The sequence below is a fragment of the Lagopus muta genome, chromosome 19 (assembly GCF_023343835.1).
Source record: "Lagopus muta isolate bLagMut1 chromosome 19, bLagMut1 primary, whole genome shotgun sequence".
NCBI classification, from domain to species: domain Eukaryota; kingdom Metazoa; phylum Chordata; class Aves; order Galliformes; family Phasianidae; genus Lagopus; species Lagopus muta.
In genome coordinates this window covers 2,958,078-3,030,166 of record NC_064451.1, presented here as the reverse complement: position 1 = coordinate 3,030,166, position 72,089 = coordinate 2,958,078, and the positions used below count along the sequence as shown (strand labels likewise).

The 72,089-nt window shown below is 44.4% G+C and overlaps 1 protein-coding gene across 1 annotated transcript; it reads right to left on the bottom strand.

Moving 5' to 3' along the window:
• Positions 1 to 29,866: 29,866 nt before the first annotated feature.
• Positions 29,867 to 71,439, bottom strand: LOC125702761 (uncharacterized). Its single transcript, XM_048966470.1, has 5 exons — positions 71,426 to 71,439; positions 69,310 to 69,396; positions 61,155 to 61,450; positions 57,990 to 58,096; positions 29,867 to 31,122 (listed from the first exon to the last, which is right to left on the bottom strand). The coding sequence occupies exons 1-5, from the start codon at positions 71,437 to 71,439 to the stop codon at positions 30,733 to 30,735; spliced, it is 894 nt and encodes a 297-aa protein (XP_048822427.1). The 3' UTR covers positions 29,867 to 30,732.
• Positions 71,440 to 72,089: the final 650 nt, after the last annotated feature.

Genomic DNA, 72,089 nt, shown 5'->3' with positions numbered 1-72,089 from the left:
CACAACCTTTTACTGAGATGGTCTCCAGGAACTCGCCTCTACATTCAGCTCCGCCATTCCTCCAAGCAGCCCCACACACTATCAGCTCCCAGCTGGATAATGCACAATAGAAGGTATAAGCATTATTTTTACAGGATGTATTACTATGTCTGAACCTCTCTGTTCCCACAGGGATGGAAAAATAGCTGACTTGGTACAACAACCCCTTCGTATTTCTCTGCTTACACAGAGCCAGCAGATTTATGCCTATGTAAATCAAGCCCTGAACTCAGGGTGAGAAGAGACATGAATGAGAAGACCTGAGGGCTTGGGTGCTCTGCTCTGCCATATCCCCCACCTGAATCTCAACACTACAGCAAACTGGAGTAAATTGGAGCAACCCACAGAACAGGGTATGTTCTGCAAGAAACAAACCATGCTTCAGATGGCTGTGACCTGAGGCATCTAGCAATCTTCTTTACAAGACAGACACAGTGAAATGGAAGCAAAATGCTCATAGCCATGTTCAGGGCTGTGCATGGGGCAGACACCTTCCCAAGGACCTGGTGGAAAACTCTGTGTCTTCAGTGAACAAACATCTCCCAACTATTCTCATTTCTCAGACTTTCAGCTGCTGCTATGAATGCTTCTCTTCAACATGAAGGTGGTGGAATGGTGCAAGAAGAGATCGCACTAATTATTTAATCGCAAAAAAAATAAGATCCATTGGAAAATACTGATGAGTAGTCATATTTAACAGTCTGGCCATTATGTTTGATTAAAATACAGTGCAAAAAATATTAATTGGGCTAGTCACATGGACAGCTTTATGTCCTGCAGCAATTCATGTAATAACAAATTGATTTTATGCGAGACATTGAACTGAAAAAAAAAAAGGAGAAACTGGAAATAGCGCCTGAATGCATTATGCATCTTTAGTCTGAAGTTATAATGTATGTATGGCATAAAACGCTGGAGAGAAACAGAGTGGTTCCTTCAATAGCAGAATGGAACCTAATTCATTTAGTGTCCTTTGAATATTTAAACTCCTCCATTTCACATTCATGTAATTTCGCTCAAACACTAAATGCTAGGCAGACTTCAATATTAAATCCCCCATACTAAATTTACAATACGGTGACAAGTTAAAGCAGCTTTTATATAGAAATGCCTCCAGCTAAAGTAAGAGACAGTTGTATTTCAGCTCCTAACAGACAATTCTGCACCACCAAAGTCACTTCCAGAAATAACAGCACCTTCTACTCCTCTTCACAGGCAAAGCCAGAAAAAAGTTATATGGACAGAAGTCTGATTCAAGCCCCTAAATCAAGTCCAGTAGGAGTTTTGTGCTGTGATTTCAGTGGGATCTTGCCAGTTACTGAAAGGCCCAGAACTGTGTGTACCCATCCCTGGAGGTGCCCAAGGCCATGGATGGGCCCTGGGCAGCCTGAGCTGGGGGGCAGCCAGCCCATGGCAAGGCTTGGAGCTCTATGACCTTTAAGGTTTCTTCCAACCCAACCATTCTATGATTCTGTGAAAGGCTGAGAACAGAGCAAGGGGCTCAGATGACAGGAAGCACTCATGTGAAAGTGTTTTACATAGAAACAGAAAATATTTTCCATCCTTGTCTGAATTATTTCCAGATTTTATTTTTTTTCCCCCCAGATGTCTCTGAGAAGGATACACAGCTACCAACTTGGGCCTGAGGAAATAAGAGGACTCAGCTCAGTATGGCTCTGGTCTGATTAGGAGATGTTGGGGAAGCTGGGTATAAGAATTTGACAAGAAAATCTGAACGCTGTGTTTGGATATGTGCAAATACCCAGAGCACTTCTGCAAGTTTTGGACCACTTCACCGCAATGCTTGCACGGAGCAATGAGAACAACCAGCTGTCTGAGTGCCTTCATACTCAATTCCTCTCACTATTTCCACTTGTAGCTTCTGCATAAAGCAAGAGATGGTCTGAAAATAATCTCAATAGAGCTCAAATTCATTTCAGCAAAATTGGAAGTACAGAAGAGAGCCTTAAGGCACTTAGATTAACAAAAGATGGGACTCGGGCGCTAACATCCAGAGGAAAATCCAAGGCCAGCAGAGATGTAACAAAGCATGCTCACAGCACAGGGCACAAAGAGCACTGGGAAGCACTTAGTTTGCTCCATCTGGGTGAAAGGGGAGCTAAAGAAAAGGCTGATGAAGTCTCAAAGTCTTCCACCACCTGATGGGGATCCTGAGAAGATGGAACTCAGTGCTTCTCAGAAGTGCACAAAGAAGCAAGACAAAACGCACAGGTTGCAGTAAGGGAAACTGCAAAGGGGATAAACTAAGAGTAACAGAACAGACTGGCCAGAGAGACTGCAATCTCCATTCTCAAAGACACCCAAACCACAGCTTTGCTAAGCTCTGAGCAACCCCATTTAACAGGATCAGCCCTACTGTGGGCAGGGGCCAGACCAGGAACATCCCAACAATCCCACCTGCCATCAAGCTCAGTCATTCTATGATACTACATTCCATCTTCTATTCAGAGAGTATTTTTTCCTGGGATAAGAGAGAGTCAGTCTTTCAGTGAATAAAAAGATTGCTACGGATTAAGTATGAACAAAATTAAATCCAAAATCCAACTCCATGTCTCTGCCCCTCAGCATAAAGCATCTGACAGTGAGCACATCTAGCAAGCAGGTGTGAAATAAGAACACTCTCTATAGCGGAATTTTGATGCCTCTAGTTTGGCAATATGGGCAGTATGCGCAAAAATGATTGAGAAGAAGTTGGAAGAGATACTCAGCTTTAACATACTCATCACAATGGGCCAGTCGCTGGTTCAGATCCAGTCTGAATGGCGACAGCACAGAATCCAAATGGGGTGAGCAGGCACTGATAAAAAGCAGTCAGACGCAAAGGGAGATCTGCCAAGTGAATGAATGCTTCTGGTAGCTCAGCATGTGAGGAGCTCGGTCAGAAAGCAAATGGTGAAGCCTGTAGGCTCCACACTGACCTGCAGTGAGGTTTCATGGCGCTATACACAACGTACGGTGCAGAAAAGGAATGCAGTGTTCAGTGTGCATTGCACAACCGCTGTTTCCTACACCCTCCTCCTCAAGCAATGCATTCATTCCCCAAAGGAATTTTCCAGTCTGAGGAGCAAAACAAGCCAAGAATGTGTTAAAACAGGTGTTTCAATCAGCCCTGGGTACAATCTTAGTCCAACTGAGATTAAAAATATTTGCGAATGATGTAATAAAAGATAATAAGTTTTCGCTGTATATTCCCCTCCACCCACGTAGTAAGTCAGCCTGTGTGGAGGCCGTCTGCTCTCTCTTCCCATAAAGCACGTGCTTGGGTTCAAGGGCCAGAGTCAGCTCTGACTGGTGCCAAATTAAGCTACAGCAGCCCAGGATGCTGAGGAACCAGCAATGGCAAGTCTGGACTTCGAAGGAAGGAGGAAGTTTGTGATAACAGCATTGTTTGCATCCACTCCCATGGTGGGTGTTAACTCCATAGGCAGTAAGCAATAAGCAAAAAAGCATTTGCAGTTGGAAAGTTGTTTCATTAGCAGAGAATGAGGCAACCAGTCAAACATGCCATGCTATTTGTTTCCAGCCTCTGCATGCTTTAGCCTCACCAGTGATACACAATGCCTTGAACGAGAACTGATCCCCTCTCCCCACTTCCATTTGTCATGCTGCAGAAGAGTGGTGCTGCTAACTTACCTGGTTAACACACGAATGCGTTGCGATGCACATCGCTACAGCTGCTATAGAAACCCTAATAAGGCCTGACTGATGATCTCTGCAGATGCAACTTAGAAAGAATAAGAGCTCTTCATATTCTCTCTACCTGTCATTACAAAATAAACACTCCAGAGCTTGCAGTCAATTTTCCTGGGGTGTGAAATTTGCCAGCAAGTCAAAGTGTACCCCAAGATCAATACTGAGGTATTACATGCATTATTACTGCTCTATTTGTTGCCTCCATCAACTGTACTATTATGTGGTTTGTCACAGCAAACTGCTTACAGAGACTCTCAGCACAAGAAGCGCAACACAAAAGCCTCTTCCAGATGAAATGAAGGCTGTTAATAGACAACTCAGATCATTGCCGTCCTGTATCCTGATCTTAAGGAAGACCAGACTGCTTCACTTGGAAAATATCACATCACTTTACATTCCACTCTCTCCAGCTATAAATCATTGTTTAAGACCTACCTGATTTAAATTTGGAGAGCATTCATCTGTCAGGCTCCACATCTCCAGCACCTTTAGTGCCAAACAGCCCCAGGTGTTCTTATCAAGTACTCACATTAACAGCTCAATTAATTATGAGTTAGCCAGATCAAACAGGCCAGTCTCTAGCTTGGCAGGTATCTGATGTTCAGATATCCTACCTATGCAAACTTTACAAAGTCAAGTAATTTCAGATTCCAGAGAGCTCAGATCAATACCCCATTAGGGTGCTGAGCTAATCTCTTCACTTGGAAAACTCATGAAAAAGAGTGCAGAATCTGCTGTTTATCAATTCATCGGTGGAATTAAAACAGAAAAACAACTCACTAGGTATTAATGGGTATGTTAGCAAAGAATGGAAACTGGGAGGCAGGGAATTGCAAACCTCTATGAAACAAACACAAATCAGCAAGCAGTGCCTGCTTAGTGCATGTCAGAATCACCACATGGATGCAGCCCTTTGCAGGTGCTCAGAGGACAAGATATTCCTGGCAGGGAGGCAGGGGATCAGCAAAGAAGCCACCCAGCTCTACTCACCTCTTTGTAAATCTCAGCCTAGCTGCAGAGAACCCCACAAATAGACTGATGGTACAGCAGCTTCAGCAGCCTTGGTACCTGGCAAACATTGCTGGGGACACTTCTGTGTTCACCCAAGCTTTGCTAACCAAATAAAATCATTTGTCTTCTGAGTTCACCCCATTCACTCTTCCAGGCTAACGATGCTGGGAAGGGACACAAGACATTGGTCCTCCAGATGCAAGCTCTGTACATGGGATGTTGGGCAAGGTCCTGCAGCCCCTGCTCATTGCTTTGGAATCCTTAGAAACCATTCATGCTCACATGGTTTGTGATACCCCTACGTTTAGAGAGAAGGACAGATAAAAGCCAGAATTAATCCTGGCTACAAAGAAAGGGAAGGAATCATAGAATTAATTATAGAATGTCTTGGATTGGAAGGGACCCCAAGGATCATCAAGCTCCAATCCCCCTGCCATAGGCAGGGCTACCAACTTCCATGTCTAATGCTAGACCAGGCTGCCCAGGGCCCCATCCAACCTGGCCTTGAACACCTCTAGGGATGGACAGGGCATCCACAGCCTCTCTGGGCAGCTGTTCCAGCACCTCACCTCTCTCATATTAAAGAACTTCCCCCTGATGTTCAACCTAAATCTTCCCTCCTTCAACTTAAAACCATTTCCCTTTACCCTGCTGTTATCTATCCTTCCAAAGAGGTGACTCCCCAACTTCCTTTTTTCCCCCCCATGGAAAAACATGCATTCTGAGACAACGCTACAAGTCCTCAGCATTGCAGAGTTCCAAATCTCAGATCTCTTCTCACATAAATTTTAGGACCTTTTCCAATCGCTGCTTTTAGTTACCTGAGCTTTGGCAAATCAAATGTGTCATCTACAAGCTTGGGGATGACAAAGCCCTTGTGATTTTTTATTTTGTTGTTGTCACTGACGCAGGTTTTCATTTTAAACTATTTAAAGAACTGAGTCACAGGTGCCTCCGGAAGAGCAATACTTAGCATTTATGGCAAATAACACTACCCAGAGCATTACAAGCAAAGGCTAATCTATCTTCCTAGGAAACGTATGAGATAAGAAAGCACTATCTGAGTAATGTATTATTGGTCAGAACCCACGTACCTACAGGTACAGAGGAATATGCCTTCATAAGGGTCATTCTTGCAGGAGCTTAAGGGACAGAGAAATGCCCTAGCTGTGATGGGCAGACAGCTGCTGCCCCTTCAGTCCCCCATGGGCAGCCCAGACTGCTCACCTGGGAACTGAAATCAGCCTGGCTTCTCCATCAATGGGGACAGAGATCCTCCTCTGGGTGGCGGTCCACTGCTCTGGGTTCACAATCTCTTTGTAAAAGTACATTTCTGATGGCAATAGATACAGCGTGTACAGTTTGCATTAGATACAAACACACTAATTCCTCCAGAAGCATCGATTTCAACTGCCACGGGAAAATAAGTGAAATATAAATAAAAGGAGATACATTTTCTCTTCAGTTTTGCTTTTCCTCGTTCTTGGTTGTTTGTTTTATGATGCATCGTCTGTTACCATCTTTCACTAAGAAACTTCACCTCATCCACCAGAGCTTTCGTCATGGCTGAAAGTACCATGGTAATTGTTTTCCTCTTCCATTATCATTTATCTTTTATAAAGAGGTGTTAACTCTGACACTTGCATTTGAAAGGCAGTTTTTCTTATTGAAAGCTTAGCTTCGGAGTAATGGGGAAGATTAGAACGTCTTCAAATTTTCTCATTTCTTTACAAAAACATGACAGATAAAGGATTTCAAACATCCAATTCGCTCATTCGAAGTACCATCTTTAATTAAATGAAGTAGAACACCTATCCTTCCTAATGGATACTTTCGAGTTTCCCAACTATGGATTCCTCTCAGGAGTCTCCACCCTCAGTTTGCTGATCTCCAACTTATCTCTGGAAGACATTTGGAGGTTTTTACAGAGCTCTGGAGTGACAAACTAAATGACGAATACTTCCATAAAAAATATAAAGGCCAAGAAAACCTCTTTAGCTACAGAACATTGTGCTGACCATAAGCGAGTCTTCTCTCCCTCCTCCTTTATTTTTGAGAGAAGAAATATTTCTAACGTGTTTGTTTGTTTCTACTTGGGATTGTTTGCTTCTGTGTAGAGGAGGTAACAACCAAGGCTGTAGCACTTCAGCAGCAGCTCTGTGCACTCTGTAACATGAGATATATGAGATCTGTAGAGGAAGAGATGGATGGCAGTGTGATTCACCCATGTAGCTTTCCCAAGGCAAATGAGCAGCACAATGCAAATTTGAAATCCCCATGCCTACTCAACAACAAAAAAAAACAATGCAAAACTATTAGTCACAGTGACTTGTAAACATAAAGGAAACAAACTGAACGATAGCCAGGAAAAATGGGATAAATTGGAAGTGGTGAATTACTCTCATGAAAATGAGAAGATGAGCACATTTTACATCCTTACAGACACAGCATGCATGAAAGGGAATCACTGTTTATACAGCATTGGACTTAAACAGATGCTTCATGCATCAAAGTTCACTGCCAATAATTCTCTTCAGTGAATACCACGAAGGTGAGAAGCAGAGCTCAAATGTAAAACCGCCTGCAAAATGATTTCGGATGCAGAAAGCAAGCAAACAAGAAATGCAATCTTTTTTCCCCACCCTACAAATCCATATCCATGACAGTACCCTTCAAGGTCATTTGCACAAAGTAGGTCAAGAGCTTCAGACAGATGCATGGTTTTCAAGTGGGCACTGTGGCTCAGTGCATCATGGTTTCTGCTTCATGAACATTTTGTTACCCAGTTCTTAGGCACAATGCATTGTAATTCATAACAATAGGATTACAAAGCACTGGGATTGTAAAGGCTTTGGAGCAGGGGCCATTTCTTGAGCTGGTACAGCACCAAGCACAATGGGGTTTTGTACATTATGGAGGTTCCTCAGTGCTATGACGTTAATAAATTCTGATGTTCTGATTTCCAGAAATGTCAAACACCTGCAGCTGCCATTTGATAATGGGGCAGTTTGTTATTAATTATTCTCGTGCTTAAACTGCTTCAGTTGCCCAGTCAGGGAGCAGGAATGATTCTACCTCAGTGTAAAACAACCAATGCAACGAAAGCAAAAGGGGGGCTGATTTGTGACTACCTAACCACTATGAAGGCATTAAGTTGTTAATGCAGTTGGCAATGAGCACGTTGGTCAATTTTAGTGCTAAGCATTCGGGGTTCTTGAAAACAGCAAGCTGATTTCTGCCAAGCTGCAGCTTGGCTGATTCCTTCCATACATCCCTACCTCACAGTCTTGTTATTTGTAGGAAGCTGAGTGCTGAGCTGGAATAAGTCAGAGCAGATATATTAGTCTATGGAAATACACTAATTTTTACCAGCTGAACATTTGTACCAGAAGCCCTAGCTCTCTGCAATAAACATTAACTGCATGAAATATTACTTAAATTAACAGAACTGGTACTGCTGAATTTTTTTGTTTTTAATGTAAAATACTTATCACTTCTTCCATTTTGCACTTCCAGAAATTCAGAAGTGTTTTCATTGAGCTCATGTTCCCTTTTTTCCCCAACTATCCCAACTGCCAACCCAGCAGCACAGGCACATGCTGGGCTCACGTGGAGGCAACCCAGGTCTGGGCTGGTTGGCAATGAGCTTGACAGAACAGTGCTTACTCTTCTGTAACACTGATCAGTCCTCATGCTGCTTCAGCTAAAGCCTGGAAAATAGCAAACCTAACAGACTGCAGCTCTGAGATGTTAAGCAAGCCAGAGTTCTAGGTAAAGAACATCATTAAAAGGAAGCAGAATAGGGAAAAGGAAAAACAGACCTGGTCAGGAGGTAAGGCAGGAAAGGAATGGCATGTTGGACTCTAGAATTTTCATGGTAATAATGAGATTGGGGTTCAATAACACAACAGTAATCATTAAGCTTACAGAAGTAAAACAAGAATATCCATCCCAACCTTATGCCATTTCTGTGTGCAGACTTGGACTGGAAGACTTACAGCCCTTCAGCTGCCTTTAGTGCCTGCCCTTCCTCTCGTACCAGCAATGCCACAAGAATGAAAGCAGCTGGCAAAATTGAAAAGCAACCCAGAAAAAGAAAACAGAGAAATAATTAACCACAGTTCTGTGAAATTCAAACAATTAGAACAGGGGGGAAAAAAAGAAAATTATATAAGTTTCTTATTAGTCTGTATTTGCAATAACCACACTGGTTCTTCAACCCCATATGCCCAACCTGATGCTACCCTCCAACACCAAGCCTTGTCATACTGCAATTCAATGGCTGAACAAAGCCTGCCAAATTCTGGAAGCTTCAGATATGGCAAAATTGAGGAAGCTGCCTAGCATAGTTTAATCTCTGGATGAGAGAACAGAATGATTCCCAAGCCTCAGAGGAAAAATGTGAACCTTCACCCATGAGAAGGAATTCCCCTTAATGTACAGCCGTGGGGAAAGTCCTCCACCCTGGTTCCTGGATACTGGCAATAGGCTGAGGGCCAGCATCATTCTTTGCCATAGCCTTTATATGGTCAACATGGGAAATGACTAATGGAAACCACCATTTCTGGCTTCTATCAAAAGTAGCTAAGAATAACAAATAGCTATGTCAATCCCCAATTCTAACTGGAGTGAGAAATTTCCCCCAGAGAATAAGAAAACACGAGAACTATAGGGACAGATCAAGCGGATTCCCCTAATGATATCCCTGTTCTCCTTGGAAAGCCTTCTTTTTCTTTTTTTTTTTCTTTTTTTTTTTCCAGAGAAAAGAGTCACAGGGTAAATATGACACTTGTTTCAGTGGTGCCTTTCCCCATTGAAAATAGATACATTCCTGCAAGTCCCTAAAGGAGACAGCAAAAACAAACACGCGCAAGACATCAGCACTCAGGGCCAAAGGGAATACAACCAGGATGGGATATTTGTAAAGAAAATTATATAGGGAAAAGGACTTTGCCTCTGTCCTACAGTCTTGTTGAGAAGGATGGTAGCTAGAAGAGCACAGATGTCACAGAACCATAGAATGCTTTGGGCTAGAAGGGCCCCCGAAGATGATCTGGTTCCAACTCCCTGCTTCAGTGTTGCCAACTGCTAGAACACCTTTCTGTAAAAGAGTCAGAAACCACAATAAACACTACTGAAATAATTCCCCTGCATTCAGCTGTTAGCCTGGCGTTGCATACGTGCAGGCCCTGTACACCCAGAGGCGCAGCAAACCTAAACCACATTGGGGACAAGGAGAAGGAAAGCCAAGCTCCTGCCCACCCAAAGCCAAGCAGCGCCCTGCATGATGCAGCTGCACGCCAGCATGGCCCAGCATCTTCTCCTTCCCTGAGCAGCACCTTCTCAATGCAGTTACATTTATTCTACAAGGTTACCCTTCTCATTTGCTCACCAACTGAAATCACTGCTCACCATGAGATCACAGCTCCAAAGTAACCCCAGAAAAGCTCTGCATATGCCACCAAGAGCACGAAAGCAAGAAAATGCACATCCATCGTGTCACTATAAATATTTCAGACAAATAAATCAGAGCAGCACATACAAAACAATGCAGGACAGTCCCATGCAGCACCTTTCGCCAGAGGCACTGCTGAGCAGCTTCCTCATTTTGCTGATTGCTTTACACTGTGAATATTACCACGTTATTTCCGCTAGGCTAAAGCTTCTAAATTAGAGATTCCAAATACACAAATCTTTTCCAACAGAACGTTTTCCCCGCTAATTGTGGAGGATGACACTTCTACAAGTGCTGTCCAATCACGTTGCTTTTTCATGATGGAAAGCAATCTTTTTTCTCTCCCCGCTGCGCACACCACCAAGCTCATCTGCTCTGCAAGGACCAAGAGCTGAGTCAAACCTGCTGGGCTCCAGCCCCTAGGCTTAAACACCGTGTGCGCTTCTGTCTCTCTCATTATCTAAAGCAATTAGTAGGGAGAAGGAAAAGACAGCATTAGAGCTGGCAGTTTCCTAACCTCATCCCCTGGCATGACATCTCCCAGAAATGCCTGTATTTCCATGAGCTGGTCTTAAGCCACAAATACTGGATCCAGACACTGGTGCGTATCGCCATCAATTCCTCAGCTTGAAGCTCACCAGAATAAGCTGTTCAGCTCAGACATATCAATAAGTTGACCTGAAATGAAGTTCATTGTTCCAAATCTCCCCAGTGAGGTCTCTGAAAAGTTCAAGATCAGAAAAGCTCTCTCATGTCTGAACTGCATCGCTTACTCTGATGAGCTCCAAGCTTCCGGTGGGCTTGGAAAAATAACTGTTGCAGGCAACGTGTTTCTGAGATGCTTGCCCCATTCTACTCAGTGGCACCAGGTTCACTTAAAAAAAACCTTTGTAGATGAGTTAGGAACAGACTAATCTAGGCTACAGCCTAGTAATCTTGATTAAGTCTATGTTTAGGGACACTGATGCTTTGATAAAAAGTGAATTTTAAACCCATTTAGAGCAATAAAACCACTTAGGTGGTATCTTTCTTGGAAGTCTGAATCATTGCTCAAGCTCAGCCCGATAAGGGTATCACTTCAAATTGCCTACCTGCATTTAGAGTTGATAAATACAAAAGAGTGACTTTGGTTCTCAATGAAGGATTTATGTCCAGGTATAATCTGTTACCTTGGAAACCGTTGTCAGACGAGCACCAAAGAGATGCTACAAAGTTTGTCAAAGAAAAGCTGTCAATCTTGTGAAATTATTTCCTTAACCCCCCCACTGGAGCTGGAACAATGGGGATCCCTTAGGATTTACTCTGCAACTTCAGGAAAGCCACTCTTGGTGCAGATCTTGAGCTGAGGGACAGCAGGATTTAAAGGTCTCTGCTGGACTTGGGAACACTGGGCAGCACATCACCTTCCCTTCTTAAGAAAAGGGCTGAGGAGGCAGTGAGCAGGATATGGAGTTGGCCTCTGCTTTGCTAATTCTCTGCAGACTCCCCAATCTCTTTTATTACCAGGACTTAAAGCTGCACTACATGGAGCCAACGGGGATTTGAACATCACTCAGCAAACCAGCTGACTTTGATGGGAATTACTCAAAGTTCATGTAAGGGCTGGAGGACTCGACAAAAAGAGGGGAAAGAGTGGAGGAGGATATTACATTTTTGGATGTAGATTTCTGGCTAAAGAACATATGAGATGCAAAAAGCCACTAAAGAACACGTGGAGGCTGCCTGGATTTCTCCTGAGCCCCTTTGCCTCTTGGCTGGCTTCAGATTCAGGTCCTCAGATCTTCATTCAGGTCTCCAGAGGCTTTCAGTAGGGCCTGGATTTTGACGCAGCCCAGGCAGAGATGTAGGTGAAATTTAAATTCTGAATAAAAGCCTAAACTGATCGTTATATTAACCCAGGAAGCTGTTTACTCTTAGGGGAATGTTCAAGAGCAGAGCCGTTACAGATTTTGCAGCATCATCTGCTTAGCAAGCAGGTGAGCATATTACCAGGCTACGCAGCCTCTGCTGTTTTGGGAGAAATTTTGTGGCAATCCTTGTAATATTTATCACACCTCTCTGCCTCTCATTAGCATGTTTTCTGGATAAACGATAAAATAGTGTTGATATTACCCATTATCACCATCTGCTATCACATCAGAAGAGAGCAGTTTTTGTGCTTACGCTGATAAACTTCTACATGAGCTGTGTAAGGGGGGTTTGACCAGGAGACCAGACCTGGCAGTGCTCACCTATGTCAAGTCATATAATGGCCCTAGTTTAGCTGCATGGTATTGGGGGGTACCATTAACATCACATAAAGGAAAAAAAAAAAAGAAAAAAAAAAAAAAAACAGAAAAGAGATTATGAACAAAGCACCAGGACATGAACCAACCCAAACAGTTCAGAACACCAGTGTAATCCTTCTCCTAAACATGGACTCAGACTCTCCATAAGAGCACATGCACTGATCCTTAGACTACAGGGGCAGAAACAGCAGCACCAAAGCCCAAGATAAGATGCAAGAAAGATGCAATTCAGCATTCCTGGTCAGCTTCAGCTCCCCTCAGGCCTCTGTATGTAACAGGAGGTTTGAGCACCATGAGTTCAGGGCTGCCTTTCTGGAGCTTTGTGACAATATATTGCTTTAAAAAGTTTTATATTTTCCAGCTTTTATGCCCATCCAGAGCAGAAAACACTGAAAGAAGGGAAGACTACAACAAGTGAAGCTCATTGATGTTTGTAAACATCCATTATTTGCCATATGCTTTCCAATAATTTAAGCAGATGAAACCCTGCTCTAAGGAACTCAAACAGCAGATGGGCATATGCTACAGAGAAGAGTGGAAAAAAACATGGATTTGCTTTACAAGGAGGTAGAGAAAACCTACACAAGGCATCTTTAATTCAGTGAGCCTGTGTACTAAAAGCAACAAAGCAAGACTTGCAAAGATTAAACCTGCCTACATACAAAGACTCAGATTCTCTTGGTGCACCCTGCACTAATGCACAGACTTAGGTTGCAGATCCATCAGCCCTAGAGCTACCTGGACGACAGCTGTGTTGTAAGCATGTTTGTTTCCTTTCAACACGGAAAAAACAGAACTTGTATCAACTGCAATGAACCTACTTTGCCAGCTCTGTCTAGCTTCCCTCAAAGTAACTTATTTTTGCATCCATGTTTCTGTCTCAGACTGCAAGATTTGACTCCCAGAAAAGAGTTTTAAAAATCACACCATCTTTTACTACCTGTTCTGACATACAAGGAACCTACAGCATAGCTGAAAGCCAGATTTAATGCACAGGAAAAAAAAAAAAAAAAAAAAAAGACTTCCCTTTGGTGCTTGATGTGCTCGCTGCCTCTGCCAAATAGCAGGTACAGAAGCATCTCTCTCCCCTGGACTCTGAAGCCCTTCCCCTTGCCAAGAGGAGAAAGGCTCCTGAGAAGGAAGAGCTGTGCTGGCCCATTTCAGTAATTGATGCTACAATAAAAGTTCTGGCCCAGTGCCTGGTTAAGACACTGCACTGAACCTAGATGCCAGGGGCTTCTTTAACTGCTCATGCTCACTGGGACCTTCTCGAGACATTCTAAAAGCTACAGAGGCAGCACTGCTGCTAGAAATGTTTATTCCCCATCCCCTCCATAGGACACACAGCATTTCAGGAGCCACAGGTGGTGGAAGCTGCCCTCTGAAAAGAACCTGCCTTATGGTGCTGGGTTCCCTCAGACAAAGCCAACTTCATCAGCCCTCAGCACCATATAGGTACACATACGCTGTATTCAACACAGAGGTACATGTGCTGTTGATATTTGTTTTACTACAGAAATCAGTTTCCTGGTTACTCTTTTGTCTGGCGGAAGAGCACTTTCACATGGCTGAGTTGGCTCACAGCAGTTACTCGTTCCCAACTAAGGGTCATTCCATGGCACAAAGAGGCTGAACACAGCCTTCCTTCATCACTCGGTCACCAAGCCCATCATCCCCACACAACTCCCACGGGCACTACAGAAAAAACCTAGACCACAGTGCTGAAAAGGAAGAAAGCTCAAATGACCTTAAAGAAAAGCAACAGATTAAGCCTCAACAAAAATGAGAACATGCAACCCATGTTGAGCTGTTGTTCTAAAAAGACTATGAAGAAAGAGTGGGAAAGTGTCCATGCAAGTTGACATTAAGAGCATGCAAATTGCAGACCAGCTCCTCTGGAAGATGAGACTTCCCTCAAACCCTGGCCAAAGCTCAAATGAATTTTCATGTCTGTAAGAGTAACTGACAAAGGCACACAGCCCCGCAGGTTGGCAGCTGTGCAGGGGCCACCCAAGCCACCTTCAGTGGAAGAGATGACACCAAGACAGGAGGTGACAGCAGTCACCGCCAGCAGCCTCCAGGAACTCATTTTGTGCTGTCACTCAGACGAGCTCAAAGTTGAAAGACTCTGTGACCTGATGCAAAGTTGGGGAAGATTCATCTGAGAGGACTGACTGAAAGGTTCTGAGCAGCATTTGATGTCTGAGGTCTAAAGCACATCAATTCCTTGTAGCCTGCTCATGGGTTCTGTGAGTCAAGGTGGAGCACAAATGGCTTTAGCTGAGTTTTGTGATATAATACTAAGAGCCAGAAGAAAGAGTCTACATTTCGAGTGTCGGACTTGCAGTGAAGAAGTCACACCTTCTATGCTTTCTTCCATGTCATTTTTAAAATCCAATAAATGAATATACACAAAATAAGGCTGATAGTGAGGAGCTATTGATTCTAAACAAGATCTGCCCGAGCAAAGAAGAGCTAAATGAGTTAGAGAATAAGAAAATTGATGTCTGAGGCCTCAGCCAGGCACATTTCCACAGAAATGCAGCTCAGGCAAGCAACTCTGGGACAGAAACAAGAGTGTGCCTTTTTCCCTACCTTGGCCTTGATGTGAGGTGAGCAAAATTTAGTGCTGCCCCAGCACTTCAGTTGTGGTGTCAGTTTTTTCAGGCTGTCCTTGTTCACATCAATCACAGCACTGTTCACATACGCAACACCATAAGCCATGGGATACTCATGCTCAAAGCATGCCCAACCATACCCTGTGCCAACCTGCCAGTTAACATAACTCAGCGGCTTCCCAAAAACTGACACTGGAATTTTACTCAGAAGCAGCCTCCAACCTTCAGTCCAACATAAGTACACACAGCTCCTCATTGCCATAGGCCCCTCCAGCACAGTTATTTTACAAAGACCACTTCTGATCTCACTGGCAGCCCATTAAGGCAGAAGCAACCACAGGGAAGCTGACAGCACAAGTTCTCATCTCACTTAAGTCACCTCCTTTGATTTACATGAGCTGCATTTGCACCACGTCAGGATGAGGGTTGAAGTAGGGTTACAGCCCTTAAGTTCCTTGCTTCAAAAATAAGCTGCATCCCTCTGTCACTGTGTTTGCAAAGCGGAGGGCTAAAGGATAACATCCACACTGCCTGAAGGCCTGCTCTTCAAAAACCTCTCCTAGGAATCTATCAGGTAGCCAAGAAAAATTTCCAGCTACCTAAATTACTTTCAGACCTGGTTTTGATATATGTTATTATGGAGGCCTCAATGCTGAGAGCTGTTCCACTTTGTTTCTCAGTGCAGAGAGTTGTTCCAGTTGTTTTTAATCAAACTGCTTAATTACAAAATGCTGGGGGACTTACTGCTTCTTTTTAGGTTTGTTCATTAATCTGCGTTAGATTTTGCTCAAATGAGTAATGGCATCCAGCCAGCCTGCTTCACAAAACTAACATTTAAAGAAGTAAATAACTGAAAATGGTTAAAAGGCATAATTATTTTTCTAATGCAACATCTAATTAATCCGTGAAGCTCACTGAAACAAGCTCTAATTGAAGAAAATACCTTAACAAGATTTTCAAAAGGAATGATTAGACATGGTTAGGAATAGGAATACTGCCATACCAGCCAGTGAAATCAAGCTGCAAAGTCACTCTCGCGTTTCTATATATAAGCCAACCACAGGCAGGGGCTGAGAAGGGCTTCTGTCTGCCTGGCATGAGCAGCCCAACGCAACACAGCGTTGTTTGCGTCGGGCTGAGGCATGGCATGTCAGCCGTTATCAAAGACAAGGTCCATCTAATCTCGTTATTGTTCATCTGCTTGCTTACGGCAGTTCCAATATTGCTGTGTAACATCAGAGGAATGTGATAATGAGTAACTGACTCATGATGAAGCCATCATCTCAAAAGCCCTCTATGCAACTAAATGAATTAGCGCTCCTATGACCAATGTCTCGGTGTGACTACGCTCCCAAGATAAACCAACCGTTTACCCATTAGCGAAGCAAACTGGAACCAGCCCAGAATGAGGCTTCTAGCAGAACACCTTCAAAGTAATTTCCCCATAGCAAGCATGACAAGCGTGCCCTCAGCAGATGTGATCTCCTGGAAGAGAAACCGGAGGCAGGACAGAAGCCATTGCAAATACAGCTGAAATTCTGGCTCCACTGACGCTCTGCCATTTCCCAGGATCTTTAAATCCCATTCCCTGTTCTGTGACTCGGGAAGATGTGATGTAAGAGACTAGGAAACCTGTGTGCAGAGAACATCACCTTCTTCCTTCACTGCATCAACTTGGACAGATGTATACTTCTTGCCTAGGAGACCTGCTTGTCCAAGACACACGTGGCACAGCAGGCTGCCGTCGCATGGAAAACAACGCAGCCAACCCCCATTGCTGCAAACTCAATGCCAACACTTTCCAGGGAGAAAAGGGAAACCTCAGGAAATCCTGAATATCTCAAAGCAAAACAACTATTTCTGGCTTTGGTTATTCGTTTTTAATTTTTGCCCAGGAGATTTTCTCCATCTTCAAACTCAACCAACTAATCACGTTCTTTTTTATAGTAACCTTAACAGGCAAAAGTTCAGAACCACGTACCAGAGGCAGGTTTGATTTCAGCCACACTCAGCTGATGACTACATTTAGTTGCTGCAAGCCAACCGCTATGATGCAGGGAGAAAAAAATACTGAAATGAGTTCAAAATAAAACTTAGAACCGTGCACCCAAAGCATTACCCTTTTTCCAAAGGAGTAAACATAAGACAATTCTTGTTTATACGTAAATATCCTGCAAATAAACCCACAAATTTCTCCTCACCTCTCCCCAAAAAAGGTCTGACAGTTCCACTGCTGTATGGTTTCACACATACGTAAATGGAAGGCTAAAGAGTAAGACGCTGCAGAATAGTTTTCCAAGAAACCTTAAATAAAATCCAGCATCTGGAATTATTCTCTAATTACATTTTTCAGATTTTTTTTCCCACATATTTTAGAAATGTTTTCTCAGTGATTTCTGTCCCTCAACCAATTTTGTCTAAAGCTGAGAATTAAAGCAAGCATTTCTGCAGACACATTTCTCCCTTCCAACCCCTTATCAGCAAAGTGCTGGCAGGGAGGATCCCAGCCTGCAGCCCATTGTGGGCCCCTGCCAGCACTGGCTGGAATCTCCTCACCCCGTCTAGACACCCTGTCCTGGGCCTGCACTTCCTTCCTAGGAAGAACTATTTTCCTGATATTCAACATGCAGCTTCCATTCAGCTGTTTTTATGGCCGCTACCCCACTGCAAAGCTGTGCTCAGTCACATCCCATTGGCTGCCCATCACCCAAGTGCTCTGTGCTCTATCTTCGCCCGTACGTTTCTCGATGCTCTCAGTTTCAGTGTCAGAGGAATGCAGAATCATAGAATCATTAAGGTGGAAAAGACTGCTAAGATCACCAAGTCCAACACCAACCCACCCCCCATGCCCTCTGACCACATCTCTCAGCGCTACATCTCCACCCTTCCTTCATGCTTTCAGGGACAGTGATTCCACCACTACCCTGGGCAGCCTGTGCCAATGCATTACTGCTCTAAGAAGAAGTTTTTCCTGATATCCAACCTGAGCCTCACCTGGCACAACTTAAGGCCGTCACCTCTTATCCTATTGCTGTTAACTGGAAGCAGAGCCTGCCCTCACCTCACCAAAACCACCTTTCAAAAGTTGTAGAGAGCACAAGGTCTTTCCTGAGCCTCCTCTTCCTTAGACTGACCCATCCCAGCTCCCTCAGCCACTCTCCATAAGATCTGTGCTCCAGACCCTTCACAGCTTCATCGCTCTTCTCCAGACACACTTCAGAACCAGAAGAATAGAGCAAACTCGAGTAGGAAGGAAACAATCTTCTGCACTTCAACAGGCACGGACACCCTGTATCACTCAGGTCTTTCCCCCTTCCCCAACTCTTCTCTGGGCACACACAGGATCCCAGCAGCCAGCCCTCCAGCTGGTAGTACCTGCAGGCTTTGGCAGTTGAGCATCATCATATTACAATTGGACATTATGTGGCTATTGGATCATCAAGTACTCAAATCATTCAGAAAACAACAATGCAATACAACTGAAGTAGAATAAATTAGTCTTTATCCCTATTTTGTCGTAGGGGCTCTTTGCAGCTGTTACGTTAACATCCATCTGTCTCTGGTATTTCCAATGCCATTCATTGCTATCTTTTAACAGCCACATTCTCCTTTCATCCAAATGAAGGGTTTGTGTGGGAACAGCTGGGCATCCCATCTCTCCACTCCTGGGCAGCACACAGGGAGGCACAGCACTGTGTGCCACTTCACAATGCTTCAAACAGAAACATGGCCTCTGGCCAAAAAGCCTACCGTGGTTTTGCCAAAACAAAAGGTTCGAAATTCACAACTAAAGCCAGCCCAGAGCCACGAGACTGATTTATTCAGAAGCTGCTGAGTGAAGCATCTAAACGGGAAAAAGATGCTGATTTACTTCAAGGATCTGGGCTTTAACACCACATAACTGATACCAAAATCATCTTCACAGCTCTGCCAGCATATAGAGAGGGTTTAGTCTCACTTTAAAGAAGGACTGAGGGAGACATGCCAAGAAGGCCCAGCAGTGCTGGCGAAGCAAAACCTCTACTCTGCTCAAACTGCCTCAATTCAGAGCCACATTTGTGACCCTTCCTCCTGCCTCACTTGGAGAGACACCATGGGAGTGCAGAACAATGAGGGATGGCCGAGCTGGGTGGCAGCTTCATGTCATTATAGAATGGAGCAGGCAGTGTAAAGGCTGCTTCCATTTACAGACAATGCTGGGCACCATCATAAAGGTCCAAAGGGACAAATGCTCCAAAGCCCATGCCAGGAGAAGACTTTGACTTCAACCTGCTATAAGTAGAGCCCTGCTAGCTTCATCTTAGTCAAATGTAATCTAAGGTAATCCTTCACAAAGAAATGCAGTGAAAATCCACAGAACATGAACGTGCCATTGCCTGATCCCATGCAGTGACTGAAGTGTGCCTCTCTTTTGGACTACTTGCCATCCTCCTCGCTTTAAGTCCAGGTTGCTGGCTTCCAAGGTTGAGGATGCTCCTTCCCTGGAAGTACTCAAGGCCAGGCTGGATGGGGCTGTGAGCAACCTGGTCTAGTGGGAGGTGCTCTGCCTATAGCGAGGGGGGAGGATCAGTAAAGATTATAGCATAAGTCTCAGAACCGTAGCAACCAAAAACTTGCTTGCTGTGCACTAAGGGACGCATTTAACCCACGCTGCTCCCTCCCTCACCCTGTCCTGATCTCTACCACACTCACCCCATACATACCAGTTTGGCACTGAAGAATTAAAATTCAGCGAACATTCCTGGAGACTTCAATCATAGTGCTCCAAAACTCTGCACATCTCAGCAAATGCACTCATCTCCCAGATCCACAATGATCACCATTTTTATTATTTTAAATATCCTTGCCAGTTTCCATTGCAAATCATGCAGTGTCTGGTAAGCAAATGAAAGGGTAGAATGTTCTCATGCTCGAGAAACAGGCAGTGTGGGAGAAAGTTTCTTAGAAGTAACTACACGCTTTTTCTAAAAAGAAGTGCAGTATGTACTTGGAAAAGAATGAATAGAAAAGACAACACTAAGACAGGAGCGTATGGAATATTCTGACGGTGGCCCTCAGGGCTGAAGATGTTTCTCTGCTACACTGTAATGGAGAAACATCTGGATGGAGAAAGAATCAGAGAAAGGAGCCTTTATTACAAGCCCTAGTGCAGATGGAGTGCTTGCTTGCTAAAGAGAATACAGCAACGTCTTCTGCCCAGTTCACACAGAACATCATTGTTAATGCCCGTCCATTATGCCTGCTGTAGGCAGATACACACAAGTTCCAACCTAAACTGAGCTGAGAGAAATAAACTTCACCTTTCATGTGCAGTGCTGCACAGTTCCTGAGCTGCAGCCTCAGCAGATGACGTGTTTAGGGATCCTGCTACATCTGACATCTGCAACCCTCAACTGAATGCACACTGGAGGTTAAGGTTATGGGATAAAAACCCTTTTCAACTAGTGTCCGTAACCCTAAGCAGTCTCTGAATTTTAATGACAAGCTGCTGCTTCTTTCCCTCAATAACTCTCAGCTGCCCCCACTCCAGGACAGCAGAGCTTGCAGCTCTACCTGCCACACTCAGATCAGTTCCCCCTTACACCAAAGCTTTCAAGCAGGATAAATTTTAGCTGAAAGGTCTTTACGCAGCAAATTGCAAATCAGGACAAGAATCTGCATCCCAGTCATTTACACTGGAGTGAGGGTAATCACCCCCTGTCCAATTTAGCAGCACTCCAGACTTCTGCTCTGATGGATGTGACTGCGACACGCAGGGCAGCAGAGAATTGTGCCTTAGCATGCACAGGCATCCAGAGAACAGAACAGCATGGGGCAGGTTTAACGGTAATTGTATAGAGATCTATACTGCATTCTTTCCAGTTTCCACTAATTATAGCCAGCATATATATAACCTATACCATTAATGATATCCTGACAAATGGAAAACTTGAGATCTGTGGAAGTTTCAGCTTGGCATCTCTCAGCGGCATGAAATTGGATGAAACAAATCGTATTTGAGACCATACGCAGGGGGTGAGGATGTGATTTTTTTTTTTCCTATTCAAAGAACCTCTGAATACGATCAGCTTTGGAAGCCAAGCACAGGCTAAGAACAATTTCACATAAATACAGGAAGAACCGATGACAACACTTGGGAATAATCACAATGAGTCAAAACTGCAGAAGTCTTCCCCATGCTGCAGGATCACTTGGAAAAACAATCATTCTCGAAAGACAGTAAGTGATGATAAACGAGGACACATTTATTAAGAGAGAACTTCGGATCCAGTTTTCTCTCAAATCACAGCAGAGGATGGGGTCTCTCTGTGCTGAATGCTTCTTTCTAACGCAATAATCCCAATATGTGTATGGGACGAAGATGTGAGCAAGAATCTCACTGACAGATTTGCTTAACACCCTGAAGGACTATTCAGCTCCAGGAAGAAGAACCAGAAGGATACATATTGTAGAGAATATTAGTCTTCTCATTCAACCTCAGTTTGTAGAGGTTCAAGCAGAAGAATGTGTGGACCCCAAGGGAAGCTTCTCATAAAATATGCAAGTAAAACTGGTATATATGTGAGTGTTGAAGGCTGCCCAGTGCCTCTGCCAGGGTGGGCACAAGCTTCAGCCAATCTGAAGATTTTCTCCTTATAATCCAGTTAACGATGCACGGGCCAAACAAAACCCAGTAGCAAAATGAACCATGCAGCTGGCAGCTCCGCAGCTTTCTTCTCCTACCACGGATTGCTGCTGTCTTCTTACACAACGTTCATCTCCACGTTGGTTTTCCCCACTTGCAGGACAACCACACTTGGTTCCCATGCAAGGCTGAACTGCAGTTCATTCAGACTGGCTGAGAGATACGGAATGTAAAGCATTCTCTACACTAGAGGAGCCTGCAGGCAAGCTTCAGCAGACAGCATGTGCTAAGCCAGAGCAGGGCATGCACAGGAGAAGAATTACATTTGGGTGGTGGCACAGGGGAAATTATGAAAGCAATTCAGAAGCATTGTAATGAAGTACAATGCACTGCAGTGCTGCTCAAATTCAAAACAGGAATAAATTCTTTCATATGTTAAGTGCTCCCTGAAGTGCAGAGCTGCCTAAAGCACGAGGCCCGGGACGGGGGCACTGCGGTACGTGCTCAGAGCCAGGCCTGGGCCTGTGACACAACTGCAGCTGAAATGCAAACCGACATGCCCACAGCCCCTCAGCTGTCTGAGCCACGAAAGCCAAATTAAACATTGCTTCAGCTGCAACTTACCCTTTGTACCTTTAAAACCATTATATTTAAGAGCAGTGTCATTTATGAGCTGGCCGTGGGGAAGGGCAGGTGTTTGACACTGAGAAATCATTTCAGCTAGGGGCGATAAATCCCTTCTATAAACTGAAAGCCTCCAAAATGAGCTCTATGTTCAATCTCAGACCACTTCTTTCATTGGACTTTGCTGAGACAGACCCCGAGCTCTCCATCTGAACAAGCTCCACCACTGGTGGTGACACAGTTGTAACCTGGTCACAGCAGCACATCGCTGGTCCAGTATCTGCTGAATTCAGTAGAAGCCTTTCAACAGATTTTAGCAAGCTTTGCTTCACTCCCTAGGTGACACTGCATGTCTTTTTAATTGTCTTTTAAGCTTCACAGTATTGGGAAGGTATGAGGGTGCTTTCCCTCTGGCCAGCCTGAGCTGCTCCCAGCAGGAAGCTCCATCTCACCAGCAGCCCTGGAAGCCTTCCAGGGGAAGCACTCGTGTCATCTGGGGACTAACAGCCATTTCATTTGGGATGGCTTAAGAGGGTTCTGACATTGAAACCACACCAACTTCACTGGGGCATAGAAGGCACCACCTGATGCCCTAAAGATGGAGGCTGATCATGAAAACATGCCTGGCTGTTCTCTGGGCATACAGGGACTGATCCGCCACCATCAACCAGGCATCAAGGGACACTGACTGCTGTATCTTCAGAAGACATGGTTGAGTTAAAAAAAATAAATAGCCCATTTCTTCCACCTACAAGAAATTCCCATAGACTTCAACATGTTCATTCCATATATCATCATGGATTTCAAAACTAAGCCTTAGTTTCAAAGGCCTGACAACCACATATGGCACTGACTCATGGATGTATTAGTGCATTTATATTGAAAAAAAATTCTATATAGAAAGATCATGCAGAAACGCAGAAGAGAAACCAAACCAACAGTTTTCTGTCTGGAAACTTACGGGAGTAACCTTATCCAAACCGGTACCAACCAGGTCAACAGCAGCACTGTATTTCAGACAAGTGATTTTCAGACCGCTTCCAAGAGTACCCCAGCTGCCCACAAATGCTGCCTGCCCTCTGCCCCAGCACCACAGGCATTTGCATCAGCCCCAGCAGCTAATTGCTCAGTCTCTAAAAAGTGCCCAATGTCTCAGAGCAGAAGTAAAACCTTTTTTCAAGGATCTCATGCACACCTTGTTTTGCTTTTGTTTTTTTTCTTTTTCAGAAATATTTGGGCTTAACTTCACAGTTTTTCTTTAATATCTGTGCTTCACTGTTTAATAGGCTTTCATAGAACCATTAATGTTGGAAAAGCTTAATGTTGGTCATCAAGTCCAACCATCAACCCATCCCCACCATGCTCACTAGCCACATCCCCCGGTGCCGTGCATGTATACATTTCTTGAACAACTGCTTTCTGCAGCCATGCTTGCAAAGCTACAATCATTGTGACAACATCATTCAGAGCATACTTGGTTTGTAAAATCCAAACCAAGAGTAGAACTGTAATGTTAAAAGGAGGCTTTTGCCCATTGCTCTGATTCTCACTTATAACTGAGCAGCATTTTCAGGTGTCACGCGAGCCATACATTGTGTCCATGTGCAAGTGAGTGGTCTCATTTCCTTACATTTACAACCTGCAAAAACCATGAATAAACTCTGACTTTATGATTTTTCTTTCCAGTAAACTTCAGATTTGTAACTTGGCAGAGGGAGCCATTGTATGTAACCACCTGTGCAGACTTTAACTAAACACTCCAGCTTTAAAACCGAGAAAATACAAAGCGTTAACACCGCTTAGATAGATGCTTGGGTACCTTCCAACTTTACAAGACAGGTTGTGAATACGGAGCACCCTCATAAAGCCTCTGCTCTCCTATACTACACAGTGACATGGGAGTGCTGCCTTGTGCAAGATTTATGGCATTAGGGCTGTCCCCAGGCAAGAGGCACTGCAAAAAAAGGTGCACGTGGGGCTTTGGGGAGGTCACAGCCTCTCCCTGTGCTGTGCTTACTTGACAAAGGTTGCTCGCAAGCTGGAAGCCACAGAGCTAACCCCAGCAGGGGTTTCCACTTGTGTTATTCTTAATATTTCATTGGAAAACACCACCAGGTCCGAACAAAGCAGCAGCCTTGTTCTGCCAGGTGCTTAACATGCTGTTAGTAGAAATGGCTCCATCCCAAGGAGTTGTAGGCTGTACTGACAACGAACAGAGGAAAAGCTTTGTTAACCACATTTCGTAGATGGAAAATTGAGGCACAGAGGGAATAAAGTGACTTAGTAGTGGCCACACAAGTCACGGACAGAACCAGGATTTGAACCCAGGTCCAGCAGCACCAGGATTCACATCACTATGCTGAGCTACTGCTGGAGAAATTAAAAACAAGATCTGGTTGCAGGAAAACACTGAGATTCTTCCAGACTAGAGACATAACACAGAGGAAAGCATTATAACTGCAGGAAAAGCAAATCTTTACCATACCCTGGCCCTCTTGGACTCTTCCCAAGCCCTTGCAGTTTAACACTCTGAGGGCTTTGATTTCAGAGTTGTCAAGTTTCAGTTAATTGTCTATTTTGTTGGGCTCCAATCTGTCATTTCTTCCATAAAAACCACAGTCTGCTGTGCCCGCCTGGGCGGTGCTACCTTTAAGTCTGGGTCCCTTTGACAGGGACAGAGGCCAGCACATGTCCTTTACATTGACAGCACAGGGCTCTGGGGGACCTTCCAATGCAGCCACTGTAGGTAAAGCAGCAGAGCTGTGTCCTTCTAGGGGACGTCCCCTGCAAGATGGGGATGAGAACATGACAAAGCTCTAAGCAAGAAGCCCCTGATCAATGGTCACAGCTCAGAATCAGTGCAAATAAACTGACATTGCTCGAAAGTGAGATCACTGGCAATTTATTCCTGCCCGAGCCCTACCAGAAAGAAAACAGTGTTTCATGTTGGGGCTTTTTTTCTCCTCTCTCTCGTTCTCATTTCTCATCTCTTTGCTATTTCCATGTGCTTCCCACCACACTGTGATTAATCTTTTCTAAGGCCTAGGGGACTGGAGTAAAGAGGTAAGTCAGACTCTATCAAAGACCTTACACAGAGGCAGCCAGGATCTGCCCCAGCCTTTGTGGGGCTGCAGCATTCCAAGAAACATTTTCCATCCTCAGAAGTTATGAAGAGTCAGAACTTTTACAGCTCATTAGTAAATCATTAATGAGATATTCCCTTTACCTCTCAACAAGCTCCTTGGTTCCCTCCCCCAAACCAATCCTAAAATCCTCCTGTGAAAAAGAGCATTCTGTTTTCAAGGCCCCGTAAATGCCAAACTCCTTTTCTTCCACTCCCCAGCACATTTTCCATGAGCTGAATTCAAGTCCTGCAAAGCAACTGCCAGGGAGGTGCCGGGCTGGAGCCAACCTGCTTGGCGTCAGCGGGAGAATCACTGCTGTGCCATGCAGGATTTGTCCCTCACTCCCAGCTCGCCAAGAGAACCAAGCAGAGGAGGAGGATCCCTGGTGAAAGCCTGCTGAATGCCTGATTCCAGGATAGATCCCACCTGTGCAGAAGGAACGTGCCGTTCTGGCCATTGATATCAAAGCACAGAGCAGGGTCAGCCTTTGCAGTGCGTCAGGAAGTGCCTTTTCAGCAAAGCTAACATCAGCAAGAGCAGACTCTATCAGTGCAGAGTGTGCCAGCCTGACGACGATGCTGGAAGAACAGGTGTATTAAAGAAACAGGTGTAGAACAGGCCTACAACTCCTCTGCTGAGAAGTGAGTTATTTTCCCAAGTAACAACTGCAAAACAGATTGTACAAAATGGTGAGTGCTGCAGGACCTGAACATACTTGAAAAGAAGAGAGGTCCTGCCAACGTGAGTGGGTCCAAGAAACTATTCCACAGTATTCATGAAGATGTGGGTTCTGTACCAGATCCAAACTTCACAAAATTACACTTGGGTTTATGAAACAGAAACGTTGAGAGAAATTACTTGTCATCTGACTTCTGGTTTTCTTTACCCTTTATTCAATAAATAAATTGCTCATACACATCTCATGACATGTTAGCACTTATTCCTACCCTCGTGACAGATTCGGAGTACCTGCAAACATCTGCAGAGTTTTGGAGTGGTCATTGTACCAACATTCTCAATAACTCAGCACTATTTGACTGTGATCCTGATATCTCAGTTGCTGACACCTTTTGACTGAAAGCAGAGTTTTCTGATGAAGAAAAAAAGTCTGTCCCTGCTTGAGAGAGAAGTCAGAGCATAGAGCTGCTGAGAGATCAGGAATAAACGCAAGGAGCACCCAAAGTAACATGCTTAAGTATCATGGGGAGCATGGTACTTTGACAGTTTTACAGCATATCTGATAATAAGAGCAGCAACACATGAGCATCAAGTTTAGAGTGAGGAAGTACCGTTGCCTAGAACGTAACAGGAAATTCAGAGTGCAATTTCATTTTTTTTTTTTAAATTAAACTCTAAAACAATTATAGTCCACATGGATTTTCTCAAAATAATTTGACAGAGCCAGAATGTTTCACGCAGGACACTGCCTACCGTGACATTATCTCTTGGAGTCTCCCAGAGATGCACTCACTCCTGGGACCCAAGGAAAGCAAAGTTAGAACCTCCCTAGGAATTCAAGTTAGTTTTTGCACGAGGCAGAAAGCTCAGCTTTGGATCCTTCCAGCAAACGAACACAGCAGCTTCGCTTTTTGAAGAACATTAAGATGGTAGCTGAGGTGCCTAAGTTATTGAATGGAAAACTACACAGAAAGCAAACTGCTCCTCTACTTGCCAAAGTGCAAAGAGGGAAACCAGACAAGATTGAAATCAGCAATTCCACCCTGACAGTAACATCAAATCTCTCCTAATGGAACCACATGCAACATAAAAGTGATCTATTGCCAGGATGCAAGTGTTCTGGTTGATTTCAACTCAAGCTAATTCTAATATCAAGGTACAACTGGGGGAGCCCTTGCTTATGTATAGCACAGGTTAAATCCAGAGCAACTCTTTGGCGGAAATGGAGCTCTTATACCTGCCCTCAAAATTCTCTGGGCTTTTTCTGCTTTTATCTCCCTACTTTTTAGCCCTGGCCTGGCAGGGACAGACCCCCAGTGACAGCATGGGGACAGAGGGGTACACACTGCAGACATACAGCCACTGCCACACATGTGAAGGAGACACAGAGCTCTCAATGCAACTGGTAAACACCAAAATATCAGCACAGAGGTAATAACGTAAGGGACATCAGGAAAAGAAGAGCTTTGAATTAGGCCATGATTATGCACACCAGATGAAGCAAGAACAGCTACAAGTAGTTAAGAGCCAAGCAAAACCTACCCATTAAGAGAGATTTGCATTTTGCAAGGGTCCAGAGAGACCTATTTTTCTATTTTATTTCTCCAAGCATCTTTTTGAGGGAAAGGGTAATTTAGCTCAAATTTTCCTTGGATTTCTTTTTAGTGAGAGTAGTCTTTTTTTATTGAGAGAAGAATGATCTTTTCAGGAAAGTTATTAAAAAAAAAGCAAGCCATGTACATTCAATTAAAATTTTAAGTAAGATATGAATTCATTTGCAAAATGTGAAGTGCTAATAACCTTGGCATATTTTAGTCAGAGGCTCTTTAAGAACAATCCTTTTCTGCACAAAAAGCATTTCATATAAACAACTTAAATCAGCTCTATTAGCAGTTTCAGAAATAGGGATGCGGTTAAGAAGACAATTGCAGCCAGAAAAGGGTAGACTTTTGTAGGGGAAAATTAAGGGAATGTAAATCATTTTCCAATAAATATTCCATACACAATATTCAGCTGTGTGATATACAATACTGTCTTCTTCCAGAGATATTGCCTTCCCTCCCTGTGGATGCTGAAAGCGATTGCAGTATTAAGTTTCAATTGATTGTTAACAAAAGCCCAAGCCCGTTCCTACTTCTGATTCAATCCACTTAGAATAGCAAGCTGAGCTTTTCTAATCTCATTTTAATTTTCCATGGGGGACTGAGAGTCCAAAATCCTTGAGAGGGGGCTGGAAGTTTCAGCTGTACGATGCAACAACCTGATTCAAAGTCAATGGAAAAAGACCTTCATTTAGCCTGGGTCCCAGCAGCCTCTGTGTACATGGGAAAAGCCCCATCTTTCTCATGAAGCAAAGCATTATTCTTCCCAGATCAGACCTCCATATACACTTAATGCTCAGCCTCTGGATGAAAAAGAATCACAGGAAACAGCCTTGAGAGATTACATTACAGCTGTAATGGGAGTTACAGTTAGGGCAGATTCACTTCTTTTGCTCACATTCCCCCTTTCAAAAAGGCCCATCAAATGAAAAGCAAACAGGCACCCTGAGCTCTTGGCTTTCTGAGATGCCATTCATGCAGGCCTGGCTCCTGACTGTCTCATGCTGCCTTCCCAACTCCAAGCTCTCCCACCATGGCCCAATTTGCCACGGTGTTCCAACGGGAATTCCAGCACTGGCAGGTGCCTGGGGACAGCCTCAAGACTATTTCACACAGCCCACATCCTTGAAAATCAGCCCCTCAACCCGCAGTTCCATGTGCCTCTCCTGCCCTACCTTAGCCCCCTCCCTTTCCACATACCTTTTTCTCTGCAACTTCAACGTTTTCTGCATCAATGGGATGAATACAGGAAATTCCTGCTGTATGTTAAAACAAAATGGCATTGCAGCAGCGCTCCAGAACGGCCAAGCTAAGAAGAAAGATCCATTACAGCTCAGCTCTTGACTCTTTGTACAACTTGAGGAGCACTACAAAGATGTACAATAAGCTCAGAAGTCACATTTCTTGAAATACAAGAAATAGTTCAGGCAGAGCAGAAGCCTCACACCACCCTATGGGCAGCACCCCTCAGTACCCCACCACTGCAGACCTACTCCACAGACTTAATGAGACAGATGTAAGCAGCAGGCATTTTTCTTTAATAAACCCATTTGGCCATTTTGTGATCGTTAACCCAGTGCTGGTGTTATTTCTGGTCACACTCTCCCTCTCAATCCCAACATACGCCATGCTTTGAAATCAAGCACATTCCCCATTCCCCAGCATCTGCTGTGCGCAAACCACTGCTGCTCACTCTCTGCAGCACCTCAAGATATATTCCCAAGATCTAAAAATAAGCTTGTTACATTATTTGACAGTCAAGAATTAAATGAAATTGGAAGTAGAAATTATTTTCTTGATTACTTAATACAGGCCAGACTTTTATCAAAATATTTTGACATCAGAAGATTTGTGAAAATAAATAGGCAATCAGCAAGTCATTGCTAACAGAATTTTTTATTTTTTTTTCAGGGAAACAAGTATATATTACCTGTCACCACCACCACGTGAAAGTCATGTCTTAAAAGATGATGTGTTAACAGCACTTTATCTAGAGGACAGCCCCCCAGACAGACCAACAGCAGAAGCAGCAGTGCCTCACCACACATGGCAGTCACTACACTGTACCACACATGGGTGAACATTTATTTCTTTGGGAGCTCTTGGGGGTAGGCTGGAGCACACATCTGTTCAGTGTGATAAGAACCCTAGCCACAAACCTAACAACAGCAACAAAAAACCCTCACATTCATGTTTCCTCCTCTTTTCTCAGCCCAGACACTCTGCACATTGTAATTAGAAGGCACTTGCTTCTCTAACCCCCGTCAAAATCTGAAAAGAAAGTTTGACAATGTCGTGCCATCTACCACGTCAGTTCTTCAAACTAAATGAGTTTAGGCAAGCTCAGTGCCCTCCTTCCTCCAGACAAGGTATGGGACACCTCCAATCCCAGCCAGATGTCTGTCATAACTGGTTATGCTCATTGTGACAAGCTATTTGTAACTGAGTTAGTGAGTGCCAATGTTAGTGGAGCATGTCTTGTTTTACATCCAGGTAAACCATATCTTCTAAGATCTAACTAAGAGGAGTCTTGGGATCTGCAACAAATTAGCTGTTCAGTGTTAGCTAAGAATACGTGGTACCAGTCTGTTACAGCACATGCAGATGATATAATTGCCTCCTGTTAACAAAAAAAAAAAAAAAAAACCATATGAAACAGGTTTATCTACTTCAGGGATAGCATTAGCATCATTTTCCTATGCTTGCCTCCTTTTTGGAGCTAGTTTGCATAACGTTTCCTAGAAATACACTCATATGTACTGCTCCATAGCTGTGGCATCACACCAACGAGGCACCGGGGCTGATGGGAGGCAGGGGGAGGAGGGGAGCATCCACACACATTTGTTAACAACAACACATCCAAGGACGGGCTGTGGCCGAGCCAGGTGAATTGTTCCAAAACAGCAGGACAACTCCCATCAGACTTACACAGCCTAGGTCTGGAAAGATTACATTCAGCACAGAAAACACACACCTCCATTTGGAAAGGCCTTACTTAGCATCTGGTGTGGTGTGTCAGATTCCATTTGAGATACTGGGCTCCGGAGACCAGCGGGAGAAAACACACTCCAGAGTACATGTGTAACATGAGGAGTTAATCCCACATAGGCATTCATCTTTTCAAAGTATATATTTCTGACAGTTTTGGAAAGCATGCTTACTATTTCCATAATGTTTGAAAACATACAGACACTTTCCCTCAGTGTCACAGCGTATTGAACTTCTGAGGCCCTTTTCGTGACACCATAAACTTCTCCTTGGAAGCACAGTATGATGTCAGAGGATGCAACAGTACAAGAGGTGAAGAGGAAAGCTGTGGGAGCATTCAAATAGCTTTTTCTGGCCTAAAAAAAAAAAAAAATACAAAATAAAAAAACTGGAGCTTGATCCAAGAACATTTTGTTCATTTGCTATACAGGGGTGCCTTTTGTATGAGCACAGACTGTTTTGCGGACTCTGGTCCTCTGTAGTCACCATGAAACAGAAAATATACAATGAAGCTAGTGATGTGTTATCATCTAAGACTTCTGTGAATGCTATTTCTGTCTTATGTTCACTGTGACTGCTGGTCAAACGTTCATCCACTACGACTCAATAAAAATGCAGAGTTTTAAATTCTTATCATGGATATTTATAGGTTATTTTCTTATCTGCTCAGTTGGCACAGTAACGTTCACTGGCGTCCAGGTTTGAGCGAATCTTCTAAAATAAATAGCTGTGCTTTGGTTCTTTGGTTTCTCTCGCATTCATCGGGGTTAACGATATTTGTATTTTTAATAAATGCATACACTTTGATATCATCCAGGTAAGCCAAACAAGTTGCACGCAAGCATCACTGAACTGCTGTATCCATTACCTGCAGACTTGACTCACACTACAGTTCCAGCAGAGAATTAATGAACAAGTCAAATTCGATGCAAGCTTTCTGAAGTTTTGTACTCCGATCAGCAAAATAAGTGTACTAGATAACTGAGTGTTAAGCTGATATTTATCTCTAATTCCTCAGATGAAAGAACTAGATTTCACAAGAACTGTCTTTATATTTGTTACCACACACTGAAAAGACAGCACCAATTGAAGGCAAACATGAAGACGTTGACAAGCACCAGGCTGTTTACACACATTCGGCCCCTGAGAAACATCTCCATGGAATGACCACATCTACGGTCAGCACGGGGCATTGGCTCTAAGGCCAAAAATGGTGTCCAGCCCTTGAAGTAGCCCTACCAACACCCTCTGGAGTATCATATTTGGGTTCAGACCCAAGCTGACAAGGCTCAAAGCTCACAGCCCCTCAACTACTGCTTTCTACTTATTTCAAGCATCTCTACCTGTGAAGTTAAAGATATGTCTTAAAAACACAGCAGGCTGTTTATCTCCATCCTTGCATCAAACAGATCAGCCCTCTTTAGATTTCCAGCAAAATATTAGTCTGCAGTTGGCATGTAGCTGCTATCCCAAATGACTACAATTAGAGAAAGTTGGACAGGTCTCTGAGCACGAGCTACTAAGCAACCTTAGGAGCCGATGCCATTATTTTTACTAAGCTTAAACATGTAGGTGCAAAAACTCACTGAAAATAAGCAAGAGTCCTGGAGTGCTCTGTATATTTGAGATATCTTACACTTGGTTGAAAATCCCAAGGAGAGCACGGCAGTTCAGCACAACAGGTTTAGCATCCACCTCCCACTGTTACATTGGCATTTACACCTACACAGACACAAACACTTGCGATTAAAAAATTAAATGTAAATGAAAGAAAGCAAGCATCTCAGGAAGAATACGAGGACTTCAGCAGTAGAATGCGCCTTTGTATGCCAAAGGAAGAAAAGCAGAAAATAGATGGCTTTATTGCTTTGTCTTCATACTGCTCTCAATACTCACATGGCTTCATATTTTAGGTTAATATTTTTATCCAAACCGAGTGATTAAAAATAGAGACAGACAGAGGATTGTATTTCATTCTATAATCAGGCAGACACAATGAGGTGAGTTCTCAGCATGGTACAAAGGAAAATAAAGCATCTGTAGCTCCATTAGTGATATTTCCTATCCATGTGGGAATAACTTTTACTCTGATATATGCAATAGAAATGAAAATTTTAAAAACCCTCAAAACCCACTAAAACATCCGGGGTTTACCATGATATTAATGAAACAAAATACCACAAGGCCTTCTTTCAGAACAAGACTTCACTCTTCCTAAACTTCAAGTACATGTTCATTTGCTTGGTGCCTTGGAGAAGGAAGAAGCAGGCACCTTATTTCAACGCTAGAAGTAACAATGGGCTTCCTCTTTTTAAATGCTTTGGATATAAAGCTGTCATAAAATCAGCTTTAATCAGAGTTCAGCATCCCAACTGAAGCATCACTGGATGAACGCTGGCTCCACCAACACCCACAGTGAGCATGGGCCATGGGGATGACAACTCACTACCCAAGACCCAGTAATGTGAATTCAAGATAATCAGACACAAAGCAAAAGCAACTGAACTCTAGGAGAGACAGAAGGCTCTGCAAACAAGGAACAACCCAGAGGCCAATTTGCTGGGGTTCCCATGGCAGGCAAAGAGCAGCCTGTCTACAAACAACACTAAGAGCATTTGTGCCCAGAGGTTTGCTCATGACTGAAATGCTGTCAGGTGAACGGGTCAGAAAGGATCATTTTCGCACAAAGCACTTAAGACTAAGTTACACTGCAGTAATTAAATACTTGGAGTCTCAGATCCAAACATAGGAGCACGTGCTTGTATGATCTAGTGCAAGAGAGCTGGTACACAAAGAGCCATACAGAAATGACCACCCTAGTCACCCATGCTCTATTTAAACACTGCTATGGAACTAGAAAGAAGAACTCATGAAAAGGTCTACCAAGTCCCATCAGGGTCTCCACTCCGATGTTTGATCAGTGCTTTGGTAGCTGGGCACCACACCTGCTTTCCATAATGGATGTGTTCTTAAACAGCTTGTGCTTTATGGATGAGATCAGAATGATGGCCAACTCATTATTGCCAAAACAAAAACAAAAAAGCCACAAAGCAGGTGCCAAAAATAACATGAGGTCTGTTATGCTCAATGCAAGTAGCAGGAACCCACAGCCCAAAGAGCCAGGACAGAGGGTGACAGCAGCAGCCAGGCAGGGCGTGTGTGCAGGACAAGGCCCGATGATTCGGCTTTTCCAACACTCTGCTCTATTTACAGCAAAGCACAAGGACCTCTCACGTCCCTTCCTCTCCCCTCTTCAGAACGATTCACAGCCATTACCATGGTGACTGTCTGGTGGCCCAACAAACGCAACACCCGCTGACAGCAAGAGCTGGTACTCTGTGCTGCAAAGGAAAAACACCACAACCAGGCAGCACGCTGCTGCACAGTAGCTGGTCAGGAGGGAAAGATTCCTCCTAACCCCCTTGCTATTTGGTATTGGGTTATGGCTTCCACAGCAGCAGACTCAGACCCTGCCTGAGGATGTCCCTTAAGCATGGGCTTATGGGCACTAACTCAAATCCAGCAGACTTCAATGAGCAGTTTCCCTGTGCAAGAGCTGTGTTCCCAAAACTGCAGCATTCCAGGTCACAGGGCCTTGCTCATTACCTATACGCAGCAGTGCTTCTCTTGACAGCCCCAATTCCCCACTCCAAGTTGTCTTGGCCCAAAATGGTGTAAATGCAGATGCAAAATTTAACCAGCCTTGGACAAAAAGAGTCCAAACGTGCTCTAGACAAGACACCAGATTTCCAGGGAGTTGCCCCTGCTCAGATAAACAGACAGACCCATGCACACTCTCCTTGAGTTGGCAGGTAACCCCCATCAAAAAGGTATTTGAAACTGGAGCAGCCTGGAGTGCAATCTGAGCATCTACCACAGGCTTTGAGCAGACCTCAAGGGTCAGACAGTGCCCACAGCTGGACCAAGCCTTCCAAAGAACCCAACACTGCCAACAATTCCAGCCTGTTGTGGAAATCATGGAAGTGCTGCTGGACACTGACACTGCCGAGGTGCAGACAGACATAAATGGTACCTGACAGCCTTTTACAAAAGCTGCTCTGGTCCAGAAGTACTTTTCCAGTTGTGATGGAGGATTCTTTTGGAGAAATAAAGCAGCATATGGAAAACCCCCAGCACTGCATGTTCTCATAATTTTTGGAACACTGTAAATATTTGAGTCAGTAGATCTTAATCCATAAACACAGCTGGACTCAAGAAACAATGATGGTAACTTATAATAATTTAAACAATTGTGTAACAAAACAAACCAATGATAATCACTTTGGTTTTTTTAAGTACAATAGGCGCAACCTTTTCACAAAGTTAACATGATGGTACATGCAATTACATAAAAATAAACGTACATATGCTAAGACAAATTATTCTCAGCTTTTAAAGAACATTGTAGAGGGATGACTGCGGAGAAAAAAAAGCTGTATGGTGCACAGCCAGCAATTCATATAATGTACAGAGCTGGAATGGTAACTGCCAGCCAAAGGACATCCCTTTTCCCTTCTATCCTCTTCCAGAACATATTAGTTTAATTGCTTTATGACCAGGAACATCATTCCCCCAAGTTCACCCTTAATGTAAGCCCTTATGCACACAGTTTACATACAGAGAACTGGTGGCCGATCTCTGCTGTGATTAAGGAGAAGAACATTTATCCAAACTACATAAGAACAGACCTGGGCAGTCAACTCACATTTTAAATAAATTAAGGGGAGCTTAAGTTCTTTCCTGAAAGTTCAAATAAGTTCAATTCCATCTTATTTCCATTGCCTCTTTGCATTTTCATGAGAGATTGCATTCAGCAACATAACCTAGAAACAGAAGTAAACAATGTGCTTCAAACCCACTCCAACTGTCCTAAGCTGGGTGCTATCCTGAAGTTTTTACCAGGTCAAAAGAGATGTAAAGTAGGTTCAAGTAACACCAAAGCACACAGCCAACACAAAGCCTATGCAAAGGCAACAATTTAAGTATTCTGTATAAACAATTCTGTATAATCAGAATACTGAAAATACTGACTATGGCTCTAGTCTGTTATTTCACTAACGCTGTCATGAAAACTCCAGATTTCATATTTTACATTTTAATATCAAAAAGATATCCTAGAGTCTCCAGAATTCAATCAGAAACTGGGAATGAGGAAGAATAAAGCCATTTAGTGGAGCACTGTAGAAGTCTGTCATTCCATAACTGCAATGTTTGTACTATCAGAGCTCAGTCCCCTTGCATGCACCCCTCAGGATCACAGGGGATAAACCTGCAAGCAGGTAACACACGAGTTATAAGCCCAACTCCCAGCTCGTGCTGAAGGCAGTACCATAAAATGAGAAAGCTGCCATCTGAACTAATCCTAGTTCTAACATTCCTAGTTCAAAAAGTAGCACACACGCAAAACAGCATCTTTTCCAGCCCTCTCCTTTGCACTGAGAAACAGATGAGCCACATTAACTGGAACTTTCAAAAAAAATCAAGTATGGAAAACATCAGCCCTGCAGTGCAGGTCTGGCAGAGTTATAATCAACTAAAATCAGGTTCCTATAATAGGAACTGACAGGGAAATTCTAACAACTTGTGCTGCTTATAAACTCTAACATCAGCCGGGAAAGGGATGAAGCCACAGAGCTGAAATCCCATTCTGGACTGAAACTTCCCCAAGTTTTCAGGGAACTTTGATTAAGGAGTTCAGCGTGGTCCAGGTGTAAGTGCAAGTCTTTCAGAAATAATGAGAAGGTCTAAGAACAGCTAAAGGCTCAAAGGAACTCTTCATTCAGAGTACAATGACTTTTTCAATAAAGAAAACCGCAGCAGAGGACGGTAATTCCAGTTCCTGACACATGACCTCTACAGTCAGTATGCTGCACTTCACACTTGAAATATTGCCTCTGCTCCATTTGAATATATAAGAGTATACTTTAAAAAAGGGAATCATAAATCTAGGACAATGACCACATTAATCCAGACCCCATTTGGCAGGGTCTGCCAAACAAGCATTAACAGCCATTTATGCAAGTTCCTAAATGGGAGATCATTCATTGACTTGCAAATGATGTCACCCTCTAAAAGATGGAACATTTCTTTCCTTTTGTGGCTTTGCCACCCTATTTCTGCAAGGCTGCCAGGCAGGTAAACAGAATTCCACTTAATCTGTCTGCAGCTTAAAAAAAAAAAACAACAACCTACAGCTTGTCCACTGAGGCCAAAGCTTTCAGAGATGAGTGCCGAACATTGGCCAACTAAATCCAAATTTAGGAACATAAACAAGTACCTGTTTTGTTTGTTTTTTAAAGGCTTTAAATAAGTATCTTATGCTCCCCAGTGATTCTATCCCACGTTGTTTTTCAGTAAAGACCTCAAGGTGGGAGGTTGAGAGAGAAGGGGGACATTGTGCTATCTGGATTTGTTGTCTCCCAGTGTCTTCCAAGCTCCAGTTTACTTGCATACTAGGACTGGCTGGAGAACAATAATCCTGCTCCACTAAATCCTTCATTACACATCATTGCTACAGCACAAGAACAGTTTTGCAAGAAATTTAGAGGGAGGTGAGAGAGCGACTGACACGGCTGAGAACAGACTCCAGTCTGCTTTAAAGCAGCTCCACCTTACCCATCTTCCCAAACCAACAGCTCTGCCATTGGGCTGCCCCAAAACTGAAGAGTCTTCCTAATGAGGATTTCAGGAAAAAAAAAAAAAATGTTACTTCAGCTGCCTTAAACATTTTCCACGAATGGGAGACTTCAAAACAGTAAACAAACTTTTTAATCAAACTATTCATGGTTATCTCTATTTATAGCACTCGAGTAGTTTTCCTAGTAGATAAGCTTGCAAATGCAATCTGGAATCTGACAGCATAACAGCACAGCTCCAGAGCTACCACCATTAACAAGAAGTCAGATGAGGGAACATTTTCTCATCATTTTCTTCACAACAGATCTGTGGCGAGGGCTCAAGGGAAAAGAAAGGAAGTTTCTTGAACTCTGGGAGTAGGAATGTTAGAAGTACTCGCCCTACTCCCACTGGGGTCAGCAACAGGAGAATAGGCCAAAACTTCCAAAGAAAATGTGTCTTAAATATATTAGTTGTAGAAGTCAAGAGACAAGTAACAAAAGATGTCTTGTCAATGCTGGCTGTCCCTAAGCCCTGGCAGAAACCACCTCTCTATGACCCACCTGCATCCTACAGCACCACATCAGCTTCCCTCCCACCTGAGAAACCTTCAAGTGTGTGGGTAAAACATCTTCAATACGAGGGCATACACACCTGTGTGCCTCATCTACAGCAGGATCCCAAAGCAAAATATCCCCAGCTTCAGATAATTGGAAGACATTAAGTGGGGTTAATGCAGATCTTGGAGCGTCTTCTCCCTCCATCACAAATTACCATTTTTCTAAATCAATGCTGTGAGCAGGATCTTGTAGGCACCAGCCATCTTCATGTGGAGAGGCACAGAGCAATGGGATGTCGCTACCTATTTCAGTGGGATCAGGTTTAATACAAGACTAAAATTCAAGGAAGAGCTCATTGGACTGCAGGATTGAGCCCTGTCAAGCCATTTTTCCTCACTTTTTGTAGCTTAAGTGTTTACGTTGACTCAACTCAGAGCCATTACAAACTGCACCAAACAGTTCCAGCTGAACATAAATTTTGGATTCCTGTTTTTCAATTCTTGCATTTGTCCCAATTTAGTTTTCCCTCACTGCTATTTTTGTAAATTATTTGCATCAGAAATAATGACTCACAAAAAAATGAATAAATAGCTGCTTATGTTACAGTGCAAATCTCTCCATATTTTCAATCTGCTCAATGACTGATTGTTGGGTTTTTCCAGTTGGGTGTTTCTACACAGTGCCCCAGCATGCAAGGCAAAGCACGACTAGGCAGATTTGCGTTTTACACTCAAATAACACAACATGAAACAAGCAAGGTTGTTCAAAATTAGTGAAAGAACATCAAACAACTGGGGACAAGACCAGATTACAGATTCTCAAGGAACTTAGATTGGAAGAGACCATTAAAAATAAAGCAAGCACCAGTGAGTAGAGATAAAGGGTTGGGAATCTGAAAGCGAGTTCATTTCAGCTAAAGTTCACTCCACACTCCGCATATTTGCTGTATTCTTTCAGGTTATTCTTGAAATTCCCACAATCTTTGTGCAACAATTTCTTCATATTTCTATGCTTAAATAGGTCACTAAAGGCAATGGGCACAGTGATAAGTGCCTCCATATCCTCCTGATCCTTCTCACCTCTGTTTAGCCAAACCTTAGTCTCAAGCATAGCTTGTCTCATGCAAGACTTAAAAAGATGAAAGTTGTCCACGTATTTAGAGCTCCTTTGTATTGTACATTCTGAATGCATGCACACAAAGCATTCTGACCCTAAAGTAGACTTCAGGCCTATACTAAGAGGATAATTCAAAATGAGGAACAGGCAAACCAAACCCCAGGCAGAGGTTCCTTCATCTCCTTCTCTGGGGACCGTGTTCACTTGACTAGCTTGTTCTGTTCTCTTCCAGTTGAAGTGGCACCAGCTGGCTGGGTGCAGCCCCCTCTCTCTACTAATGATTATTCCAAAATGGTTTACAGATTTTTATGGAAGTCTAGGGGAGATGAAAACTAAATATTAGCAAAGGAAAAAATGAAAATACATTTTGAGCTGAATTCTGAAAAGTCAATGAGAACAAAATATGGAAAAGTTGTTCCAGATGGCAGGAATTTACTTGAGGAATTTCATTTAATCACATTCTTAGCAAGATGTTTTGATTTGGATGACATACATCAACTGCATACTTAAATTAACAGTCCTTCCTACTGAAGCAATTGCAGAAGTCCCAGGAGTAGGAAAGGGTCTCAGTGCTTTCAAGCGCAAGTCCAGCATGCATGGAGCTGAGAGTCTTTTTGTTGTTTCTCAAGGGAAAGCAGTGATTCAAGCCATGCTGCAACCATGTGCCCATTCTGACAGCAGCCTGCAGAAGACTATCTGCCCACCTGAGTCCCCAGTCCTCTGGGCACAAAGCTACCAAAGCAACCTCCCAGACCCATCCCTGCCCTCTGAGGCAGAACAGTTGAGTTGAAACAAGTGTGACGGAACAAGAGAGCAGAATCCCAGGAAAGTGAGAGTCCCAGCTCCTACAGTCTGATTCCAGGCCACGGGGACATCTGCCACAAGGTAATTCCCCAAATCAGTGCCCCAGAGGAATATCACTAGGACAGCCAAAGCCACTCAGCTGTCATCAGGTAGATCGCAGAATGGTTTGGAAGGGGCCTTAAATGCTGCTTCTTTTCAGCCCCCTCCCAGTTGCCTAAGCTGCAACCCTATGAGACAAATGATGTTCCAGAAATCCTACCTGCCCTGGCTTTATTCTTAAAACCCTGGGAAGAGAGCACAGATGAAGAGCTTTAACACAGGAACAGGTCACTGTCAGGATTACAGCACTGACATGCTACATTTCTAATAGATTTCTCTATCTTCTAAGGCCATAACAGAGCTCAAATACAACACCAGAAGTAGATTTCTGTACAGGGGTTTATTAGGAGTTGAAACACAGTTTACACCTGAAGTGCACATCAATGTTTTTAAGAGAATTGAGGAGAATTCCAGCCACCTCCAAAACACTGCAAATGCAAACTATCTTCTTGCACAGCTTCCTCCTGCAGCTGTACTCTGAAGGGAGATATACATACACATACAGGTATGTATAGTAGTTATTAGAATAACTGCAATAAAGCCTTTTGTTTGGCGACTGTCTATTTCTAAGAAGTGAAGTATGATGAGATTTAGCTTGCCAGCTGTGCATTTCACTTTCCCATATCCCCAAACAGAGATTTAAAATAGCCTGTTTATCAGATGTGTATCTAACTCGTATTCCACTGTGAGGTCTAAAAAAGGAATTTCCATTCTTACAAATGTTCCCCTTGTGAGGCATTACCGTCTGTTCTGATCATTGTAAAGGGTTCCTCTTTCCTTCTAAGTCCAAAATCCGCTGAAGCATTTCTTTAATGACTACAAAAAAGGCCAGAGGCTTTCTTGCCTTAATTTATACACAAATATATCACCAATTAAAAGGTAACTGTGAAGAATAGAGCTGATAATGGAATGCCTTCTGCAACCTCAACTAGAGCATCGCTGCCATGACATTATAATAATTAGTTAATCTATTCTCTAATTTGTCTCAATTTGCACTAGCAGAATAGAAGCTGCTGTCATCTTGATTTCTCACTGAACACAGCGGTAGGAAAAGGAACAGAATTTTTCCACCTCCCACCCATTCTGTGCATAAGCTTTTCCCTCTTCTTTCCATCAACACTGTAAATCTGGAATATAGCTCCATTAAAGCAAATGGAGTTATATTCCAGGTTCAATAATGAAAGCAGAATTTGGCTCAGTACCACTAAAATACACCCAACTCATGCATTCAGAAACACCTTATCACTGCAGCCAGCCTGCTGCTTGCGTCCTTGCTCCACTGCCAGGCTTCAGTCAGTGAACAGGCTGCAGCAAATGTCTGCTGTTGAACACAGACTTTTCTGCTCCTCTCCAGCTCACCACAACCCCAACCTGCAAAGGGCTCGTGAGAAGCCCACCATGCCCCCCCTGGTTATACTTCCCATTCAAAATAGGAAAAAAAGACAAATCCTCCTTCTGGCTGCTCAGGTGGAAGAGAACACCCATTGCCTGGAAAGACAAAGGGAAAAAGAAAAGTTCAAGGTAGAAATGTGTACCTCAGCAAGGCTCTCGTATGACTTAGATGCACGTTTCTTTCTACCCGCCGTCAGCTATTCTGCTGCCACATCTGTGTGGCCAGATATCATATGACTAATTGAGAACCATTAACAGACATTTTAGAATCTGCATGCTGAAAGGTGGGAGCTAAATCTTTATCAGTATACTTTCCAATTAGTTCAAGACTTACATTTATTGTCTTTTCAAAAACTATTTATCTGCATACAGCACACTTGATACACCTTATTTCCCAAATGAAGCTCCATTTTGATTGCTTGCATGAGCTGAAAGTCACCATTACCAAAAAAAATAAAACCACAAGTACAAAGTGTGCAACTCTGAGCAAGCATTTGCCAAAAAGTTATCCTTTGGCACTTTTTAAAATAAACATAAGGGCATGAAATGACCCTTAAATTGTTTCTTGACACTTACTAAATCTACAGAAATGAGGGAGATTCTCTGGAAAGAGCTGCAGAATCTCAGTATTCACAGTGTATTTTTAACATATTTTATTTTATATATATTTTATTTTTTTATATTATATTTTATTTTATTTATATTTTGTATTTTTTAACATATTCTAAGAATATTTTGTATACTAAAACATGCAGTAAAACTGCAGGGATTTCATCTGGTTGCGAAAGCCCAGGGCCCATATTAAATGGTAGTAAGGAGGAGGCAGCTGGCTTGAAGCAAGAAACAACCACTGGAAGCTAATCAAAGCACCAAGAGGATAACACACTTCCACTACCCCCATCCTCTACTCGCTCTATAAACCAGTACTTGGTTATTGATGGACAAATTCCTTTTCCCAGCCACCTTTCTCTGCTCCCAAGACACAAAGAATATGGGAGAAGTGACAACAGGCTGAGCCGCAGACTGCACAGGCAGATTGGAACAGTACACCAGGATGAGCCTCAGCCAGTCAGGGCTTCCCATTTTCAGTGGGTGACCTCCATACCCAGATTCATGCACTTCATGCACAGACAGTAATGTAGCAGAGGATTTGCTGAAGACTTTAGCTCAGTGTGAGCAGTCTGCCTCAAAGAGATGTTATGGGAAAAGGAAGGAAAGAGCTCACTGTCCCACTCCGAATGCAAAGAGCATTTTCCCCATATTGCATATGAAATGCAAGACAGCAAATATCACAGGGCAAGCATAACCCATAGCTCCATATGGTTGCAGAGCTGCACCCGTTTGCCCCACCATTTAATTTGTTCACAGTACCACGCAAGCTGTTTGAGTGAGAGGTATAAAAGGGCATCTTGTAATAGAGGTGTGATGGTGTAAAAACATCACAGTCCTCCACACAAGACAGATGGAAACTGGATCCAGTAGATGCAGGTGACTGCAAGTATTTACTTCCCTTCACAAAGTGCCAGCTCAGACTTAACTAGATAGGCTTAGCATCACATCTAAATCAAAGAGACAGTAGTGCAAGCCTGAAGGATGAGCAGACAAGGACAGAGTAGAACATAAGGAGAATTTGAAAGAGGCTGCATTTCCTGGACCAATTCTGGAAAACTAAGGAGCACAATTAGTTACTTTCAAGATATTTAAGTTAAGAAACCAGCACTGTTAAGACTGAGGCAAAGTCAGAAGAAGGGTGAGACACCATTCACTGACTATACAATTCTTAACAATAAGAAGTGAAGAGCTGCCAACACATTTCTGCCTATTTCTCACTCGCAGACATTCCCTGCAAAGCTCACACAAACAAAGCTTTCAGAGCTCGGAGCAGCAGCCTGCTTTGTCATACGTTCCTGAATAAATCAAGAAATTGCTCCGCTCTCATTTTTCTGATGGGAAAAGTGCTGACCAGAGATGTGCACATTTAGTAACAGTGCTCAATTCAATGTGTGGCAGCCAGAACTTCAGCGTCCTCCCCAGCCTGACTTCTCCTTGGGCAATTCCTTTAGGGAACTCCAGCAGCTCCCCATACAAGTTTCCATGGATCTTCCCCTGGAGCCTCTCTCCCCCACGTACTACATTGTCATTTTGTTGAAGGATGCTTGAGTAGGTCACTGCAATAGGTTAACAGCAATAAAAGTGAACAAGTGAAACACTGATTTACATTACATACTGCCCTAGCTTCCAGCCCTATCACTGGGGCAGAGAAGAAGTGAATGCTTTAAGCAGAAGGACAGAAGTTTCACACCTATTTTCATTCCACGTAGCAGGCTCCGTAACAGGCAGGATGACAGAATCCCACCCAACGACCTGCCTTAGTGCTGCCATGAGAATCTCATGACCTGCACTGCCTGTTATGGCGGCATCAGTAGCGCATAAAGCCATCGAGCTAAAGCAGAGAATGTTTTGATTGTTAATTCAAGATGCTCTCAGAGCTCTGTGGTGACCCAGCTGGCCATCCCTGCTCTTGTTTGTCCGAGCAGAACGCTCCACAGATCGCAGTGGTTATGAGTAAGCAAGCAAGCATGTGTGCATTTTTGTTGACAGCATCTTCCCAGAAACGATCACAGCACCCGACTGGTACTCACGAGGTCTCACCCTCTTTAGATTTTTTTTCTCCAATACATTATATGTATGTATTTATAAACCTCATTTCAGATGAAAGCAGCTCCTTTTCCCTCAGCCTCTGATATCTGCCTGTAGACAAAGACGTACAGACGCTACCGCTGAGCACGGGGGCACTTCTTGCACATATTTAAGGACTGCAAACAGTGTTCTCCTTAGCCAAACATTTCCACCCATGGGGTGATGTGTTTACATTCCCTGCGGTACGCGATCAGCAGTTACTTGGGATATACTGTACCTCCAGTGTTTCCAACCTAGCATGCCACATGCTGGGAATCAGGTAGCCTCAGCTGTTTGGCTTCTGAGAAACCAGCTCCAGATGTGAAAGCGTGTTATCTTCCCTTTTTAGAGATGACTCCAGCCCATGATTCCCTTTTTCCCTTACCCAGAAATCTGAACACTGAAGTTAGCAAATAGTCAGAAAATAGTCAGAAATTACATAGCATACAAAATATGAAGTGCATTCAGATAAATCAGGAAAAAAATTACCAAAAAACCCTACAAAATCTGTACTTCTCCAGAAAGACCAAGGCGTATTTTCCAGAGCGTGGAGATGGACCAACACATTCCATCACCATGTCTAAAGATGGAAACACGTAACTTCAGATTTCTCACCACTGCAGCCACTGTATGTTTAAGCACTCAGTGAGACATAGCTGGAGGTGTTCTGGCTGTAGGCTATGGGAGATCCAACATGAGCCATTTCAGGAGCATCATCCTTTGCTAGCAAGTAATTCTCTCCCACAGTAATGGTGCTTCCATCCATTGTACTTCTATGCAGTTCACAGTCATTGTGTCCCAAGTACTTCCCCACACAGGGGGTGACATTTTCCACATGTGGGAAACCACAGACAGACTCAGATATTGAGTAATGCCACAGAACTGCATTCAGTTGCGCTTTGGTTCCTAGGTAAAACTGACACAGACCCCAAACGATTTGCCCAAACATACAGAGCTCATCTATCATTCTTCCCCGCTCACTTCTGAAGCACATTTGTGAGCAAGGCCATCGTTTTGCAATGTCAGCCATACAGCTCTACACGTGGCAGACTGCAGAACAAGCCACACTGAAGGACAGGGAGCACAGGGGTTTACTTGGCCTTGTCTCCATCACCTCTAGCAGGTCTCACGCATTCAGCTCAAAAGATCCCTGCCTCCTTACCAAATGCAAAAGAGCTCAAGTACTTCTGAAGACTAATGACCCTTATTACCTCATCTAGATGTACCTGAAGGGCCAGCACCATCACTCCTGACACAGATCTCACAGCACTTTGTACTTCTTAGTTAATCGCTTATTGGAGACTTACACATTTGATGCTTGAGATCACTGCTCAGCCACAAGCTGGAGTGTGCTGCCTGCCATCCACCTAAACTGTTAAGAAATGCCAGTGCTTTCAGCCAAGTGAGCTGGCAGCAAGTACAAGAGAGGATTTGGAAGGAGAAATTGATCCATCGGGGAAGACAGGAGGCTGGACCACCCCTCGCAATTGTTGCTAAACATTCAGGGATCCTTAGAAGGCAGCTCAGTCACTGCCATGCTAAGGGACAGCACAGCTACACTCCGGTCAGAACTAATTAGGCAGAGAGGAGTTACTGCTGCACAAGACAGGAGTGGAAGCAATAGATCAAACCCCAATCTTGGACTCCTGTTGCAATTGCAAGCCTATCAGGAGGAGCTGCTGGCAAGTCCAGCATCTGAGGGACACAGGAATGTTCCTGAATGACCCCAGCGTAGGCATCCCAACAGCTTCTCTGAAATTTCACAAGCAAGGGGATGTCCTGGATAACGGATGGGAGCCCAGCAGCCCCCAGATGAGGGAGTTTCCTCTGTGCACAAGTCCCCAAGTTATTTCAGCAGCATCTGGCAGTGATGCTCTTGTTAAGGCTGCAGATCTATTTATAAAGCCTGATTGTTCGTTCAGGGACAGCTCTCGGCATACAAGGCCTCAGGAGAGCTGGAATGATCTGGTTAACAAAACATCCAGCAAGCTGGGAAATCAAGTCTGCTTTTGATTTATAATGCAGCAAACTAAAATTATGATTTGCCAGACTCATTTTGGCACACTCATAATTCAGCTACAGTTCTGATTATTTAAAAAAATAATAATTAGAAACCCAGCAAGTTTAATTACCATAATTATGGAAATAGTCACTGAGTGAAAAGGACTCAAAAATAATGAGGCAAACTCACACAGCTCAAACTCCACCAATTAACAGGATGTTAGGCTTGTGAGGCAAGCCTTAGCAATGCTGGCACTGTTGCAGCAGAAGGGACAACCCACCTCGTGCCTAGGTTATACTGCAAACCTATTGCACCCTCTTGTGCTGAGGTGTCAGCATTGCTTTGGTTTGGCTGCCTCAAAATTAATCACTCTGCAGCACCTGACCTTCCAATCAGCTCTCCTGCTGCAGGGTACAGCCACGCATGCAGCATCACAGCACGCAGACATTGAGGGCTTTTCTTAGCACTCAAGTGATTAACTGATTTTCCAGGCAGGACTGAGTGTCGCTGACTTCCAGGCTTCTGTGGATCCCCTGGATCTTCCTCATGTGAGCTTCCACTTCTGTTGAACTCAAATAGTATTGGAAGCTTTGTAAGGATATAGCATCCCATAGATCTGCCTGGGCAAGGAGAGCTCAAGTGAGCCTTCTGTAGCATACCCAGAAGGAAAAATAAAGCTAGGCATCAATAAACAACTATTTACCTTCAAAAATTCTTGTATTTCTGGGGCATCCACACAGTGGTACCACCAGCTGCACAGGTGCTGTGTTTTAAGGGAAGTGCAGAACTGAAGGGAGTTTGGAGGAAATCAGTAAGATGATGATACCTCCCAGCTGATCTCTATTAGACAAGGCTGAACCATCAGGGAGCATCCGGCCTAGAAAAGATCTGCAAATTCCAACCTGCCGCCGCACCTCCCCTCCCATCTTCAGTTAGGCAAAAGTGAACAAAAGCAATTCTGCACACTGGCTTGATTCAACAAGGAGTAACAATACTGACTGGAACCATAGGAGACGGGGGGGAAATACTCAAGAGACGAATCCTTCCATTCAGTATGTTAAAGTACTCCTCACTGCAAATGGAGAACAGATGAGAGACATATATCAGGAATAACCTAAGGTAAATCTGGCCCTTCTTGAAGCAGAGCTGAGCTACGTGGTTTCTTAAGGCTCCTTCCAGGCTTGTTCCTCCTATTGTTTTCAGCTCTGGAACTGTTTCTCTCCGATCAGAACCCAGGTTTGTTTTCAGAGCATTACACACAGGCTGGTCTAACAAACACAGAAGCCATTCTCTGGCAGTCATATTCCCAACCCTCAGCACGGTCTGCATCTCCTACTGGTAATACCAGCAGCAACACTAATTTGCAGCTCGGAGCACAGTGAAAACAAAACATTTCGCTGTCTTAAATGCAAGTTTCAGTCTGCATTAAGGCTGGTTTGTTACAGGGTGAAAAATTGTCAGGTACAGAAAATCCAGACAGACCACTACAAGAGTCTGAATCAATAGAAAGGAGGATCCTCTGCTGCTGTGAGTACAGAGCACAGCTTCCTTCAGTTCCACGTTGGCCCAAGGATGTAATCTAAGTATGTTAAACAATAAAGCTTAAAAAATAAACAACAAAAGGGGGAACAAGAGCACCACAAATCCATCACTAGAAGAAGGACAAGTTTCCCTGCATCTTCCCATCACAGATGCAGGGCTGCTGCCGGAGAGGCGGGGGGGGGGGGGGCAGAAATTGGGGGATCTGGGAGGATTTGCTGATGGGGAAGTTTCCAGAGCATCATTCCGGGCCCACAACAATTGAAATTAAATTGCATTCTGATCCATGAATCAAAGCACTTGCAATTACCATTTCAAGGCAGGTGAAACAATAACAAATAAGGAACAAAGAGATGTTTCAAGTCTTTGCTGATCCACTCTGTGCTTACTAAAGAAACTGCTAACCGGACACATTTTCAACACAGCCAAGGTGATTGCATGTGATAGCCTCAGTTAATCAAGTCTTCAAGAAAAATGGGAGTAGTCTCCTCTATTGTAAAGTAGTATTTCAAATCTCCTCCAGCATCCAACACAGCTTTTATGCTTAGATTCAGAACAGAAACCACGTATGAATTGGGCCAAACTGCACCCTGGTTTTGAAACAGTGCAACTTAAACCCCTCAGTGTGGGTTAGAAAACCACACAGGTTTGCACACCATGCAGTTCTCACTGCATGTGGTCCGACAGCATACGAGATGAGTTTAACATAAAATTTACATTCCAAGATCACAAAACACAGGCTTCTCCCTCATAAGGAGATACCTGCATGCTGACGGGCCTTTTCAAGTCTGAAGCCCATTATAAAGGCAAAGATTTCTGCTTGCACCATTGAGCAACTGCTGTTCCCTGTGCTGCTGTGAACTTTGACCAGTGCAAGCCTTTCTGCAGCAATGTCGATCACTCCAAACAAAAACAAGTTTTGTTATTGGGCTGAACAGAAAGGAACAGCCTTAAAACTGATCTTCTGGCTCAACAGGTACAGAAACCGGCAAGCATTACTCATCCCCTTGTCCTCCCAGCTCAGCCTGCTATCAGAGCATGTGCTAAACCCCCTATCAGCAGAGCTGGAAGCCACATAGGTAAACTGAAAACAAAGCCAGCTTTTTCTGATGGAATAAGAGTGCTTGGTTGCAAAAGTGAAATGGGAGGGGATCTCACAAAGCCGTGGGCTCCAGGGAATCTGCGGCTGGATGATTTCTGGGCACCCATCCTGCTCTTGTTCTCCTGGAGCTCAAGGGCATTAAGTTCACATCCACGTGGGGTTCAGCTGGTGACAGAACCGTGACACAGCAGCGAGCCCCACTGCTGACAGGCCATGGGCTCAGGACCCACCAGGCAGGGCTGCAGCTGAGCTCAGCGATCTGCGTGTCCAGCGCAGCACCACCACAGCCCAAGTTCTGCACTGGCAGCATGACTCGTGCTCCAAAGGTCAGCCGCTGCTCCGGCCCCCGAGCTGGGGGAAGAAGGAGGAGGAAACAGAAAAGGAAGCTGATTTTCACCACAGCTGCAAGCTCCAGCTCTAAACCGCTAACCCCTCTGCTCCTTGGAAAGCTGACTCCCAAATCCCTAGGTGTTTCATTATCTCTTGCACTCCCTCCCCGAGTTTCTCTCAGGTAATTGTTCCCACATAGCATCTGCTTCGATCTGAGCCAGCTTCCTCCTTCACTGAGACTTTCCAGCACAAGTGAGGCGACAGCTTTGCCTCGGCTCCCTCATTCTGTAAATAGGCAGTAAAAAGTCTGAGGGAAATAAGCAGATTTGTGCAGGGCTGAACTGACTCCCAGGTAGACTGGGAAACACCATCCCCATGGGAAGCCACGTGTTTGTGACACTAAGACAGACTGAATGCAAAATCAGTTCGACCCCATCCCACTCACACAAACTGTAAGGGACTCCCACACCTCCAGGAGGAACCCAGGGATCGTTATTCCTGCATTGCTGCTGATGAAGAAATGGTTTAACAGAAATCACCAATCCTGCCACAGACTGCAGTCGGAAAGAGCTGCAAAGAGTTTGCATCTTTGGTCCCAGTCTGGTCACTGCAACCCCCTCATAAGGCAAGTGAGGTATCATGAGCTCATCCTTTGGCAGGAAGGGACTGACTGTAGTTTGCAATATTCATAGTAATTTGTGTAATTTAATGCAGAGGGTGAAGTTCTCAGCCAGGGTAAATTAGAGCAATGTCAATTTTCACTGCTGAAGCACCTGGGTTAGCCTATTAATAAGCTTAACTCCTTTTAAAAATTTATTCTGTTCACCTTCAGGATGACCCCTTTAGAACTATTTATTGTTTTTAGGTTGCTGTAACTGTAAGCTAATTGCTGGCAGGCCAGCGTTATAACAGGCAAAGTGCTTTCCATCACGGCTCGGTCTGATGAGATCTAGGTAAGCGGAGAAAAGCAGAGCAAGCATGCTTCAAAGATATTTTAATCAAGTTGTTAGGATGCATGTGGGTAATCGTGAATCTCAACAGGCAACTAACTCTACAAATAATTAAGTGACTGGCTTTTAAAGTGTAGCGATGTTCACTGGGCCAAATTCAATACTGCTGTAAATTCCTGGAAGCACCACAGAAGAAGATCTATCAGTTATCTCAAGCTTTTCCCATGAAAAGAGACTTAGACAGGAATGCTTTTCATTGTTTTCGGTATTAGGGAGTAATACTAGAGAACAGGGCACAACAGTGAAGCACAGGCACAGACTGGGTTATGAATTCCGTGCATTCAGAAAGGCAAGAGACAAAATAGCAACGCAACACAGGCACCAGTCCACAGAGTAAATCCTCCTCTTGATCCATGTGTTATTCCTATGTTAGTAATAATATTTAAGGCAATGGGCTAACATGAAGGTCACACTCTGGCTGTGGATATGACCACAAAGTTCCTAAAATCTGGGTGAACATCCCTGAACACGGCCTCCAAGCCCTATTTTTTTTTTCCCCCTTATATCTTCCCAAGCAAAGTGCTACAGAAGGCTTATTTCTCAACACAGACTCAAGGACCATCGCCTCCTCCTATGCTGTAGTTTCTGGGAGACCATGCTCTTACAGCAGCTTCAGGATCACCTCCTGGAGGAAAGAGAAAGGATTATGCACCAATATTGTACCAGCAATGCTCTAATTATGGAAAAATCACCCTCGGTTTACACTATATATATAAATATATATAAATATATACATCAGGTCAAATATTTTACGCAGAGCCTGAGGCCATGACCTACAGCACCACCATGCCTTCAGATTGCTTTCATAGAAGCAGGCTTTTGGACTGGCTTTTAAGCTGAAGTCCAGCAGCTGAGTAGGTGGCCATTTAATATCTCCAGGTACTTTCAGAGAAGATTAGGTGAAAGTCCAAATCCAGGCTGACATCCACTCTCTCCGAGAAACAGGCCTGCAATAAATAAGGCAGTGTGCAAGTTGTTGTTCCTGCTACAGTGCTCTACTCAGCCACTTACTGCCAATGTGTTCCTCATTAGCACTCTGGGAAGCTGTGAGTGCACAAGGCTCTCTGTGCAGCCCCATTTTTATTCTCTTCTCAAACACATGGAAACACTTTAAAAGTAAGAGCCTTGGGACCTGCGCGAGGGTGACAAGTGACAAGATGAGGAGAGGAGAGCAGAGCCAGCCCCTGACAAATTTGAACCATCCAGTCTTTAATCCGCAACAACCAAAGAACTGATACTAAGCAAACCTAGACCTTTTCAGAAAGAAGATTACATGCATAATGGAAAAACTGCAGGCACGGGGAGTCTGGCCTACAAAAATTGGTTAAAATTAAGCGCCTTCACTTCGCTTTCCATGATTAATGGAACTACGTGCAACTCAGTCAGCATTTCCATCCCCTTCATAACCCACTGAGAGCCTTTTCTTTTTCTTCCAATTTAAAGAAAACTTAAAATTAAGACTTTGTAACATTCTGTGACCAGGAGATCAGTATTCCCTCCTCAAATACTATTTACCTCTTGAGAAGTAGAGCTAGAAGTCAGAAAACAGGGAGGGACCGCCTTCATACCTCCTACTCAGGGCAGGAGTTTCCTTGCAGTTCCATAAAGCAGAGTACAGAACTCACCTGGTCCCTGAAAGAGGAGAAGTGGTATCCCTATACCCCCATACTATCAGGCCTGATGCACCACTGGGATGCCCAAGCCTCTACAAAAGCAAAAGGAGGCTTAACATAAGAAGCAAATCCCTACTGAAATAGTCAAGTCTTAGCACTGAGCAAAAGAGAAGCAGACCACTGGTGCCAACGGCATAGAAAATTAAGAGTTAAATCTGTTGGAAGAAGTTTGTGCATGTACTTTCATGCCAGTGGAAACATAAGAAAAAGCCTAAATTCTCTACACTGGCACAGCAGGTTGAGCTTTGATCTCTCAGGAGGTTCATTTCCTTCATTAGGCTTTTCTTAAAATTCACTTTTATGAGCCCTTTAATTTTCCCCCTGCACTCCCCCTTCCATAAAAGCCTTTTTAGATTCATTCAACAAAGGGGCAGGTGGGGGAGGAGAGCTTCCTTTAACTGCCACTAAATGCTACCTGAAGCTGCTAGCTGTGCACAGGGACACCAGAGCCATTCACTGAGCAAGGCTCAGGAGCTGAAAGAGGGAGAAATCCCACCAAGGCAATAAAAAACCACTGAAAGGAACAATGTGGGAAGGACAGAACTACTCAATGCTGATGAAGGAAAAGGTGAGGCAGCACAGGGAGACCTCCTGCACAATTTGGGCAATTGCTGTTGCAAAACAGGTGGAGAGTTCTTACAGCTTGAATGACCCACAGTCTCCCATCCATTTCCTCTCCAGTTGGTGCTGCACAACTGATCAAACCAACAACTCCCCCCCATTTCAGATGACACTGTGTAGAACAGACAACGCAACATTTTCCATAGGGGAGCTGCAAGGCGGAGAAATGCCAGACACGCAGCTTAGAGAGGCATTCTCCTCTTGGTTCTACACTCAACTGTTCAAGTTTCAGCACTAGGTTGATTACAACAGTTGAGGTGACTCGTGGCTGCAGTGCCTATAAGGAGAACCCCTCTTTTCCCCCCCCGTTTCCTGTTGAAATACCTTCCCCTACAAAACGTAGTAAGGAGAATTGAACTCAGCATCTCTTTCTGGTTGATTCCTCACAAAAAAAAGTACACATCTCCTGTCTGACCTACACAAATCATAGCATGGAGTTCAATTCTCCATGTGAAGGGTTGGATTCTTCTCAACAGTGTGTCACCTTACACCACAAGAGCCTTTTCAGTAGCAGGGAATGGAAAGGTACTGCTGCCCAGGCTGTTGAATCCAGTCCCTTGCTTTTGCACTCCACTGGACTGTGCAATTCTATTCACAAGCAGCAGATTTATTTTAACTGCAGTTTGTGGCTTTACCCCCACTATTCTCATTAAAAACTTAGCTTCTTATGATTATCCACTTACTTGGAGTAATTTAAACAATGAAACAATCCAAGTAAATAGTAAGATTATTCACCAGCTCATTTGTGTAGATGAACTTGGTTAACATCCTTGGAAGCAGATACCATTCTTAATAAGAAAACTGTGCCCTGGTTCCTGCTGGTGCTGTAGTGAGCCCCCAGGGGTTGTCCTTGGACTTAAAAGGTAACAGAACTCATTTTGCTGTCAACCCACTCCTACTGGAAAAAGAAAGAAGCTGCATTTTCTAGAGCTTGTCCAAGGGCCAGATTCTCACCTCCGAAGGAGCATGAAACATGAATTCACCTACAGATTATTCAGCTTTCTGGTTTTACGCATGGTGTAGCAGAGATGAGATTCTGCCCTGCCTTTTCTTTTCTGGTGTTCACTTAATTCACTACAACACGAGCACAACTGGATGTAAGAGGACTCAACAACTGCAATAGCTCACACAGCTTTTTTTTTTTTTTTTTTAAATAGTCCTGGAATCACAGGCCACTACTTTTCTGCTACATCAACCCCAGGCCTCCCCCAAGCCCAAACTCAATCTCAATTACATTTAACAAAGCTAGGTGGATGGGCAGCATGAAGTCAGATGAAGTTCAGTGCAGACAAATGCAAGGTAATGCACTTAGGAAAGGATAATTTGAACTACACAGGGAAGGAAAAAAAAGCAGAATGCTTTTGTGAGATAATCATCTGCTGTGCTCTGAGACGCAGGGAACTGAAAAGAGTATAATGGAAGGAGATAGCAAGTCCCTTCCTTGGGAAGATGTGCACTCCAGCTCACAGTAAGGCAAGCTCACCCTAACTCCAGCACTGCAGCTACAGAGGAGCTGAGATCAGAGACTCCAGGCAGATAAAGCTTGACAAGAGCTCCAGTTTGTCAAAGTACCAGAGGGAACACATGAAAGAACATCTCTTTGGGCATCTTCTGAGTCATAGCAAGCCAGGTCTGGGTACCTGGCTGCAACCTTCAGGGCACAGGGACTGCTCTCCCCCATACCAAGTTGTGGTTCAGATACTAGGAAATTATGAAGCCTTGTACAGACTGTGCATTAATCACTGCTGAACAGTGCTCAGTTCACAGGCTAGGATCCTGCCTGTAAGATCTCAGAGACCCCTTGCACCTGCACTGCCCTCACATGCTGCCCCATCCCTGCAGACAGCCAAGCTCAGGCTGTTGGGGCTCTGAGCACTGATGAAGCTATGGGTGTCCCTGTGCACTGCAGGGAGCGGCACCAGATGGCCTTTACGGGTCCCCTCCAACTCAAAAGATTCTGTGATAAATGAAAGCTAACCAGAACCAGCAGCTCTCCATGGTGCAATCTAGATTTGCTTGCAGAACAATTTGGCATGCACACTGCTCCCACTAATGCCAGCTGGTGTCCACACACCACGTGCCCAGGGAAGCAGCTCATCGCTTGCTCACAGCGACACAGCAGGGCTGAGGAGAGCAAGTGCTTGCCCTGCCTCCTATCAGTGCTTTAAACACCCAAGGGCTGCCCTTCCAAACAACTCAGGTCAAAAAGCACAGATGGAGGAAACAGAACTTTCCAGAGCGCTCTCAGAAAAATATCAGTGCCCACTCAGTGCTTTTCTAACCTTCTTTGACTGCTGCAAGCTCCTGTCCCTCCAAGGAAAGGAGAGCTTGCAGGTCCTACGGAGCATCTCTCAGGCTGAACCCTGTGCAGGGAGCAGATTTTGTGAAGTGTGGGGCCATCTGATGGCAGAAGCTGGCAGCACTCTTTAGAGTGCTCTAAAGCATCCCAAATGCTGCACTGTTTGCTCCATTCATCTTCAGTAATTGAATGCATGTCCTGGGGGGTGCACTGTGCAGGGGCGAGAGGAAGGGAGGGGAAACTGTACTTATATTTGTCTTCCTAGATTTAGTTTGTCTTTATCTCCAGCTATTTTGAATGTCATGGGGAGTTAATGAAGACATGTTGTGCATCTGCAAAGCATGGAACAACTTCTCTCCTGTCTGAGCATATTAAAATCTTTCTTACTTACGCTAGGATTTACAGAGAAAGAATAAACAAAAAGGAAGAGAGATAAGAGGAAAGCAGAAAGAGATGAGACAGAAGAAGAAAAGGAGGAAATTCCCTTTTTAAACTTCAGATCTCAAAGCTGTATCACAGGATGTTTTCCAGTCCCTTCTTCAGCTCGGTCTCGATCAGACATCAACCCTGGAAGAACTGTTGCCACCTATTCAGCAGGACACAGAAACACCCTAAACACACCATTAAAGATCAGCTTGCTCCACTAAAGACCCAAGTGAGGGCACATAGCAGGGATGAATCAAGCAAAAACATCCTCCCTAGTGGAAGTGGCACATCTCCAGCTCCTGATGGTGTGCACCTGCAGCCACCTGAGCTCTGTCCAAATGCGAAGGACAACAAGACCTCATAGCTCCCATCGCTGGCACAGATATTTCTAGATGCTATTTCTGTGTTACAGACAGGAAACTGAGTCAGACAGCAAATACAAGCTCAGATCTATAAAGGCTTTTTAGCCTCCAACCTCTGCCTCAAGACAATCCCTGGCTTAGATCTCCCCAATCATTTCCAAGAGAAGAGATGAGGCAGTGGCAGAGAAAAGCCCTTTCCCTAGGATATCCCTTCCTCATCTCTCCCCTCTCCCAGGAGGTAGAGGCAACAGTACAGACTTTCCTTAATCATAGGGCTGTTCTCTTCAAAATTAAGATCTTCCTTTTCCTGGCACTTCCCATCTTCTCTCTCCCTAAGGCAAGATCTGGCACACCTCAGATGTTCTGGTTTGGCCTGTAGTTTTATTTAGACTGCTCCTTGCTTTGGGGATTCTCTGTTTATATCATTGGAGGGTGTTAATAAGGGCAGAATGGTTTCCAGATCCACACCAGCTGACTGGATTTCCTGAATCCACGCCATCTGTAAAAACAGAAATGTTCCCTTCTCCTTGTACGTAGATAAGTGCATTAAGGCCAAACCTCCTGGGGCAGGAGCACAGGAGAGATGTGGAGCTCCAGCCAAATGAAACCCAGCATGCTCTGGAACAAGGTACAGAACTACCATTTTTAATATGGAGGCACATCTGAAGACACAAAAGATGCCATCACTCAGTGGAGTGAAGAGCCTGACATTTTAAAAAAAGCACACTAAGGAATTTTTGGCACCTTTCTCTGACACATCTGGCACCAGCCGCCCTCAGAGACACAGGAATATGCAAGCTCAGGCCCTGGCTGGGGTTACAGCACTTGCATATCCCTAGGATACAGCTTTTCCATTTCAAGCCAAACTCAAGTCACCAGCCATATCCAGCAGCAGTACACTCACCCACGTGCTCCTTGATCACAGGGAGTTAGCACAGCAAGAAAAGAACCTTGGAAATAAGATGCATAGGGTGCAATGCCTGAGTGTGCAACTGGCTTGCTGATAGCATTGGCCCCATCAGTGGGCAGACTACAGCTCATAAACCTGACAGCGGCCCAACACCAGATTTCCAGTCTGGAGCAGGCTAAGCTCACCTGACTAGGAACTGAAAATCAAGGTGTCTCAGCCAAGACTGCCAGCCCCTTACACCACAATGCTCACCAGGTTCACACCAAAACCATACTATTATCTAGGCACTGACACGAGGGGGTGAACACTGGGCTGAATCAGCTTCTTTCCATTATTTGATCTCTTAATCTAAATGTTGCCCAGACTCTTAGGAAGGAAATGACAGCTAGCAGTACAGACAAAAAAACCTCATAGTTCTAATACACTAGCAGAAAACAGTCTCAAATTCTGAAAAGTCAGCAAGCAGCAGCAAAACAGCCACCAAGAGGCAGGCTGAGGGGGCCTATGTGCAAAATCTCTTAACCCAGATCCCGCACACGAGAACTAGCTTGCACCAGGCACACTGAACCAAGGCAGAGCTCTCACCCATCCCACATCATGGCCACGCTCTGCAATTCAGCCATTTGGGCAGTACCACAAAAGTCTCACTGCTATTCCCCATCTCCAGCCCATTGCTGTGCACCAGCCCTGTGATTTATCTGACACTTGTGCCAACCAGCTCCACTCACAACCCATCAGAACAAACAGCCAAACCACAAGAGGGGTACTTTTGCTACTTTGGCAAATTGCACCAGCTCTGTGCATCTGTTCAGGGAAGGGCAGAGCTACACAGCTTATCCCTTCCAGCAGGAACAAAGTGTTCCTCAGGCTCAGACACTGCATGTCTCCTCACTCCAAGCTGTTTGATAAAACCAGCCCTATTATAAGAAGGGATGAAGACAGCAGTTAAAATGGAACAGCAGTAGGCAGCCAGCAAGCAAGGCCTAGGGAGTGTTGTAGCATACAGGGACTCCTTGCTTGGCAGAGACATGTACCCATCCCCATCGCTCCCTGCAACACACATCTCAAACAGCCACAACAACGCAAAGAACACTTCACTAGTGTACTGTGATGGAAAGCACAGCAATAACAGCACAGCACCAAGGTCCCAGGCTGAAGCAAATAAGGATTTGATCAAACGCAACATCCACGGGCACAGAAACAAAGAAAAGAAGCTACTTACCTTCAGAAGGCCTCAGGCACACAGAGATATCCAGCAAGACACCTCCACTACCAACTCTTAAATGAAGACCTTAAATAAAGGTCCTGGCTCCACTCCTTTTAGTCACTCAGCTGCATTGCATACACCTGTGCTGCCCTGGGTTGGCCCTGCCTTCCCACCAGGTGCTCAATCACTGCTTCAAGCTGTGACTTTGCATTTCCACTGCAGCTAGCAATTCAGTTCAGTCTGATTTTCTTTGTTAGAGATAAACTTTTCCAAACCCTGAAACTGACAACCCATGTCCCAACATGGGAACGTATTGCATCCACAATCACCAAATACAAACTGCAGCATTACAGGTATTATGCAACGCTGCATTTGCAGATGTGTTGCTGACTGCTTGGGGAATGACACGACAGAGCTGGTTCGCTTTCCTTCCAAGTGAACAGAGCCCACATGTGTGCTCCCAACAGATCCACGTACCTGTTTAGTGTTTCTGAGGGATTTGGCCTTGTAGTAGCAGAAATGCTGTGGTACTGCAGTTTTCAAGGTCTTCAGTCTTTGAGGTGCTCTGAACAACAGCTTGGACCCTAAAATAAAACAGTGCTGCTCGCTTCAGCATACGACAAGTATTTACCTAAATTAAAGACAGCAATTTGCTACACCCTGTAACACCGCTGCACTGAAGCAGTCCTGCCAGTACCAGTGTTCCTTTGTAAGTCATCTTAGTAACAAGAAACTATATTAGCATATACATATGAAATTTTGTAGCTTCCACCAGCATTCTGTAGCTTCCATCCCATCAAGACTGAGCTAACGAAAGCAATTTTTTCATATTCCAATGCAACAGATGAACTTGGCGATAACTGTATATCTTACCCTCATTAGCAGAAAATCTGGCAATCCAGTTTGATTTCATAAACTCCTAAAATCTTAATGTACCAAAAGGTAACAATTTGATTAAATAAAAATAATAAAAATTTGAGAATTCAGGGCAGTTTTCTGCTCTGCATTTTGTGCTCCTTATAAAGGCCCTTCGAAGGTTGTAAGTAATTAACTACAGTCGATAGCAATGGACCATCTAATCCTCAAATCCTCTCCCTCCCAATAGCCAAGTACTTCCATTTTCCACTTCCTTATGTTTAGCCAGGCTCCCTAAAGTCACTTTATATGGCTTACGGTTTAAGTGAAGTTTAAAAAGTATTCCCTTCTGGTTTGTTTTTTTCCCCTCCAACCTACTAACTTCACTGTGCAGTGTAAAAAGCATCCTTATCCCATTTTTATGCTAAGAAGCTTACCATCAATTGCAGTATTACAACTTCTTCTCTGCCTCAGTTTTGCAATACAATTTACTTTGGTTATTGCACGAGTAACTATTGTGATGGTAGAAGCAACAATCACTGTTCAGTCCATTAAAGCATTTTGTTGTTTCACACCACTGATTTCTCCTCTAAAATTATTAAGAACATGAAAGGCAGAAGTCTCACTGGCTCCCACATGCACAGGTGTCTTCCAGCTCTTCCATGAGCCCTTCCAAGGAGCAATGCTTCACTGTGTACCCATGCAACAGTGATTTGCTACAGATGACATTCCCAGCTCAGTATTTCACATGCTACATAGCTCAGCAAGTTTGCTGAGCTCTTTAACGGCTGTCTCCCATGCAGCACCACGCACAACAGGCATTTATTTCATACTAAGCTTGCCAGATGATATCCCAATAAAAATAACGCTTTCCAGCCTGTACAAATTAGAGAGATTATGAGGGAACCTCAGTGGAGAGCCTTACGCAGAGCTATCGCCTCTAACTTCTCCCACTTCCCCCTAAACCCACTGACAGCCTCTCAGAATAAAGCGAGTCATTTGCTGAATCTCCCTTATCTTACTGTACATCAATTTGTTGAAACATTCATGGGATCACTATGCATTTCATTTACCCTTAAGGCCAACCCCTCTGCTTATTAAATTAAGAAGATGAATGAAAGATTTGCTCTCTTGCTTGCAGCCCAGGGGATTCATTAGTCAAGTAAATGATTGCACTTGCCTCAAGTTATGCTACTGCAATGTTTGCAATGTGTCTTCTGATCTCAGCTCCCCATGCACTTTTTGGAAACAAGGTTGGCTTTCAGACAGGTCACATTTAATTCCACTCATCTGACTTCAGCAAATGGAAAGACGGACCTCAAACTCACCACCCCCTTCCCTTATTTGCTCAGCCCTCCTTCTGTTTCACAGAACAGGCACACAGGGGGAATCAAGAGCTGCATGTAAACTCCAGATACTCACCCCAGTTAAGGCCGTATCAAGTGCAGCAAACATTTTAGCACTGACATCAAGTAGATACTTGGGTACATGGTGACACAGTGCAATCAGAACCGCTTTGTGCAGAAGGGAGCATTTCTACCCAGTGAGTCAGACCACTAATTAAGCACAGAGTTAACAGGTAGTGAGCTCCCTTCTCATTCAGGGAGGAGCTGGCTCTCAAGCACCTGTAACCAGAGGGAATCAGCATCTCCACATGTGATCCTGAGAAAGCAGGGGAAAAAAGGCACCTCAGAAAAAGGCTCAAATCCACATCGCAGTCACACTGCACTCAGGCGTGGAGGAAAAGTGGAACTGGGCACACGTGAACTCCTGGGAATAGATCCTGATTTTGCCAGACGGATCCACAAAAAGCAAACTCAGGACAAACAAGTCTCACTTGCACAGCTGGGTGAGCACTTCAACCATTTGCTAAGTGGCTCATTGAAGAGACACCCTAAGCAAGCTGCTGGGAGATCAGCAAATGAAGATTGAGGCTTGCATTTCTGCGCATCAAGTCATTTACAGGCTGTGCTGCCTCGTATGTGGGCTGGTGAACAGCTTTCTACGTGTAACACTGGAGAGATGTTACAGCAAAAGGCAGTTGCTGTAACAGAATAATAGACATGCAATAAAGCACGTTCTATTTTACAGGAACCATGATAGCAAGAGACAGGGTATGCCTGCCACTCAGTGCTACTCACAGACACCCCAGTGACTCTGTGCTCTGCTACCAGGCAGCCAGACAGAAGCATTGGGCACCATAACTGCCCAGCTAGTGAAAGCTTTCCTGTAAATCTGTAACTACAGATGAAAGATAGGAGAGTTTGGGGCTTCTCCCAGCTCTGCACCTAATGCACCAGGCACTCAGAAATGCATGTCTGAAATGCATCACTGCTGCATTAGAAGGGCTGCTTCCTGCACATCACAGGTACAGATCAAAAGGGAATTCGGCAATTCCGGCTAATATCACAGTCCTCCCTCCTCTCTGCCACTGAACTCGTGTTTCTTTACTCCCCAGCTTTGCCCTAGGTTTCTCAGCCGACCTTCACCAAGTGTTCAGCGCGGGTCTACAAACAGCACATCGCGGTCACTTTCACCCTTTGTTAAAGGAAAAATGCCGTATTTGCGGTCTTCAACCTCCACCAGCTCTGCAAACCCTGCCTTCTCCCCTCCCCCCCCAGCAGGTAGCACCACGTGCCCAAAGCTGCGCTCCTCAGAAACCCCCACCTCTCCCCCCACAACACCGCTCCGGTTATTCCCGCACACCTTCAAGGAGCTGCCGCCATCTAGCGGGGCTGCAGCACCCCGGCACCCGCCGGGCACTGATGACGAAGCGAAGGCCCTTACCGGAGCCTCCCGCGGAACCCACATCGCCAGCAGCAGCAGATTGGGGCCGCGCGGCAGCGTTCTGCAGCCCCGCCTCAGCTCCAGGCACGCGGCTGAAGGGCAGCACGAGGCTCCGAGGATCCCAGCAGCACGCGTGCAGCTGGGGCCGGGCCGAGTGCAAGGGAGAAGCAAAAGGCAGCGCACGTGGGCTGTGCCGGCATTGAATGTGAGCCTGCTGCAGGCGGATGCTGCGTGAGGGTCCTGCTGGTTGTAGGGTTTGCTTTGTACTCCACCAGGGAGCGAGCAGTTTGCTTGCCCTGTGAGATGTGGGAGGCTTTGAGCTTCATTCTGCCGGCAGAGCAGGAGCGATCTGAGAGAGCTGAGGAAGACGGAGTGGGTGCAGGGTTAAGTAATGCTCAGTGCTGCCCAGCTCAGGGCTGGAAGAGAAGGCACGGGAGGAAAGCCTATACCTTCAAAAGGAGGGAATCGTGCTGCTTCTGAAGCGTGGAGCAGAGCATGGTCTCCATAACTGCTTTATGATATGCCAAGAGTTGGCCTTGATCACCTTTGTGGGTCCTTTCCAACTTGAGATACTCAGTGGTTCGAAGTGCTTGGGCTTGCTCCAGGATGCCTGGTTACCCATGCTGAGGGGGGAGGCAGAACGCAAAAGAAGGCAGGTGTCTGGGCAGCCATGTCAGGGAGAGGCCTGGTGTCCTGGGGGAACTGGGAGCCCGTGGTAGTGGGGTGTCTGCATAAAAAGCTATGCGGATGCATACGTCAGTGAGAAAGTCAAAGATGGGCGATGTAAATGTGCTTAAATAGGTTACTTACACTTCAAAAGTACTTACACTATTTCAAACAAGTCTTTGTCTGCAGTTTTGTACAGAGTACATCTGCAAGAGCTCTTCTGCATGCCTCTGCCTGAAACCTGCACAGCATGGGCTTATTCAAGAAGCTCTTGAGATTACTTTCTTATTCTGAGAGCAAGGAAAGGATTTGTTCCAGGTACAGAGCATTAGCTGCAAGTCACAAAATTCAGCAGCTGATATCACTAGGAATCAAAGTACTTTTAACAGGGCTGATGTTGGTAATTTTAGGGTATCTTCTGGGGAGATGCATAGAAAGAACAGCAAGGATATAGACTAAAGTCTTCTCTGCAGCTAGTGGAAAATTACCAGAAGTCTTCTATTATATTACGTTCAGTCTGCAGTACAATGCTTTAAAATGTGCTAGGACATCACCTGGCCCAAAGCATCCAGTCAATCAAAACTCTTAATGGATTCAGATGGGGCACAGGGATTGAATAGCAGGGTTCTTCTGCCATGGTCTGTGACAGCTCCCATATCCCACCTGGGATACTGATAGTGCCTGCCAGCAACGCTGTAGGCATTGGTGCAATGCCCTCAGGACTGGTGTTTAAAGAGTGGCCCTGTTTGTGCTAGGCATGAGGTTAACTTCAGGCTTGTGTTGTGGTAGTCAGACATGGCAAAGGGACACCCCAGTGCAAGGCTAGATGGTGAAGCTCTGAACTGAAGGGCTGAGGCTGCCCCAGGTGTTACACTGCTTGCACGTGCATTGTGTGCATTGAAGCTTGTTTCCTGGGATAAAACCCATAAGCTGGCAATCTTTTGCTTAGGGGTGCATCCTACCTCTCACACTCTGCTAAAAGGTGGTAGCAGCAATTAGCTGAGCACTATTAGCCAGGTAACCATTTTGTGATATCAGAGTGAGAACATAACTCTGCATAACATAACAAATATGCAATTCATGCGTACTCCAAAAATAAAAATCAACCTAGACCAGGTGTAACACAGGGTATAGTAACAGCAGTTTTACACTTCTCCCTAAGTGACCTTGCTTTATGAGCTTCAGATCAGTTGTAACCAGATCATGGGAACCCTTACTCCAGCTGATCTCAGTCCTGTGGTGTAAAGCTTGCTGGCTGATGTGAATCCCCAGCATGGAGAGAGATGCTCAAATTCCCATCCTGCCTGGGAGCTCAGTCTTCGGAAGCTGAAACCACCTCTCTCCTCTGAATTGCCCTTGGAGTTCTCTCTCCTCACAGCAATCCAGTTCTGCCTCAAGCTGTGATGTTTTGGTAGGCAGTCTGTACAATCAAAAAGGTTGATCACACTGCTGTAATTATGATGATGTCAATTTAAATGAAGTAACTTCATTCATTTGCTTGCGTGTTATAATCATCACCTCTGCTATAACAGCATTTGCCTTTGAAGCTAGAAGAAATCCACTGCTGCTGAGCTGTCCTGGAAGGGGCAGAAAACTGTGAGCCCCCTGAGGAGGTGATGGTGGTGGTCTATGCAACGTTTTGTCTTGCTGACAGTGGCACGTCCTCGTGTGGGCAAAAGCAGGAGGAAATACACTTAGCATCAGGTGGCACTTGAAGGCAGCAGAAAGCCATGAGAGATCAATGCCTTTCCCTGCATCCTGAGGGTGGTACGGGGTGACCTATTTCTGAGGACTCACAACAGGACTGTTTGCATGCAAGTTGTCTTCTGCTTTTCAAAGACAAGGATGTGGTTGGTGTTGGCACAGTATACCCCACGATGTGACTTTTGCCTATACAAAATTCAGAGCAAAGCATCAGCACAGGTCTGACCCTTCTGACCTATTTGTCCTCCAGAGCAATACACCATCTCTGCTACATCGGAATGCAAACAGCTAAAGCAGTTGCTGCCACTGCACCAGGCTGGAAGGATGGCAGAGGGGGAACTAAATTAACATGGGAGGGTTGAGTGTCAGGAAGGTCAGGCATAACAGGAAAGAAGTTAGTCATTTGTAATGTTCAGCAGAACAGAATCATAATACATTAGGGATGTTATTACAGATAGAATCGTGGAATCACGGAATGGCCTGGGTTGCAAAGGCCCACAATGCTCATCCAGTTCCAGCCCCCTGCTGTGTGCAGGTCACCAACCAGCAGCCCAGGCTGCCCAGAGCCACATCCAGCCTGGCCTTGAATGCCTGCAGGGATGGGGCATCCACATCCTTGGGTAACCTGTTCCAGTGCCTCACCATCCTCTGAGTAAAAAACTTCCTCCTAATATCCAACCTAAACCTCCCCTTCCTCAGTTTAAAACCATTAAACATATAAAGAGCAGAAAAAGACTAGGTGTGCTATTTTGGAGATGCTAGACTCAGCATGCACAGTTGTTTGTGTTGTTTTTTTTTTTGCAATTTCTGGCTTTAATATAATCCAGCAAGCAAGAGGAATATCTGTTGGCAAAAACCTCCTTGGTTTGCTGAGCCCTTTCCACATGCAAACCTGAGCCTATTCTGGAATAATGTCCACATTTATAGGTCCTATCAAATAAAAGAATAGCCATACATTCTGATGTTTAAATTGAGCCTCGGGTTTCATGTGGTCTGTGTGAGTAGTGTCTCTCTGGTGGGCATGTCACTTCTTCCTAGACCTGTAAGCACCCAATGCATGGACACGGTATGTCGCTGATACATGACAGAGCAATAGCAATAAAATCTCTTTGTCTGAATGCCTTCTTTCCTTTGTTGAGAGTTGATTTTCTGCTGTAAAATTTCAATGAAAGAATGGGACTGGAGAGCTGCACTGGACCTGAGCATTTAGAGAGCTCTAGTTGCTCAGTGCCACTAGTAAGGCTTGCAGGCTGAGACTGCACAAACATCTGTTCAGATTTCCATCACAGGCCATGGGCTCATCTGAAAAATAGATTCAATAAATAAAGAAAATGAAAAATATTGTTCTTTGTGTTTTGTTTTGCTTTGCCTTGAGATTAAAACCTGGCAGGCTCCCATCATTCGAAAGACTAGATGATTATTCATTGCTAGAAGATTTTGTTCATGTCTGAGGGCTGGTCTTTGTGTGAAAACAGCTTGCTCTGAGCAGCACAGATCTCCTCTAGCATATAATACCTGTGGCTCAAGTACCAGCTTCAGTCCCCACAGAGTTTATTATATTACCATGAGGTTTTATTACTGCACTTATTTATTAAAAGATGAGAACAGAAGTCTCAGTTTGAATCACTAGGGCAGGTACATTTTACCCAGAAATGAAATCCACACCCGAGAGAATTGTGTGGTGTGTGACACATGGATGCAGTGCCGTCCCATCCTCCGGGTCTGAATTCAGTCTGTGGTGGATGAGGAATGAAAATGGGCCTGTGTCTGTGCTTTCTCTTACAGCACAGGAGGATCACTTTGTTTCCTCACAGGCATTAGCTCTGTTCAGAGCTCCTGGCCAGAAGAGTGTAGCATAGAGGGGTATGAGCTCTGCAGTGCAGGGGTTTGCAGTGGGAGAGGGCAGAATGCCAGTGTGACACTGCTGGTATGCAAATTTGTGGCTTATGTTGGCAAAACAGAAGACATCTGTTGGATGGACAGATGGATGCATACTGGTATGGAAAGGAGGTTGTAGTAAGGTAGCAGTTGGCTTCTTCTCCCAGCTAACTAGTGATAGGATGAGTGGTAATGGCCTTAAGTTGTGCCAGGAGAGATTCAGGTTGGATTTTAGGAAGAATTTCTTCTCTGAAGGAGTGGTAATGCATTGGACCAGGCTGTCCTGGGAAGTGGTGGAGTCACCATGCCTGGAAATTTGCAAGAAAAAGGTGGATATGGCACGTAGGGACATGGTTTAGTGGGCGTGGGGATGGAGGATCCATGGTTAGATTTGATGATCTTAGACGTCTTTCCCAGTCTTAATGATTCTATGATTTTACAAGCTGAGCAACTTACACACAAAGGGACAAAATGAGCACTCTTGCCTTTGTGAGGATGGACAAATGTGCTGCACTTTACCACTCACATTTCTCCCCCATCTATCTTCCTCTTTTTTCATTCCTGAAGTTAATACACATATACACAGTTAATACATATATATATATGTGTGTGTATATATATAATACACATATGCACAGTTAATACACTGGCATTTGTGTATCTACTTTCAATGGCCAGGTGGAGCACCTTCTTTGGAAAAAAAGACATTTTGTGAAAGACAGAAGTGCTGTGCAGTGTCCAGAAGGTGGCAAGCTTTCGATGCGTATTGATTTGTGCTACTTGTTTCCCCAGAGCACCGGCAAGGACTACGGGAGGCTGGGGCACTTATGGAGTGAATAGCCTGCATTCAAGTGTATGAGTGTGAGAGGGGGAGAACTGCCTGTGTCAGTGGCAGAGGGAACGATGTCCTGCTACAGGCAGATATCAGTGACTCAGTTTGTCATCCTCCAGGGCAAGGCACTGGGAGGCAACAGTCAGAGACAGACTTAGGTTGCAGCATTTTCCCAGGCTTTCTGAATACACTTAATTTGCCACACTGCTCTGCTTGCACTAAGACGTGAGTCAAATCCATCCCTATCAAAAGAAAGCAAAACCTGGATGCTCTTTAGAAAACCTTCTTTGCCCTCTGCAGGTCGGTGTACGTGCTTTTAACTTTCTTCATCCCGTTCTGTTTAGAAGAAGCTGTGCTTAGTGACGCAGAAATGACCCTGCAGGATGACAGCAGTTTCTGGATATACGCAGCACCAGAGCAGGCACTGGTGTGTGGTACACATACAGACCCCACACGCTGATAGCAGACACCTCGCTCAATAGATCCAATGCTGGGTCGTATGGCCACAAGTCGATCATCTTACCCCATAAATAGCAAGCAGCCTAAGAACCCCTTTGAGGGTTCTCCTTGCAGGCAGCTGGCTGCACCAGAATCTCCCCTTGAGTAGGGACATCTCTTGAGGTCACTTAACGCCTGGGATGCGGTGATGCCTTGCTGGCAGATCCTCAGTAAGGTTTATTGTTTTTAAGCTATGCTAAAGCTAAGCTCTCAAAGGTTTGATCTTAGATTCACTGTGCACCCCCTGCCCTCTGCATAGCAAACAGTCAAGGATATTTAGCCCTTCTGAATACTGTTAAGTTGCTGTCATCATTATTCAAATTACCATGGTAATTTTATATCAGTAAATATTTGTCTGCCTTCCTCTTACAAGTGAAGTGTGCAGTGCTTCAGTCTCCATCCACGACACGTGCCAGACTGTGCCTTTTGATGAGGGCAGCTTTTCCTCTTGCTCTTTGCCTGTTTATGCTTCTAACTTCTTGTCCCCTGTGCATGTGCTTGTACAGAGCCTATGACATTCCAGTTCGGTTTCAAGGTTATGAACACCACTGGTGAGCAGGCAGGAGCTGGGATGGCAGCAGAGATTCAGGGCAGATTGCCATCTCTTCAGAGCCATGCCTACATGCTTATAGATGCATCCTTCCCTTGCTCGAAAGAAAAACTTCAGAGTACTTTCTCAAGTTTTCCTAACACTGCAACACGAAAGGCAAAGGAGATGGAAAAAACTTCGTTTTTTTCAGGCCTGCTTAAGTTTGGAATATATGAACCCAAAAATAAAATGATCCAGGTACACAAATAACCCCCAGGTGTCAGTAAGTAACTGTTATTGCTGCTAACTATTGATTTAGGAACAGCTTTCACCAAAGCCTTGGCTCTTGCTTTGCTCTCTATCCTAGTGAAGGCAGCGTTCAGGGTAGACAAAAGTTTCATGGTTGACATAAGTATGATAAGCCTGACAGCATCCTCCCTCCAGCTTGGCTGGCATGGAAGCAGAATACATTTCCCCTTAGCTCTTGGAGTGAGTAGGTGTGGTGGTGTTTGAGGGTTTTTAAGGATTCAACTAATTTTTCAGTCAACTGATAAGAAACACATGGAGTACAGCTCTATTACTTTAAACATCTCCAAAAAGCACCATGCCAAGAATCCCTTTTGCACATCCCTGCTTTGTACATCATCCAAAATGAAGAATAAAATTGTATCTCCTTTTCTCTTCTGCCTCCACAGGCTGCTAGTGACCTCACCAAGCACAGAAGTGGTGCTGGAGGTGCTGGAGAGGCACTGTAACAGCCTTTATGAGTGCTTGGGGGTACATAACTGTATATAATGCGTGGATAATAAAACCTACACCCTATTCTGTTCTTATTTCCTTCACAAAGCTCTTCCTGTGGCTTCAAAATTAACTTTTCTTAGATCCTCACACTTCCTGCAAAACTCTTCTCCTCACCCATGAAACCTGTCTTACACAGGATACATATTTTAACACACTTGTTGAAAAGTTAGCAGGGCTGTGCAAAAGGAATAGCTGCAAAAGGACAAGGAATTACCCTTCAGATTGCTGAGACCACCCTTTGAAAGCGGTGTGGCTGCCTCTGTGGAGTAGGGCAACTTTTCCCAGAGCTGCTTTTGACAATCCCGTCCTGAGAGCTCTATTACTCATGTCAGCATCTGACTGTTTTCCACTAATTGTGTCAAACAGTGGTAATAGACAACAGCTTAACAAGAATTCTCTTCTGTGGAAAAAGATCTGCTTGTTTTCAAGGCATAGATGAGATATTTGGGAGCAGCCTTGGCACCTCTCCAGCAGCTCACAGATTCTCTCCTGTGCCTGGAGGGCTTTGAACTCCTTAATGCTACACAAAAGTGCATGAGACAGAAGGAATGGCATCACTGGGGGTGCTCTCATTGTACAGGGCTCTTCTATGTGTTCCAAGAGCAGAAGGAGGGAAGGAGCAGAGCTGGTGGGACTCTGGCCTGGTAGCACTTGAGAGCATTTGTACTTTCATCTATCATTGGTCTGGCTTTCTGCCTGGGGAAATGAACTGGGATCTTTTCCCTAATAAATAAACAACCAATCCAAGAACAGCATCAATTACTGACAGGCTCATCAAGGATATTAGCAAATGTGATTGTGCTCAGAATTGATTGTCCTCACTGAGATAACAATCCAGCCAGACCGTGCAAGGGAAGTCAGCCCCGTCTATTTATAGAGAATGAAACATTTCAGCAGGACTAGACAGGGAACTTTGGATATGTGGCTTAAATGCAGCAGCTCAAAGGTTATTCCGGGTCTGGGAAAGCCCAGATATCTGTCTGGAAAGCTTTCTCTGTATCAACATTTTTCCAGGCACAAGGGCACTAGCCAGATCTCCAGGACTTCTACAGAAGTCTAGGGTAGAGCAGAATAGTGTGTGAGTATCTGGAAGTTGTGAAGGAATCCCCACAGTGCTTGTGCAGATCAAGAGCAGCATTTCTCCAAGGGGAGATGAGCATGCTGTGCTCACTGTACTCACCCTGGATGCGCTATGCAGATCAAACATGATGACTCTGTCTGGAATCCTGGTGGGAATCATTACTGACCTCACTGTCTCGTCCTTTTGGTTATAGAGATTCAGGGCACGGACATCTGGTTTGCATGCTTCAGCCAAGTGGCATGTAGGAGCTTCCCTGTTCAAAGAACAAGAGGATTTAGTTAAAATACCAAGAACACCTTACCACAAGCTGGAATTCCTGTCAACTGCTCTTACTGCACATTGCTGGCCCCAGATCCATAGGAATATAAGAGGCTGAGGGGCCAAATCCTGACAGCCAGAGTGGCTCAGAGTGAAGCAGAACCCTTATGTCTCTTGAGCACGCACATTTCTCACAGATGTAAAACAAACTTGGAATTCTGTTCCAAATGGGAATTAAGCCCACATGGGCCGAATATATATCTAGCTAAAAATGGTATTCAGTACCTGAAATTTTTTGAAATGCACTAGATTTTATAGACTAAAACAGTGACTTCATGGTAGAGCAGCATTCCATTCCTGCATGAAATTTTGCCATTTTTGTAATTTCCTCCTCGCTTGATCTTGCTAACATGGTCCCCTAGGCACTGGAAAACCAGAGAACGTGTGCCAAGTGGAGGAGATGGAAAAGTGAGAGTCGCCAGTAATACAAAACACAGCGCAGGAAGCAGTGTTTGCGAGTGTGACAGGGAACATTTTGTCTTCTCCTTCATCAGTCATTCACAGTGGGGAAGAGATAATACTTTTTGAAAAGCCTGAAAGCCACTCTTAGAGCTGCTCTGAGCCAGCTCCCAAGTGGAGCTTTGCTCGCCATGTAAATCCCTTCCTCTCTAAAGCTTATGAGACAATAGCAGTAATAACAGAAAAATATGTGCCTCCACCTACCCTCAGTCATTCAGAAAAGGTAATGACAGCAAGCATGGCAGTGTTGTTTGCATTTAGGTTTAACCCTTTCACTCATTTCTGCTCTGACTGCAATGACTGATGGCAGCATCTGTTCTTTTGGTATGAAGCTGCTAATATTCAAGGAAAGGAGAACTAAACTAAAGGCCAAGGGACAGAGTAGTGCAAGATGCTGACTATCATTTTATTTCACCTGTTTTCAGAGGTAGTATGCTCAAGGAAAATGCAGCTGGTTCCTGTCTGTGAGGGAATTTGTGCATGGTTCTAGCACCCTTCCCAGAAGGAAGGGAGCAGTTCCTGTACTGCAGACTACAGGTTTAATGCACATGCATTTCTGAGCAACTAGCTAGAAATATGTTTGGGGCTGATACACTATTTCTGCATAGGTTTTTACCAACCTAACTCATGAACAGAGCAGTTAGCTGCTGGCGTTTTGTGGTGTTGCAAAGATCCCTTGGTGAATGCAGATGTAACTGCCATGGAACAATCTTATCAGAGCTGTTAGAAACACTGTCTTTTATGATATGTGTGATTCCATGAAGCAGGAAAATTGCATCCTCAATTTTCAAAAAATTGCTCTTGCTGAAAGATGCACCATAGAAAATGATGCTGGAGAGACTGCAGTTGTGTGCTGTGTATTGTTACAAGACAACAAAGAATCAAAAACCAAATTCTTCCTCTATAGCAGCACAAAAGTGTGTCTATAAAACAGAGAAAGCCAAGTATCCTTCTGGCTGGTGGCCAAGGTCTCCAAAACCATCTTATCATTTTAACTGCCCACGTAAAGGCAGTGACACATCCAGATGTCCTGAGAGGTTCACTGAGAATGAGGTGCCCCCAGTCCACAAATAGATTAAGATCTTTATCACTGTTCAGTCGAGCTCTCCCTGATTCATTTTTTGGGGAGAAAAAAAAAAAAAAAAAAAAAGTTGAAAAGAAATTGAATGTATTTGGAAAGAAAGGAGAGCTGAAAAAAGAGAAGACCATGCTGTGAGATAACTATTGGTAGACTGGAAGATAATGTATTTGAGGGCATTCATCCACTCAACTAAGTGGACTTACAGGATGTGCTAAAGCATGGAGCATGCTTGCACTTGATCCTCAAGAAAGCTCCAAGGCTTGGACAAAGTGCTGATAAACAAGATGGAGAAAAGGCATGTTAAGGATTTAGAAACAGGCTCAGACTTGAAGTGACAGTGTAAATTTACACTCTGTTTTCATTCCCCCTGGCTAGTGCATTTCTTAGCATTATTTCCTACCATATAAGTGAGCAAGCACCTCACATGTGGTGTCGCATGTTGGAATTGGCTTGACTGAATCAGTAGTGTGAGCAACTTGCTGGGGGTGATCACATGGCCAAGGTCAGCGTATTCTTAAATTATTAATAAATGCTTTCCAATTAATCTGCTTCTGCACATGCAGTGATTCAAGCCTGGATGACTGTGGGGAGCTCGGAGGGTGAATTTCACACTGATTCCTACATATTCTTCTCTCTTGTTTCTCTTTCAGAGAATCCTCCAGAGAAGATTTCAGCTCTTCTTCGCCTCCAAGGGGGCTTTTTGCTGCTCCTGCTGACAGCAGAGGAACGTGTGCAATTCCATGTAACATGGTGAAAAAACTATTTGCATCTGGAAGTGTTTCTTCATTATTGCAACACTCTTAACTCTAATGGGTTCAGAAAGGTTTCCGGGCTTGAGACCATGTTTGCACCAAGAAGTTACTGCTATCTGAATTGGATCTTGGTACTTCCCCAGCATGGTCTGCCTTGGTGATAATGTCCAATTGGTGTTCTATGATTCTATGATAACCCCTGGGGATGCTGATGATGGCCTGCCAGAGCTTACAGCAGCTGCTCCTAGCACTTCAGAGCCATACATCCAACATGATGTTAAGACCATGGACATCGCTCAGAGCCAAAGGCAACTGAGGTTATTCCAGACACATGTA

Bases quoted from the DNA above. Each gene is read 5' to 3' on its own strand.
- LOC125702761 (XM_048966470.1), bottom strand. The intron at 61,451-69,309 runs GTCAGTAATGAT...CACATCTCACAG, and splicing joins CAAAAGGACGAGACAGTGAG to GGCAAGCAAACTGCTCGCTC. The intron at 31,123-57,989 runs GTACGTGGATCT...TTTTTTTTTTAG, and splicing joins CCCTCAGAAACACTAAACAG to GCCAGAAAAAGCTATTTGAA.